At 44.8% G+C, this 72,089-nt stretch overlaps 2 protein-coding genes across 2 annotated transcripts; one reads left to right on the forward strand and one right to left on the reverse strand.

Moving 5' to 3' along the window:
* Positions 1 to 13,157: 13,157 nt before the first annotated feature.
* Positions 13,158 to 14,558, reverse strand: LOC120837746. Its single transcript, XM_040207310.3, has 3 exons — positions 14,221 to 14,558; positions 13,473 to 13,945; positions 13,158 to 13,277 (listed from the first exon to the last, which is right to left on the reverse strand). Exons 1-3 carry the CDS (start codon positions 14,492 to 14,494, stop codon positions 13,158 to 13,160), a joined length of 867 nt encoding a protein of 288 aa, XP_040063244.1. The 5' UTR covers positions 14,495 to 14,558.
* A 5,600-nt stretch (positions 14,559 to 20,158) lies between these two features.
* On the forward strand, positions 20,159 to 42,074 carry LOC120837745. The gene is made up of 10 exons (XM_042293276.1): positions 20,159 to 20,525; positions 22,520 to 22,623; positions 31,863 to 31,910; positions 31,973 to 32,029; positions 32,208 to 32,264; positions 32,678 to 32,734; positions 32,913 to 32,969; positions 33,246 to 33,521; positions 36,281 to 36,500; positions 41,839 to 42,074. Exons 1-10 carry the CDS (start codon positions 20,345 to 20,347, stop codon positions 41,988 to 41,990), a joined length of 1,209 nt encoding a protein of 402 aa, XP_042149210.1. The 5' UTR covers positions 20,159 to 20,344; the 3' UTR covers positions 41,991 to 42,074.
* Positions 42,075 to 72,089: the final 30,015 nt, after the last annotated feature.

Here is a 72,089-nt window from a genome sequence, read left to right on the forward strand (position 1 = left end):
TCGCCAGTGATGGTACAATTGGCGGCGCGTATGCCAAAATTTGTGGGAAACGCCCCCTTTTTGGCTGATTTTGGCGTCTGAGGCTACCTTTGGAGAGCGATAACTAAATAAATTCTGGGCCGCTTAAAAAGCACTCGGGCATATACGTCACCGACCTAGAGGAGATTCCTTATAATTAATTACAGACTGCTGAGTGTCGCCAGTGATGGTACAATTGGCGGCGCGTATGCCGAAATTTGTGGGAAACGCCCCCTTCATGGCTGATTTTGCCGTCTGAGGCAACCTTTGGAGAGCGATAACTAAATAAATACTGGGCCGCTTCAAAAGCACTCGGGCATATGCGTCATAGACCTAGAGGAGATTCCTTATAATTAATTATAGACTGCTGAGTGTCGCCATTGATGGTACAATTGGCGGCGCGCATGCCCAAATTTGTGGGAAACGCCCCCTTTTTGGTTGATTTTGGCGTCTGAGGCAACCTTTGGAGAGCGATAACTAAATAAATACTGGGCCGCTTCAAAAGCACTCGGGCATATGCGTCATAGACCTAGAGGAGATTCCTTATAATTATTTACAGACTGCTGAGTGTCGCCAGTGATGGTACAATTGGCGGCGCGTATGCCAAAATTTGTGGGAAAAGCCCCCTTTTCGGCTGATTTTGGCGTCTGAGGCAACCTTTTGAGAGCGATAACTAAATAAATACTGGGCCGCTTCAAAAGCACTCGGGCATATGCGTCATAGACCTAGAGGAGATTCCTTATAATTAATTACAGACTGCTGAGTGTCGCCAGTGATGGTACAATTGGCGGCGCGTATGCCCAAATGTGTGGGAAACGCCCCCTTTTTGGCTGATTTTGGCGTCTGAGGCAACCTTTGGAGAGCGATAACTAAATAAATTCTAGGCCGCTTCAAAAGCACTCGGGCATATGCATCACAGACCTAGAGAAGATTCCTTATAATTAATTACAGATTGCTGAGTGTCGCCATTGATGGTACAATTGGCGGCGCGTATGCCAAAATTTGTGGGAAACGCCCCCTTTTTGGCTGATTTTGGCGTCTGAGGCAACCTTTGGAGAGCGATAACTAAATAAATTCTGGGCCGCTTCAAAAGCACTCGGGCATATGCGTCATAGACCTAGAGGAGATTCCTTATAATTAATTACAGACTGCTGAGTGTCGCCAGTGATGGTACAATTGGCAGCGCGTATGCCAAAATTTGTGGGAAACGCCCCCTTTTTGGTTGATTTTGGCGTCTGAGGCAACCTTTGGAGAGCGATAACTAAATAAATTCTGGGCCGCTTCAAAAGCACTCGGGCATATGCGTCACAGACCTAGAGAAGATTCCTTATAATTAATTACAGATTGCTGAGTGTCGCCATTGATGGTACAATTGGCGGCGCGTATGCCAAAATTTGTGGGAAACGCCCCCTTTTTGGCTGATTTTGGCGTCTGAGGCAACCTTTGGAGAGCGATAACTAAATAAATTCTGGGCCGCTTCAAAAGCACTCGGGCATATGCGTCATAGACCTAGAGGAGATTCCTTATAATTAATTACAGACTGCTGAGTGTCGCCAGTGATGGTACAATTGGCGGCGCGTATGCCAAAATTTGTGGGAAACGCCCCCTTTTTGGCTGATTTTGGCGTCTGAGGCAACCATTGGAGAGCGATAACTAAATAAATTCTGGACCGCTTCAAAAGCACTCGGGCATATGCGTCATAGACCTAGAGGAGATTAATTATAATTAATTACAGACTGCTGAGTCTCGCCAGTGATGGTACAATTGGCGGCGCGTATGCCAAAATTTGTGGGAAACGCCCCCTTTTTGGCTGATTTTGGCGTCTGAGGCTACCTTTGGAGAGCGATAACTAAATAAATTCTGGGCCGCTTAAAAAGCACTTGGGCATATACGTCACCGACCTAGAGGAGATTCCTTATAATTAATTACAGACTGCTGAGTGTCGCCAGTGATGGTACAATTGGCGGCGCGTATGCCGAAATTTGTGGGAAACGCCCCCTTCATGGCTGATTTTGCCGTCTGAGGCAACCTTTGGAGAGCGATAACTAAATAAATACTGGGCCGCTTCAAAAGCACTCGGGCATATGCGTTATAGACCTAGAGGAGATTCCTTATAATTAATTATAGACTGCTGAGTGTCGCCATTGATGGTACAATTGGCGGCGCGCATGCCCAAATTTGTGGGAAACGCCCCCTTTTTGGTTGATTTTGGCGTCTGAGGCAACCTTTGGAGAGCGATAACTAAATAAATACTGGGCCGCTTCAAAAGCACTCCGGCATATGCGTCATAGACCTAGAGGAGATTCCTTATAATTATTTACAGACTGCTGAGTGTCGCCAGTGATGGTACAATTGGCGGCGCGTATGCCAAAATGTGTGGGAAACGCCCCCTTTTTGGTTGATTTTGGCGTCTGAGGCAACCTTTTGAGAGCGATAACTAAATAAATACTGGGCCGCTTCAAAAGCACTCGGGCATATGCGTCATAGACCTAGAGGAGATTCCTTATAATTAATTACAGACTGCTGAGTGTCGCCAGTGATGGTACAATTGGCGGCGCGTATGCCCAAATGTGTGGGAAACGCCCCCTTTTTGGCTGATTTTGGCGTCTGAGGCAACCTTTTGAGAGCGATAACTAAATAAATTCTGGGCCGCTTCAAAAGCACTCGGGCATATGCGTCATAGACCTAGAAGAGATTAATTATAATTAATTACAGACTGCTGAGTCTCGCCAGTGATGGTACAATTGGCGGCGCGTATGCCAAAATTTGTGGGAAACGCCCCCTTTTTGGCTGATTTTGGCGTCTGAGGCTACCTTTGGAGAGCGATAACTAAATAAATTCTGGGCCGCTTAAAAAGCACTCGGGCATATACGTCACCGACCTAGAGGAGATTTCTTATAATTAATTACAGACTGCTGAGTGTCGCCAGTGATGCTACAATTGGCGGCGCGTATGCCGAAATTTGTGGGAAACGCCCCCTTCATGGCTGATTTTGCCGTCTGAGGCAACCTTTGGAGAGCGATAACTAAATAAATACTGGGCCGCTTCAAAAGCACTCGGGCATATGCGTCATAGACCTAGAGGAGATTCCTTATAATTAATTATAGACTGCTGAGTGTCGCCATTGATGGTACAATTGGCGGCGCGCATGCCCAAATTTGTGGGAAACGCCCCCTTTTTGGTTGATTTTGGCGTCTGAGGCAACCTTTGGAGAGCGATAACTAAATAAATACTGGGCCGCTTCAAAAGCACTCGGGCATATGCGTCATAGACCTAGAGGAGATTCCTTATAATTATTTACAGACTGCTGAGTGTCGCCAGTGATGGTACAATTGGCGGCGCGTATGCCAAAATTTGTGGGAAAAGCCCCCTTTTCGGCTGATTTTGGCGTCTGAAGCAACCTTTTGAGAGCGATAACTAAATAAATACTGGGCCGCTTCAAAAGCACTCGGGCATATGCGTCATAGACCTAGAGGAGATTCCTTATAATTAATTACAGACTGCTGAGTGTCGCCAGTGATGGTACAATTGGCGGCGCGTATGCCCAAATGTGTGGGAAACGCCCCCTTTTTGGCTGATTTTGGCGTCTGAGGCAACCTTTGGAGAGCGATAACTAAATAAATTCTAGGCCGCTTCAAAAGCACTCGGGCATATGCATCACAGACCTAGAGAAGATTCCTTATAATTAATTACAGATTGCTGAGTGTCGCCATTGATGGTACAATTGGCGGCGCGTATGCCAAAATTTGTGGGAAACGCCCCCTTTTTGGCTGATTTTGGCGTCTGAGGCAACCTTTGGAGAGCGATAACTAAATAAATTCTGGGCCGCTTCAAAAGCACTCGGGCATATGCGTCGTAGACCTAGAGGAGATTCCTTATAATTAATTACAGACTGCTGAGTGTCGCCAGTGATGGTACAATTGGCAGCGCGTATGCCAAAATTTGTGGGAAACGCCCCCTTTTTGGTTGATTTTGGCGTCTGAGGCAACCTTTGGAGAGCGATAACTAAATAAATTCTGGGCCGCTTCAAAAGCACTCGGGCATATGCGTCACAGACCTAGAGAAGATTCCTTATAATTAATTACAGATTGCTGAGTGTCGCCATTGATGGTACAATTGGCGGCGCGTATGCCAAAATTTGTGGGAAACGCCCCCTTTTTGGCTGATTTTGGCGTCTGAGGCAACCTTTGGAGAGCGATAACTAAATAAATTCTGGGCCGCTTCAAAAGCACTCGGGCATATGCGTCATAGACCTAGAGGAGATTCCTTATAATTAATTACAGACTGCTGAGTGTCGCCAGTGATGGTACAATTGGCGGCGCGTATGCCAAAATTTGTGGGAAACGCCCCCTTTTTGGCTGATTTTGGCGTCTGAGGCAACCTTTGGAGAGCGATAACTAAATAAATTCTGGGCCGCTTCAAAAGCACTCGGGCATATGCGTCACAGACCTAGAGAAGATTCCTTATAATTAATTACAGATTGCTGAGTGTCGCCATTGATGGTACAATTGGCGGCGCGTATGCCAAAATTTGTGGGAAACGCCCCCTTTTTGGTTGATTTTGGCGTCTGAGGCAACCTTTGGAGAGCGATAACTAAATAAATTCTGGGCCGCTTCAAAAGCACTCGGGCATATGCGTCATAGACCTAGAGGAGATTCCTTATAATTAATTACAGACTGCTGAGTGTCGCCAGTGATGGTACAATTGGCGGCGCGTATGCCAAAATTTGTGGGAAACGCCCCCTTTTTGGCTGATTTTGGCGTCTGAGGCAACCTTTGGAGAGCGATAACTAAATAAATTCTGGGCCGCTTCAAAAGCACTCGGGCATATGCGTCACAGACCTAGAGAAGATTCCTTATAATTAATTACAGATTGCTGAGTGTCGCCATTGATGGTACAATTGGCGGCGCGTATGCCAAAATTTGTGGGAAACGCCCCCTTTTTGGCTGATTTTGGCGTCTGAGGCAACCTTTGGAGAGCGATAACTAAATAAATTCTGGGCCGCTTCAAAAGCACTCGGGCATATGCGTCACAGACCTAGAGAAGATTCCTTATAATTAATTACAGACTGTTGAGTGTCGCCAGTGATGGTACAATTGGCGGCGCGTATGCCGAAATTTGTGGGAAACGCCCCCTTTTTGGCTGATTTTGGCGTCTGAGGTTGTGACGACTTAAGAGATACTGGGCCGTTTCAAAAACACTCGGGCGCACGCGTAGCAAACCTACATAAGATTGATTAATTAGGAGTAACAGCGTGCTAAACGTCGCCATAAATGGTACTCTTCATGTCGCGTTTGCCACAATTTCTGGACCACGCCCGCTCATTTTGGCATTCTTATTTTTAATACCATCCTTGGAAGTGCAATAGCTGGTGAAATGAAATGCTGACGCTTTGTAAAAGATATCTCGGATCAAAAAACGTTTTGACTCCTTAAATATTAAGCACTTTAAGTAAAAATTATTTGAGCTAATTACGCGATGAGAACAAAAAACCTGCATTCAGGCTCCGTGTTTATCAATTAGGAAAATATTCAGTGTAGTTGCCGTTTTGTTATACATTAAATATGTTTCTAAAAAATGTATTTAGGAACGCAACAACGTCACTGAATCCTCGAGTCTCCTCACCAACTGCAGCTTCTTTTTGGTATTTAAAGTGTTAGGGAACCACTTTAAAATTAAGTAATTTGAAAATAAAACGTGTTTCCATGGAGCTAGATACATTGGCTATATATATAGCAAAATGCAACTAAATTGATTGCGTGGTTCTCTTAGGGTTTGCATTGAATGTTGAAATGACGTATGATTTTTCTGCGGTTCGCCATAGGAACCAATAAGTAAAAGTTTGGTTGCATTTTGGCCAGACTTAATATAAACCCACGACCACGAAATATCTCGTGCCGGTTGAGGACAACGTAGTAAAACGTGACACAAAAGTGCAAAGCAATTGAGTGATTAGTTTTCTTTGTATAAAAAAAAAAGATCGCTTATGTCCATTGAGTTACGGGCGCCGGCGCAACGGCGGCCGATAGATGGCGTAAGTAGTGGCGGCGCGCGCCTGTCCGAGAATCTTGGGGTTGTTGCACTTCTGTAAACTGTGGGGGGTAGAGGCCCAGTCAGGCAGAAATGCCTTTTGCCACTACCTCCCTACCGGGCATGGCCCGTGAAAATCCCAATAAAACTTTCAAAACTTTCAATTCAGGAAGATCATTTTTGTCATTATAGAGCCAATTCTTAGGCAAACGCAGCAACCCGTCATTCAGGAACTTCTTTTACTTTTAAAAGCTGAAGTGTGTCTGAGGCTGGACACTACTGTATGTAATTATATCGATAGATCTCACGATGTTCCCGCAGGGTTACCTAAACTTACAGGTGTTTGGTGAGTGGTGTCACCATGAACACCGAGCCATGCGGATTCGCCCGGCCACGTCTGGCTGCGCGTCGCTTTCCGGTGTCTGGTGAAGAGGGCCTCCTGGTGGTTTAGCCCAGCCCGGGAAAGGTTGAACCTTCGGCCCCCCCCCCCCCCCTCCTTCCGAGTGAGGCCACGCACCACCTTGTCCCCCTCTTCTCGAAGACAGGGATCCTGTTATGGCCCGGCCAGCATGATTCAGTTAGTCGTCTCTGCGTCTGCTGTACCTCTTATATTTAACGTTTCCTCTCTTTTGTGTTCTTTCACCTTCTTTGGCGGCAAGAACTAACCTTGGGTGGCAACATATCCTTTTATCTCGACCCCCACTAGGGTAAATCGTCTGGGCAATTTCCATTGGTGTTACGTATTCAGCGAAGCCTCTCTTTTTTATGATGAGTTACCCTTTCCCCTCGGTGGCTCCAATCCCGGCCGAGGTGCCCGCAAACTGACTGAGGCTTATTGCGGAGGAGGCGCTGTGTAACCGAGCTTTCGGTTGCACGCCAAAAGATCCCCAGGTGGTCGAAATTAATCCTCAGTCCTTCGCTGGGGCGTGCCAGATGCCCGTCGTTGGTTCGGCACGTAAAACCCCCAAATTTGACTTTTGACTTTGACCCTTTCCCCTGTTGGGCGCGATGGTGGATGGAACACAACGGATGCCAAAGTTTTTCCCATCTCTGATGGGTCCTAAGCAAGCTACAAAACCTAATTCGGCCTTGAAAATGGTACGGACCGAAGTAGTCCGCCAAGACACAGGCGCTGCACCCCAGTGAAGCATAACCCGCTTTCTGGTAATGCATTCAAAACAAAGTGCTAAACTGCTAGCTAAGCTCTCTCCATCTCTAATTTCAATAACTTTAGGAAAATTAGTCATAACTTCAAGGCCAAGAAAATAGCATCTGGCGACCAGTTTGTTGAGGTAGAAAACAAAGTGCAGAGTGCTGTTCTTTTAGATTTAAACAAGATCTCGGGGTACCAGGTATCCGTCAGCCCAGTTCGCCCCTTGAACAGCCGTCATGGCGTCATCTAAGAGGACACTCTGCAGGATTCAGCGAAGAGGAGATGTTGGAGGGCCTTTTCGGGCTGGTCACCGTGCGACTAATCTCCATACGTTATGACGGACACGACAGCCCATCGCAGCACCTAGTCCTTGATTTTGCTTGCACCATACTGCCTGAGAGGATAAAAAAATAACCTCCTCGTGTCATTGCCCCAACGAATGTAACTTACCTTCTGTTCAATTGGTTACATTTGTGAATCCCACGCTTTCAACAATATATTAATGAAGGTGTTTCGTGGGTGATTTTAGTTTCTTGCAGTGAAACTGTCGGGGTCTACTACATAATATAGATGATCTGTATTTGTTACTTAATTAGCTACGTTAAATTGCTCTTGCATTGCGGGGTACCCTATTTCACGTCCACGAATACACACGTTTTACGTAACTATCACCCTCTTGGAAAACACTGCCCATCCTCTCATTCATCCGGTGGCGTTCCATCTCTTGTGCAGACTGGATTGGCATGTGCCCAAATCCCCCTTGATACGCCCCTCAAAGCTGTGGCAGTACGAGTTCTTACGGACCGTCACATTACAGCTGTTTCACTGTACGTTCCATCATGCACTACCATTTATATCCATTACCTCCCAAGACGCTTTTTACTCACCTTCCACAACTTTTTAATCTTTGATGACTTTAATGCTCAGCACACCATGTAGGTCAGGGCACAGGTTGATTCTCTGAGGAAAATCAGTTAGATGAGCGGCTTTCATTAGTTTAAGTCTGGGTCTTTTAAATAACTAAGCCCCAACTTTTTAGGCTGCGCACAACTCTTTCACTTGAATTATTGAAACATTTAATTGCCATCATAACTTCCTTGTTTGAAGGTTTTAGAGAATCCATTCAAACGTGATCACTTTACAGTTCTTTTAGAGAGTCTGGTTGAGGTTCTTCACAGGAATTCTCCTGGTCTAATTTTCTATATTTCCACATGTGAAGACTCGATTCCAGGCACCCTCTTGGCGTCCTTTCACTCTAGTTTTTTTTCGTTCTCGAAACGCCTCAAGCTCGCCATCCGTAGTCTTGATGTTATGCAAGTCCCCCTACCCCGTCGCACGCACTTTTGTCGTGCCCTGTTGCTGAAAAGGTCCACTTCGTCGTCTGGAGCTCACTGCACTGTAACTAGTGAATTTGGTACCGGTTCTTAAAATGGGCGGCCGCTCCATCGCTGACGTAAGTGGAACAAAAGTAGAATGGTGCGTTGTCCTCGAGGCGTGCCTTAATTTTTGAAAAGGCCAAGCATGCATGCGCCGAGTCATAAGTTAGATTGTCGCAACTAGCGGCATAGCTCCGCGGGGACTTCCTAGACATTGCAACGCACGCAAGGATGCTGATTTGTTTCTTCTGGCAATGGAACGCCTGTACCTCGCCCGCAAGCACCACAGTCCAATTCTCGGCAAGGTCAAAGTGGGAGCCAATAGCACCCCTTTCACAAAACTGCTTCTCGTCATGTATTGGATTTGCTTGCACGCGTCGTAGGTAGATGTGAGGAACCCTATTGAAAAAAACAGTATGATTCTCAACCCGGCATACCCGAATTTGAACTGGGCAAAATGGAAATCGAACTGATTAAACTGGCGATATAAGAAAACAAACTGGCCGAATTGGAACATTAACAAGCCAAACTGGCACCTTAACCTGCCAAACAGGCAGCCAGACTTGCCAACCATGCAGACAAACTTGCCAAACAGGCAGCCAAACCTGCCAAACAGGTTCCCGAACTGGCTAAACAGGAAACAAAACTGGCCAAACAGGCTGCTAAACTTGCCAAAAAGGAAGCAAAATTGCAAAACAGGCAGCGGAACTTGCCAAATGGGAAGCAAAACTTGCCAAACTGGGGAAACAGGCAGCTGAACTTGCCAAAGAGGCTAAACTGAGTGCTAGACAGGTGAAAGTGGTAGCAGAACTGGTCCTACTGGTATTCAAACTGTTCAAAATGGTGACTGAACTGGTTACACTGATAATCAAACTGTTTTTCAAACTTGTAGCAGAGCATTGTTGTTGAACTGATCAAACTGGTAGCTAACTGCTCAAACTGGTAGTCAAACTGTTCAAATTGGAAATCGAGCTCCTCTAACAGGCAGTTGAACTATTCAAAATTCAATACCGAAGAAAGGTTGTTTTATAATCTGCCTAGCAGCACACTTTGGTAAATTACTTCATAAATGTAATTTAATTATAGTTACAACGTTTGCCGCCTTTTGCTCCAGCTTCCCAGAGCTGTGGTCTAAACAAGCAAAACTATACCTTTGTCCGAAATAAGGTAATTACAATTAGAACTACTGGACAAAAAGTAATTCATTGGAATTTACATTACTTTTAGAAAGTCAAAAATTTGGGGGTTTTACGTGCCAAACCAACGACGGGCATCTGGCACGCCCCAGCGGAGGACTGAGGATTAATTTCGACCACCTGGGGATCTTTTGATGTGCAACCGAAAGCTCGGTTACACGGCGTCTTCTCCAGAATAAGCCTCCGTCAGATTGCGGGCACCTCGGCCGGGATTCGAACCCGCCACATGGGGATACGTAGGCCGACGCTCTCGCCTCGGAGCCACCGAGGCGGCTACTTTTAGAAAGCAATTTCACAATGGCATTACTTTCTTTGAACTTTGAACCACGCCGACGTGGTTCAAAAGGCTCTGTCCGCTAATGCTGCCGACCACCTGCCAGATTCTGCAAAGGCTGTTCGACAGTAGTACTGTGCCAGGAACGTGGCAATGAGCTTTGGTCACTCCGCTACACAAGGGAAAAGGAAGCCGGCGAATGAACCAAAACATTACCGTCCTGTGTCAATCACCTCGATTGTCTGTCGAACATTTGAAAGGATAGTTAACAGCCAGCTTCTCAACCACGTTGAAGAATCCGGCTATCTCTCCGACAGTCAGAATGGCTTTCGAAGAGGTCGCAGCTGCGAATCAGCACTGGCAACTATTACCCATTTTATCGGTGATCACATGGATAATCGATTCATGACAGATCTAATCCAACTTGACCTAAGCAATGCATTTGATATGCTCGACATTAACCTCCTGCTTGAGAAACTTACACACGCAGGCATACATGATTTCCTATTCACCTGGATATCAAGCTTTCTGCAGAATCGCAGCCAACAAGTTGTGTACTGTGGGGCACGCTCTACAGAGAGGGTCATGTCATCAGGAGTGCCACAGGGCTTTGTCCTCGCTCCGACGCTCTTTCTCATATTCGTGAACGACATGCCACGCAATGACAAGTGTATCCTAGTGCAATACGCAGACGATACATCAATCGCGATGACAATTTCGTCCCAGTCTGACGCACGTCACTTGCAAAACCATCTAGAAGATGTAGAGAGATGGATCTCGAGACAACACCTAAGCCTGAGTGCATCCAAGAGTTCCGTGATACGTTTCTCAAACTGCAAAAAACAGACAATTGCCTTGTATATACTGTAGCAGGCACTCCACTGCGCACATCAGACCACCTGCCTATCTAAGGTGTCACGTTTTACCAAAACTTGGATTTTTCCGCACATATTGCCGGCATTATCGCGCAGTCTTGCAGGACGCTTGGCCTCATCACCCGCGTCGCAAGGCCAGGTGGGCCAGCGGTCCTGCAGGCACAATATACATTCTTAGTCCTGCCTTCATTGGAATACTGCTCTGCATGCAGTTTGGTCTCCCTCTCAACAACATCTAATTGAGAGACTGTAGAGCGTGCAGCGCCGTGCAACCCGCAAAATTTGCGCCTGGTCCCTGGCACGACTGACGTGCCGTACCACGCACGGCACAGAAAACTTGGCTGGCGGCCCCTCGATGAGACACGAAAGATTTCTCGAGTCTGCGTGCTGTGCCGATTGCTCAATGAATCTCTTTCGGGGACTCGCCTATCGGCCGCCGTGCGTCTCGGTAGAAGATCAGGTCAGCTCGAACTTCTTCGAGGCAGGACTGTTCGTCACAGCGAATCCCTACTGCCCGCCGCCATTAGAGACTTTTTGACCATCCCATTAGCTTCTCGTAGCCCTCTGCCCACATCACACGATGAATCCCGGGAACTTTGCAAGGTATTTGCGAGACGAATGCCTTCACGTCTGCAGACATCATGATCTTCACTCCGTCACCCTCTCCTCTTGAATCATCACCATTGCCACCGCCAACAGCAACATCATCGTCATCACCACCACCTCCATCATCACCGCCATCATAATTTTAATGCTTAATTCTAAAGCTGGGTAGTATTACTCCCAACGGACACAGCAGCAGGCTGGCAGACACACACGCGTAAGGGTTTTTGCCTATCTGCTTTGCTTGGCAGACCGCCGTGTACGGACCAATCTAAGTGCAAATAAATCACTCAGTCAATTACCATCCTTTGAGATACCCGACGTCAATACTTTCATATAACAGCATATGTCGGTCCGAGACCTATAACAAAAATCAGATCTGTAAACTATGGCACTGTACTTTACTACCTTAGTTTCGCAAGGTCGTGGATTTCATTAGTGATGTGATAAAAAATACTTGGCTCGGTCAAAAGGTACGAAGGAATACACAAGAATACTCATTCCGAAACCAAAAAAGCATCCTCGTAGGCCATTAAAACGTTTTATTTAACAAAAAGTGCAAGGGAAAGAAAAAGCTCTCATCTTACTGGTGTTCCACGTTTTTGTTCATAAAACGTTCCAGTGGACCAGAACGTTTTCTAGCTTTGAAAGAAAAAGGCTTAACCACATGTCGGCTCATGCAACTTTTTATGTTTTTATTTGTAACTTTTGACTCGAGCAAGTTTCATCAATATTATCACATATAAAATTTCCACCACCTAGCTGAACTTGTATAGTAAATTACAGTGTTGTACTTCAGAAATCCGAATTTTAGGTCTATTTAAGTCTGGGCCCGACACACAGACCACCCGGTAGTGGTCTTTATCCCTTAGTGCAATCAGGCAGCAGTGCTTCATTTTTCTTTCCACTTTAGTACATTTGATAATATGCAATGCTTTACACAATAAAACCATTTTGACAGAATATAGCTTCTAAAACAAGCAGCAAAGGACATAAATAGAACATGGTTGATGACAGTGAAGTTCAACAATGACAAAGCATGAAATGCAACGACTCTGCATCATTACCCAAAAGAAGGTATTACCCTCTTTAGAGGTCTGCTCAAGCACAGCACAGCAAACTCAAGCCAAAAAGTGCACAAACATGCACCACCAAATGCATTTTAAGTTTGAAAGAGAAAAGTAATGAAGTATGTGCGATCACATGCAAGCGGTAATATTCTTCGGTTCTATCCACAACCCCTACCCATTTCGATCTGGATGAGCATCGTGCTGGCACATGTTTGTGTATTACTATTGCATGATGCACATTAAAGACCCGAGTCTAGCGGTTACACTGCACTGGCTAAATTGCTCATCTACAGCATAGAGAGCTGTCGCATCACTTAAATGGCAGATAGACATTGCGCTCTTTAAAACTGATAGTGTATGTGACCCATTAAACTGTTAATTAAAACATCAATCAACACATTTTGATTAATTAGTCAAAATATTGTGACGTTTATCCACTCATCTAATGTCTGCCGAGCCCCAGAAGTACACAGAGAAGACGGAATCTATGTACCCAACACACGCTTTTTTAAATCCTGTAAAGAATGAGGAAAAAAAAGCCCTGTATACATGTTAAAGAACTTTAGTCCCTCTCAATTTTGTTCGGCATGTCACACACAAAGCACTTGCTGTCAGCCGGAAACACCATGAAAAGGCAGTTGGCCTTAATGTCCTCGGGTTTCAGCACCTTACAGATGTCTACCTGCGAAGGAAAACATTCCTTTATATGCTCAGGAAAGAGTGGTGTCTCCCGTAACACCAGCCGTCTGCAAAGGAGCGTGCACCCGAGACCAGCAACATGGAGAATTCTCTTAATTCTGAAATACTCCCCATCAGCAGTTGACACTACAGTGGTGTCACTCTTTGAAGCTCTTGTGTATGCGGTGCTATGGAACACCTGCCCCTTGTACACAAAACGCTGGTATTCCAAAGCGCTGCCAACTGTGCCTGTCCCACCGTAGACGTCTAGCGCACGTTCCTCGATAGCTGTTAGAATGGCAGCTTTTTCACGTCCTAGCAAGCATGCTTCATCAACATAGCAGGCATTCTGGATGTGTGAATAATCAAGAAATCTTTCACACACACTCCGCTCATTGGCAGTGACTGCCACGTTGCTATTTGCCAGAAGGCATTCAAGCTGCTGCGTCATTACGACTCGCTCTACGATTTGATCCGGAAGTCCTCTAGCTGCAGAGACCAGCTTCACCAACTTTCCGTTTCCTCCCTCGAAAACAAATGCGGATTGCGCCCAAAGTGGTCCCAACTGACGCACGGAGTTTGGCAGGTGGAGGAGCTGGTGCACGTTGAACGTAAGCGAAGCCACTCCATACAAGGCCTCACAGCGACCAACAAAGTCGATCAGCAGATTTTCTGAAAACAAAAAAATAAGCATGCACAGGATATAATCTCAGACTATAAAATGAATGCATAACATTAACTGAAATTTCAAATGCCGTGCAGCTCATTGGATGATTTTTGGGTGTGATTTCCTACCACAGTTACCTGATTTGCATGCTCTGAGACTTTACACACAACATTCTGTCTAATCAATGCGGGTAGATCTTGACACTCCCATGAGACTGTCATACGGTATAAAAAAAGACCTTTATGAGGCAAATAGGAGAAAAAAAAAGTATGAAGCTTACCTGCACGCTTGATCTCGTCGGCTGTGATGGTCTCACGTAGCAAGATGTGTATTGCTTGCGAGAGCTTGGAGAGATGTTTCCAATACTCCAGAGGCAGAATGTCCACGAGGCAAGGAAGAGCGTAAAACAGAAGCCAGAGTCTCCACTCTGACGCTTTCCAGAAACTGCGCTCGTTGAGTGAACGAGGCAGCCTTGTCACACAGTGTGGTGGCTTGATCTGGAGGAGGCGGCTGTTGACCCGTGCCACGCAGGATGGTGCTCCTGTAAGCAACATAAGTGACTGGGCACATGAGTAATTTATCTTGCTTTAATAACCATATATGAGGCTGTGTACAAAGTACAACCACTCGAAAATGTATTCATGAAAGTTCGCCTCCCCAGAATTTTGAGGCTCAAACCCGAGGTTCAAAAGTGAAAAGTCAAACCTTGAGGTTTAAAGAGGTTTGAGAAATTTGAGAATCAATCTTCCTAACATTTAAATTCATTACGCTAAAAAATATGACAATTTTCAAACTCTTCAATTTGAAAAGTTCAATGAACCTCGAAGGTCAGTCGAATTTCTCCAACGCCAGGCTGTAATGAAATCAGTTTTACCTGTTTTGATTGGGCTAAGCTTTGGAAAAAAATTGTACCTATCTGTTCATGCATGCAGACTATGCGAACATAGGAACAAGCACATATCAGACAACAGGTCAGCTCGATGTTTGATCTGGTTTCGGCATGGCCAAAGCGACGTGGTACAGAAAGTCCATTTCACAGCGAAGTAGAAGCTTACGCTACATGTTAACAAGTGGTGACAGCACTGTATGTTTGTCAGCTTCTGCAAATGTGGTTGTGGGTGGTCTCAAAAGCCATAGATCAAGCATGTGCAGTGCGCCGTGCAAGTACAAAGAGTGACAATCAGCAAAATACAGTGGACATAACATAAAGCATATATTGGATGCACTCTGGCCATCAAAGATGGGCACCCATGCTATGATTTTGCAAAACACAAACTAAAATTGAATGCCGTGACCATTTTGAAGAAAATCAACGTTGTTTTGTAAATAAACATGCTAAAAAGACACTGTTACCATTACTATACGTAATATTTTTATTAGCTGCAACAAAATTTAAAAAAAAAAGAAAATGGGAGGTAGGGTAAATTGGGCCCGGGGCATGGTGGCCACTAGAAAAAAGGCAAATTTGGGTAATTAGTTAGCTAATGAACTAAGCTTGACCTTATAATGGTTTAGCCGTGCCGTCAAATTCTCGTTAAAAATTTGTGAACGCTACAGGGCCGAGAAATGTCACCCTGGTACACGGTGCCAAGTTGAAACTAAGAGAGCAAAAGCGCCGGTGACTTCATTGCTTTTTGTCACACTGCTGATGTCAGCTGCGGTGCAAGCACGTGGGTTGAAGCTATCGCAGCCGGCTTGGCTTGTCTAAGTGAAGCCGGCTGCAATAACGTCGATTCACGTGCCCCGCCACAGGGGACGTCAGCAGTGTCATGCAAAGCGATGACATTACCGGTGCGATTGTCCGCTTTGTTTCAGTCCGATGCTCAGTACCGTGACATTTCTCGACCCCATAGTGCCTACCACAAATTCTTTAATCAAAATTTAATGGCACCGTTAGACCATATTGAGGTCAAGCCTACATCCTCTAGACATATTAGGTGCACTCAAGTGAAAAACTGAAAAGTTAATATAACATTTGAGTTAGTCGCTAACAATTGTTACCTAATTTCGCCTTTTTTTCTAGTAGCCACCATGGCTACTAACACTGCCTCAGGGCTCACATTACCCTATTTCATGTTCTATTTTTTTTGAAAATTTGGAGCAGCTAACAAAGACACCTGTATCGATAACATTTTGCTTAGCGATTGTTATATGTATCTGTAAATATACTTAGTTTTAGATACATATTAAAAAATGTGACAAGCAGCTGTAGAGCTAATCAAAATCGGTCAACCAGCCTGGCAATTCTCTTTTGCCCAATCTATGCCTAATCTTCTTGAAGGTTAAGCTAAAATTCTGATTTTCCAGATCTGGAGATTTGGCAAAACCTAGGCAACCACTAATGGCATTTGTGTCAGCTTCAAAGTGGACGAAAATGCTGCTATATATAGAGTTACACCTAGAAGATATTCTGATAAAAATGATTAATAGCATGAAGATGAATTTGAGACTGTGCGAAACCCAGACCCCATAAAATTTGTACCTTGCGATCTCGGACTGAAAGTCCGAGGTTGCAAGGTTCAAAGTATTCAATATCTTCAAACTTTCGAACTCGAACCTTGGGAGGTTTGCAACATCTCTAGGTTTGCCCGGACTGTGGAGCTAGTAACAAGGGGGGACCCTCACTGGAGAACTCCCTGCTTCTGCTCAGTGGGCAAGTAACGAGCAGGAAACGCGAATAGTACTAGTATGTAAAGATTCAAGTCAGGAATTGGCCTGGTAAACACCATTAAGGTAAAAATAGGTCGAAGAGGTGCCACAAATTATGAAAAGAGCAACTTATGCGCCAACTTGTAACTGGAAATGAGACATTTTGGTACTGTACGACGTACCTATGTAGAACCATTTTTGAGAGTTGGATGAAGAAAGCAGCAGTTCTGTAAACTGCTTTGCTGCTCCTTGAAGAACGGCGTGCATATACTCGACGCTCACTCCGGCCACAAGATCAAATCCTGAAAGTAAATGTTACATGTCTCTCAGTTTTTAACTCTAGGGACTGCAAAAAAGCATGCAACTGACGAATCACAAGTTCAATAATTCCAAGAGTATAGCTGGTAACAGTTCATGACATTGAATCTTTTAGTGTACCTCCTGCTTTTTCGGTGAAAGAAAAAATATTAGTATATTAACTCCGCAAGTATGCTGGTCAGCTACTCTGTGAATTGGAAAATCAAAACATCAATTAGGTGTTCCAAAAGGTTTCTCTGAAACCGAAATAGAGTACAATTTTATTGAACGGTCGATTGCCGATCAGAGAATATTGACAGGTTTTACCATCGAAAACCATTACAAAATGCTCTTCTTAGCGCTTCGTACAAATGAGCATGGACGTGAATTTCAGAAGAAATTTGCGTGTATGTACTGCCTCTACTGTCTGTTTCAACGGAATCTTTCTTAGAGACCACTGTTGGCTAAGCTTATGTGAAAAAAAAACAATTAGGGGGGAGGTGGCACTCTTACAAGCATAGGCAGGCAGAATGCTAGCCCTGCCTCTGCCGTGGCCCTATGAATTTTTCCCCAAGCTTTGCAAAGGAGGGAAGGAAGGGAACAGTCTTGTCTTACTCTTGAGATTACACAGCAACCACAAAACTTGTGGCTCAGCAGTGTTACGTGTGAGTATACTTGTGTCACGCTTGTGTCAGTATGCTTGTGCAAAGTACTTCGCATCTTTCAGTTGGGCGCCACTGATCACCGATTTTTCCACTGTTGCAGCCTGAAATAAGTATTGGCTTGCAAACTTAAAATAGAAAATTAATTCACAGCGCATCCAAGTAGCCCGTCGTAACATCAGCTAACAGACCTTGGGGAGAAATTGGGGGCACGGCTGTGGTCATCTTCGCTGAGCATCTGCTACTGAACATTTGCAAATCAACAGTGCATTGAGAGTACAAAAGTATGTAGTTCATAATCTCAGAAAGTAAGAATGTAACATATCAGAGTACAGTCGGAACCCAAAGAGATTAGCACAATTAAGTGATCAACGTGCGGAGCATTGTGCTATTCGAAAACAGAATCAAAATCACAAAGATTTTGTGTGACTAATACTTTCTGTTCTCAGTGTGAAACAGTTTGCTTCGATCGCTTGAACCTTGGATAATCTGACCCTGTTCTTTAGACATTCAGGGAAAAAGCCACACCTGGTAGATCTATTAGCGGAGAAGGACCCTTGATTCCATTTATGGTGATCCCCAATCTCAAGGAAAGCTGCATATCTCGGACCACAAGCTCAGATGTTCTTGGAGCCGGTGGTTCCTTGGGCACGTAGCGCATGCTTCCTGTGAATAAAAATAAACGAAAATATATTGTGAGGTTGCACCCAGTAGGCTCAGAAAAACATAATGTTTAGTTTGAACTGCAATGTGCACGTGCAAGAAGACCGATACATACCTTCCAGGTGTTCCCCACTTATGAGGCACCAGGGACATCCAAACGAGCCGTTGAAAAGTACCATGTTCTGAACTGCTGCCCTCGCAGGTGCGTCGACACAGCAGCAGAGCACATAAGCTCTGGACCTGTGCATCTCAGAGCTATGCTCCCACATCACGGGCGTCATGCTTTTGACTTGATCAACAAACTTTGCGAGGAAGGCAGTCATGTTTGGATGGCCTTTTCCGAACCAAAGTCCGGCTAGTGTGGTGTGCTTGAAGCGGATGCTTGGAGGGAGCTCATTCACAGTGAATTGAATAGGCCAAACAGACGGTTTGGATGACACGAAGAGAGGACTGCCGTCTGTGTTAAAAGTCAAAGAAAGATCACTGTCCCCCATCCCAGTCTTTCTGCGCAGAGCATCATAGGCTTCACCTGTTGTTATGTCAGTGACACCACTTCCGCTTGATGAGGTACTACGTTCCATGGCAAGCTTCAGGAGGTTGTTGTGAAAAAGCTCCTTGGTCTTCTCAATAACGAAGGACAGTTGCTTCGTCATGTCAAGCATTACGAAGTAGGATCCATTCTCTTTTAGCACCTTCAGATCTATCCCTTGCTGGCACACTGAGCAGCTGGCTGCAGTCTCTGCGTCTTCCAGAACTGCTCCACAGCCCTCACAAAGGTAGTAGTGGCGAACCAAGTTTTTCGTCGTTGCTGACCAAAGCTTGCGGAAAGCATATTTGCTTTGCGGCACGACTTGCCTTCCAAACAGGGCATTGATGAGCACGAGCAAAGAATCGAGGCCCGACCACGTCATGCCCTGCGATACGACGTGCGCCATTATCATGGCGATGGCGCCGGCTTTTGTCGTCGTAGAATGGGGAAGTGTCTCCGTCCCGAACTGATTGAAACAGGACGACAGAAGGTGTTCGAGCAAGGGCTGTGGTACAGGGTCATTTCCATTCATCTCGTCATCATCATCTCCATAGTCCTCACCAGAGTTCACGACGTCGTCTTGAACATCGTAGTTCTCGTCGCTAGCATTTAACAATTCCGAACGCTCGCGTTCGGCATCTGTGCTCAATTCGGATTCTTCGGAATGGCAGTCCTCGTCATCAGAATTATTCCCAGCGGATTTTAGTGCTTGGGGAACTCGAGTTAACGGGGTGAGCACGTCATGAGGGGGGTCTCCAGGGTACTGAGCATCCCTTGTACTGTGAAAATATTGCGTTGATCTAGGCATCACAAAAGGCTCACTCTCTGCCAAGTAACATTTCCGACGCTTGGCACCCGGTGAGCTTTCCATTGCAGCTAAAACTTAACAGACAAAGAACTTGGCGCCACTTGTTGAAAGGATAATGGAGACCATAGTCAATGAGACTTGGATTGACTACGTTCTAGGTGTTTGTGAGCAATCGGAACCCGGTTTCTTACACCGGAAAAATAAAATAGAACTATACTCCGTTTAACCTTCAGTCCGAGCGCAGCGGACGCTAGGAGCCATCCAAGCCAATCCCGCGTAGAGAGAGTGTCATGTGACCTTGAACTCCCTGCGCCGCTCTGCCCAACCGGCAGGTCACGCGATTTTCTCCCGGCGCTGGATAGGCTGGAATAGCTGGTGGCGTCCACTGCGCTCGGACTGATGGTGGAACGGAGTATAGTAAAACGTAGTTCCAGCAAGATGCCAAAATGTCAAGACTTACCAAAACCAAAATAAAATGTTAGAGGCCAAAAAAAACTGCTTTCGTCTCTTAAAACCTAGGTGGCGCGAGCTACCGTCCAATATAAAAATAATAGTCAATTTTGTTTATTTGTCTATTCATACAGGCGCAGCCTAGCCAAGCCCAGTCCCTGTCTTGCGCGCGCTTTCTGTCGTCTCTTGCGTGCCTGCGTTTGACCGTCTGCGTCGCCATAATTGCTTTATCGTTGCTTGCCCGCGTCCCCATCATTGCTCGACCGTTAGAGGTGGACGGCTGGACCTCGACCGCCCGTACGCTCGGTTTTTTTGCGTCGCGGGTGTTGTGGGCGTCCGTTGGGCGATGTACGCATTTGTAAAGTTTACCGACGGTGGCCGACTGGTTATGCCGATCTCGATGATAAAGAAGTTTAGGCCTAGGGATGATCAAGACTGCAACCCAAAACAAAAGCTTGAAGCGTTCTGGATCTCTGAGAAAGGAGGGGAAGAAGGCTACTACGAAGCGACGGTGGAGATGCTTGGAGGTATGTGTATTCGTGTGATACCTTTTTTAAGATACCATGCTCAGGAATCGTCGGTTCTGGAGATTTTTGTGTGAGCTAATACGCACGTGGAGCAGGGCGGCCGGGCACGAACAAGTGCGCCTTACTTCTAACAAATGCCCCCATCGTTCAAGTACTTGCGCAGTGAAGGCACATGGTTTCACAAAAGCTCTAATTCGGGCTATTTGAAAACGGGTGTTACGAATGCATGTACTGTACTTTTTTAGTGTGAAGGCTGCATTCGAGGAACAAAAACAAAGGTGAAGCGCCACCCATGAGCGTCACGCATGAAATGTTTTATAGCGAGTTCGTTCCACGGCACTCGTGCCCACGCGTGCCCACTCGCAACGTGGAGCGGGTTCGTTTCAGCCGGCACTCCGCGAGTGGTTGCACTCTATAGCGCGAAACACATGTACGACGAAACCGTCCGATCCGACGTGCGGACTGCCGGAATGACCTTGGGGGCGAGGGTTTCCGTAGCATCGGAGAGCGTTGAAAACCCTCGCCTCCGACCGTCGTATTGCGCGGTCGGACGTCGGATCGGACGGTTTCGTCGTACGTGTGTTTCGCGCTTAAGAGTTCGTTTCAGCGCCAACACCCCACGCGTGCATGCACTCGCTGCACCGAGGAAATCGTGAGTGCGCCAAAATGCAATCCCGTCATGCCTCGCTCCGGCGAGGAGCGATGAGCAGACGACGAGGACTCGTCTGCTACGATGTGTCGCGGAACCGAAAGGAAAAAAAAGTAGATTTTTTGATAGAAATCGGGTCCCGCGGGCAAAGGAATCAAATGCGAGCTTGAATTGTAAGCGTCTGCTACTTCATGAAGGAAGCAACTGACAAACCGTGCTTTATTTGCAGGTTTTAAGTCGCTCCGTTGCCGTACAGACGCTGAAATATACCGGTGTGTAAAGAAATGCTCAGAACAGACGCATCAGCGGCCCTCGATATGTTTATCACCATCCGTGCGCGGGTGAAAAATTGAACATTTGTCGACAAAACTCGTGTTTTGTCGACAAATGTTTAACATTTACCTACGTAAGCTAAGGTACCCCGTCGTATTTTGTTCGAGAAAGCTCTTTCTCGACGCCTCACCACGGCTAATATCTGATTCACCTGTAATGATGATCGAAATCGAAAGTCCCACGAAAAGTTTTGCTGGATATTCTAAGAGACAAGTTTTTAAGCCGTACCCTTTCAGTGGTTCACGTATGATACCATGCTCAAATGGGTCAAGCTTCTGCTCGGACAGCATCATCAGTTTTCTTCAGTGTAAGCGGCTATAAAGAGATCGCAACCAGCTGCTTTGTAGACAGCTGGCTGCGGAAATTTACGCCGTCTGTAACCATCTTTACGACAGCCCAGTTGCTTGAAGTCATCGCAAATATAAACTACAGAAAAGAGTCAAAGTACAGGCTAGCTGGTGGAAGTCAACCATTTCGTCGTTTACCCTGAGACCCCCCAGTCTCAGGGTAAACGACGAAATGATAAACTACAGGTTGCAGCGACCAACGTTTGTAGATAAACGTTGGTAGCGACTGCACTCTCGCATTTCCACCCATGACTCCGAACAGAAAAACGCTATTTTCGGTTTGAGGTTGGTACCTTTTCCATGACATAGATGGCGGCAGCATCAGTTTTCTGGACTTGGTTTTCTGCACTCGGTGCATCTGGCGAGTTCGTTTGATTCCAGTTTTCCGTGCAACACTCTGCGAGTGCGATGCATTCTGGGAGAGAACTCGAACAGCGCCAGTGCGTGTGAAACGAACTCGCTATTAGACACCTATGCTAGTCGAGTAAAGGCTCCGTAAGCTGGTGTGCTAAAAATGGAGTCACTCCATCTTAAGACGTTTTGAAATCAGAACATAGAAGCTTTCATGTTCTCCACTAGTGCGAGGCGATGTGATGTGCGTGATTGCTTGTTCTAATTTTCAAAAGTAATGCTATGGTTTGGCACGTTACCCACAATCTTCGCAGGGACAGTTGAACTTCTCATCCAAAAAATGCAGAAGGCAAGAGTAGCAGTGCCAAGGATTCTCAACAACCTCCCTGAAGGTGGAGTTGGAGACTCCATGCAGAAGGCAAGTTCATGTTTCAAATAGCTTAATTTCCATGTGCCTGCTGGCACATGGAAATGTGCCACCTACTGGCAAAAGCTTGCTGATACAGCAAGCCTTTGCCAGTAGGAATGTATAGAGCTACCTACTGTTAGGGGGAACTCGCTGATGGATGGACGGTGCTCCGCGTTTTGACAGCTGCTGGGGCAACGGGAAGCTCAGTGCAGACGCAGTAAAGCGTGAAACACATGTACGACGAAACCGTCCGATCCGACGTGCGGACTGCCGGAATGACTTTGGGAGAGAGGGTTTTCGTAGCATCGGAGAGCTTTGAAAACCCTCGCCTCCGACCGTCGTATTGCGTGGTCGGACGTCAGATCGGACGGTTCCGTCGCACATGTGTTTCGCGCTTAAGCTTCAGTAGCAGACAACGCGCTGCATACGCCACCAATGGTGCTCACTGCATCTGTTCTGAGCCAGCCGAGCAGACTCAGTAGTTGGCTTATATGTAAAATTCTAAGCTTCCAGATTTTTATTTTTTTAAGTGAAATTTTTTTTATTATTATTACGTATTGACTAATTGCACTTTTTTCAAGCATCTTGTCCCAAATGCAGTACATTAGGCTCGTGTCTGAAATATTCGTCCCACAGCAGCACTTGCAGACGGATGGCTGTAATTAGGGCAAAGAGCGGCACAATTCTCACAGAACAGTTTAGAATGAGAAGCGGCCTCACTTTTCTCCTCGCTTCGGTTCACTTTCTCAAGGCAACTTAGCGAAGAGGAGAGGGGATGAAGAATCATGACGAGAGTATGTCCCGTCAGCCTTGTTGAATTGCTCCCTTTCATTCCCAAAATACGGCCATCCCTTTGAAATATTGCTGTACAAGTGATGTCAGGGAGTTTGTAGCGTACCGCCTGTCACTCCTGCCTTGATTAGTCATAGCTTACAAATCAAATTTTTTGATATTTGTTTAGGTCTCGGCCCAACATCAGGACTGCGTGGTAGAACTTGCCTACTGCCTCCTAGATTTTCACTATACTCCGTTTCATACATAGCGTACAAAGCTGGGAAAGGTACTGAAGTAGTGCACATGAAAAAATATTTAAAAAAAGTGTTACTCTACGCGTTTCGGGGACGAACTGTAAAAGGCGCTGCTCTGGAGATACCGACGTCTCGGTGGCGGTACCTCAAATCCACTTAACGTGTAAGATTTTTTTTTTTTTTACATAATTTTTGTGCATGATTGTGTGCATTGCGGAAGTGCATAGGTCAGTTCCTCTTTTCTTGTTTCTTTTTATTTATAAGGGGGTAGACTAGGGGTTGGTGTTCCGCTTGAACCTAGTGCCGGCCCCATTAAAACGTAAGAATGGTTGAGATCCAGGGTGTCTGCTTAAACCGTTTATTTACATGATACCGTGAAAATCGGAGAGTACCTTGAGAGTGCAGTGGACGGGCCTTTATATAACGAATACTGGGATGCGACTTCATCCAAGTTTTCTTAAGAGTTGGAATGCTGGCGCTGGTGTACGGAAGTCATCCAGACGGCAGTTTCTCGCTGCTCTGGTGCCGGCGCCCCATGAACTGAGAGTGATTCACAATAGACGCGTACACACCACATGGCACTCGAGGTCAGGGTCGAGTGTTGTTTTCTTTTCAAGGAAAGCAGGGGCCTCGGAATGCAGCCACGGGCACATGCGTCGTCCACTTAGCCGACCAAGGTTGCGGTCCCTAAAGTTTCGTTTACACTCTTGCAACCGAGTACGACCGACAGAGACCAGACCGGTTTTTAAGCCTCTTGCGACCTCTTAGGACCAGCTCCACTACAGTGCATCCGGTCCTAAGAGGTCGCAAGAGGCTTAAAAATTGGTCTGGTCTTTCTCGGTCGTACTCGGTTGCAAGAGTGTGAACGGGCCTTTAGGCAGAAGAAACCAGACGCACCTAAATGCAGCCACGGGCATTGTCTGCCTAGCCAACCAAGGTTAAAGGCCCGTTCACACTCTTGCGGCCTCTTAGAATCGGGTTTTGTTAGAACCTCTTAATATCTATTACAACAAGAGGACACACTGGTGCCATCCATTGGGTACAAGTGTAAACTTGGCGGTCGGGCATGTTTTCTATTTCTCTCTCGCATTATCCTTTCTTTCTTGGCCCAAAAAGCTTTTGTCAACGTTATAAACGAGCCGTTCTTATAGGTATTACGCACATTTGACCTTAGAAATCCCGCAAAGCCTTTGCTCCTGTGAAACGCAGTTCCAGGGTCACCGCATAGATGGCGCCAAAATGCCAGTGTGTTCCCTCGTCCTAAAAAATTTTAAGAAGTTTTAACAGATCTCATCTCTCTCGGTCATACTAGGTTGAAAGAATGTGAACGGGCCTTAAGGTCCTGCAAGCAAACTGAGCCGTAGGCACTATTCATCACCGGCGCGGTTCCTTCTTAAGGCTTGTTTCACTTTGAAGCCATCAGGCCGATTTTAACACCAGACATAACTGAAGGCAGTTCACAACACGGTCCACGTGCTCAAAACTCACGTTGCAAGGTCTTCGCTTCGGAAACGCCACCTTGCCAGATAGACACTGTGCCTTGCACTTCGCGACAGTATGGCCGCACGCTCCGGTGTCGTTACTGACAGTCTCCAGGGCTTCACGGACTGACACGTCTCCGGGAAAATTGTTCTTGTACTCGTGTACACATTGGCGCTCACCTGCTCGCACTCTTTCGAGATCTCCGCACAACGAATCTTTGAAAATAACCAAGCAGGAGAGGTACTTGGGCTTGCTGTGTAAGACTGTTCTCAAAACCGGCGAGGCAGGGGCCAGCCGCACAACCCAAAAGCCCGAAGGGGCTGCCGCACCAATGAAAACGGAAAACAATTTAAAGTAGTTAACATTATTTTTTCCTTTTTATTGAAAAAGAAAAGAAAAAAATATATTGGTGTTTCGTCGAAATTGTAACGCCGCTATCAGTTACTAGCTCCGAAGATGCACATTTTTTTACTTTGTTTTTTTTTACAGGGGCAGCACTATCTTATGGGGCAAACGTACGAATGGTCGGCAGTGCAAACCGGTGCACTAGCTTTGACTGCGTTGCACGCTATGTATGAAACGGAGCATAGAGCTAAAATATTTCATAGAGTGTCTTGACTACAGATGTTGTGAATAAATCGAGGCATAACTTTGAAGACACCTTTTATAGAATTTCACGAAATAGAAATTTCGGAGCCTGTGCATCGGCTCATCGTACTGTTTTAGGCTACATTGTGCAAGTAGATGAGAGAGAAGGACATTGGAGAAGGGTGTTCTGCATGGCACAAAGTGCTAGTTGTTTGTCAACCTTTAGGAAACAATAATGTAATTGGCGTAATATTTTCCATTGGGTGCACAGACGTCTTCAAAAAACCCAAAGAACGGAAAACAAGCACAGCTTATTGCTCAAAAGAAATTGTGCGAAGACTACAACTCCAACAGGACAGAAACCTCCAAGGTGAAAAAGCCTGGGAATAATTAAAGTGCTCTATAAGTAGAAAATTAAATAAACAATTTTTATGTGCTCATAGAGCCCACTTATTGCTATTCTCATTTCAGGGAACGAAGAGAACGAGGTCAGAGAGCAGCGAGAGTGATGAAGAGACTAATTCACTTCGTCAAAAAAATGCAGTCATTGTCCAACTTCGAAAGCGCTTGAGAGAGGAAAAGGAATACAGCAGGCGGCTAGGCCTTGCCCTTCTGGACAAGATTGGTATGCTTCTTTGAACCGGTCTTATCAGGGGTGTGACAGCTTTGCCACTAGACTGTGCCAAATTCCCCAGCACCAGGGAAGATGCGGCGAGTGAGCACTCGGGGACCGCCTTTCTTGGCAATGCAGTCAAAAGCTATGGGCACGAGCGTCATAGTCGTGCGTATGTCCTCATCGTTTGTGATATTCCAAGAAATGTTGTCCCTAACTAGAAACATGCCTGCCTTTTGGTAGGAGACATTTGAAGTAAATAACGAAAATGAGCCGGCAACAAATGCTAGTGAAACATTTCACTTGAATTGGGTTTTTTCTTTGCTGCAGACATTATACATCTCCTGCGCATGTGCCTAAACTCGTCGCACGCATCTGGAGGCTCGGCACAGAGTATTGCACCATTGAGAGTTTTGCGACAACCGAATAGACAATGTCATTTTCCCAGATGCCACGGCGTGCGTTCTAGGATTTGTGGGAACGGTGTTTGTTGACTCAGTCTTTTTTTCGTGATTATAAGTGTACTTATTTCGTTCTGCCTACTGTATTTTTTGTGTACGATTTGCTCTTGCATGTTTTTTCTGTCGTTTTCGACGTGGGCATTGATGGACGCCAAACCGCCTCTTTCGCTGCTCCTGAGGTGTGTTTTGGTGAAGATACGACTGTTTACGAAAATCGCAGTCCAGACATGGCCATCAGATCGCAACTGCGGCAAGCCAGGAAAGGATCGTGCAAATGCACTATTCGTGATGACAAAGCTGCCTCTTCCATATTGGGCACGCAAACAGTAGTCTGATGTCATATGTTCACATTTCACACAGCGAGCGCAAACGGCCAAATCCAAGCACTGTTGCCTTCGCTTTGCAATTACGGTTTTGTTTTTCAGTGGTGACATGTTCACTGGTTTTTGAAACTATTGTCTGGTGATTGCATGCAGGTAGATAAGTGAGCTAATGGTGGGATAGTGCATGGTGAAAACAGTAATACTCGCTTCAGAAGCAGCCTGGCGTCCCTCAACACTCGTTTTGAAAGCGACAAAATGTACACACAAGAGCGAATCTTGCACGGAAAATACGGCATGGAGAACGAAATAAGTACACATATAAAGGAAAATAATGAACTAGATTATGTGAAAAGAAAGAATTAACGCTAAATAACGAAGATAAAGAGGACATGCACGGCGACGGAAGGCAATCTGATCGAAGAGCAGCCGGGGGACTGGGCATACGAAAACGCTGTTCCCACAATAGACCTTTTGCAAAATCCCCCAAGTGCCCTGGCCCGCACGCGAGGGATTACGGGAGAGATTGTCCCTCGCCTGGCCGCTCTGCCTTGAGATCGCATTGCCTTGTCGCTTGCCTCCTCTTAATCCTCTGTGTTTCGATTCCATTACCTAATTTTATCTATTCCAGTGTATTTTTTTATTGTTTCTAAGTGGTTCTATTCTCTTCTGCGTGCAATATTTCTTGTAAATATATAGTATTGGTGCCTTTATTTTGCCTTTTTCGACGGGAGTGCCGACAGGACAACATGTCGCTTCGCGCGTCGTTCCTCGGGTGAGTACTACCGTTGCTACCGATTTCTTTCGTGCTGTTAGCTGCTTATTTTGGTTCAATTTGACCCGCGTGCAGCTGAGGGGAGCAGTTTATTAATACCCGCGCACATGTCATAGGGGTAGGCAGAGCTCTTAATCAACAATCGCGACGCGAGAGCCGGGTGCGCTGTGATTTGACTGCCCGCGCTTTCTCCGTTGACTCGCACTGTAACGTATGCCTTCTAGTGCCGCTTACTTGACCAACATAAGCATGCCGCTTTGTCGCCGCGAATAATTTGTCCGAACGTTTGCGAAGCTGAGGCATACGCAACGTTGCGGCGCCTGACAACTGCAGCAGTTGTCAGGCGCTTATGGTATGCCTTCTTAATCTATATCAGAGGTGGCCAGGCTGACCCGGCCTAAGAGCCGTAAACAAAACCACGAAACTTCCAAGAGCCGCAAGGGGGGGTAGGGGGGGGGGGGGGCTTTTGTTCAGACAAATAAACGGAACTCGAGCTACTTTTAATCTATCCGAGTCAAAAGCAGTCCCTCTGTACGTAAGGTAGCAGTAGCACAAGACTACAATCCCGCAACCTGTCTTTCGATTTAAAACGCGTTCCATTTCTCTTTTTAACGGGGGGGGGGGGGGGGGGGGTGGGGTGGAACAGGGGAGGGAGTTGCGAGCCGTACTTTAACACGCGAAGAGCCGCATGCGGCTCGGGAGCCGCAGCTTGGCCACCCCTGATCTATATGCTAAGGCTAAGCGGTTTTCAGTTGCAAACACCCTTTTTCAAGTGCTGACAACTGCATGCAGTTGTCAGGCGCCGCAGCGTTGGATATGCTGAATGGTGTTACGGTTTCGCAGGCATTCGGGCAAATGATCCGCGGCGACAAAGCGGCGTGCTGTATCTTGGTCAAGCAAGCGGCACTCGAAGGCACACGCTACAGTCCGAGTCAACGGAGCGAGTGCGGGCGGCCAAATCACAGCGTACTGGGCTCTCGCGTCGCGATTGTTGATTCAGACCTCTGCCTATCTCTATGACATGCACGCGGGTGTTCATAAATGGCTCCTCTCGACTGCACGCTGGTCAAATTGAATTATAATGAACAGCGCGATAGAAATCAGTGGCAACGGTAGTACTCACCTGGGGAACGACGCGCGAAGCGGCGCGTTGTCCGTTGGCACTCTCGTCGAAAAAGGAAAAATAAAGACACAAATACTATGAGAATAAAAACACTTAGAAGCCGTAAAAAAATATGCTTGAATAGATAAAAGTAAGTAATGGAATTGAAAAACCGAGAATTAAGAGGAGGCAATGCGATCTCAAGGCAGGGCGGCCAGGCGAGGGACAGTCTCCCCACCATTCCTCGCGCGCGGGCCAGGGCGCTTGGGAAAATAGCAAATCGTCTATTGGTCGGATGTGCGCCAGGGCACTTGGGGGAAATTACAAATCGTTTCTTGCCTATCTCTTAACCACTGTGCACACTGTCACGGCCTTCATGCTTGGTGGGCTTTGCTGCCTTGCATTGCCGTGTTAGGAGCAGCAAGGTGCGGGCAGTATTTGGGTTAGCCCAATCGGCTTTGAACTATTTGCTCTCTTAGACACTCTTTCGTCTTAATTGTGTCAAATGCTTATTTAAAGAAATGCAGAACTATAATTTAAAATTCTGCATTAGTATGGCCATCAAACTCAGTCCGATATAAAATTCATCTGAAATTCCTCAATATCATTTAAGGGATCGTAAACCAAAATTTGGATTAAAAAAAAAAAATGCAGATGTAGGTCTGGACGCTACAATCACTACAACATTACTCGTTGGGCGATATCTCGAATGGACGGCCATATTTTTGGAAAAAGAGGCCGAGATTGAACCAGGCCGACGAGGCGCGTGACGTGAAGATATCTTGTTTCCTCCTCTCTTCGCTTCGCCCCCTCAAGGTGGCGAGGTGAAGACGCGAGGGCCGTTGCCTCTCCTCAGAGAAAAGAGACGTAAACATTTCTGTCAAGTACGCCTTTTTTTTTTTTTTAAATACAGTCATCTGTTAGAGATATTGCTGATGAGTGATGTTTTGGTGTTTGTAGCATCCCATTGCACGCTTTTGCTGTATGTTTTGTGGAATCCACATTTCGGTTCGACATCCCTTAAAGTGTATCCACACGACGGACCGGGCCGCGGACCGATTGATCACGTGATGCGCGGCCCGCGGACCGCCCGGCTGAAATGAGCATCCACACGGCGGACCAAAAGAGATTGACAGAGCGAACGGGCCAGACTAACCCTCGATCTCACAGCTCCGCCAAACGCATGCAGCGAGCTGCTTTGAGGCTGTTTGTAAGGAGCCAAGATGGAGGTTGAACGAAAGAGACGTTTGGCCGCGGTGGCCCTGGCGTTGACTATTGAGGACGTGGAGGACTTAAGTGAACCGGAAAGGGCATGCATCTATTGTCCCACAGAGCGGGGAATTGCTCCACGAGCGCGATTAAGTAAAAAGTTGCATCGTCACACTTTACCGCCATCGAAGCACAACAAAAGGTTGGTCTTCTTCGTCTTCACCAGTTGGCGCCAAAAGAAAACGACTTTGGATTTGGATTCCAGTCCAAACAACAAAAGTCAGCTTGTTGCCAGACTTGGCACTTCAATTATACCAAAAACGCCGCGGTCCGCCGCCAAGGTTCGGGCGAAAAAAGTCACTTGGCATTTCTCAGAAGCGCGGTCCGCGGACCACCGGCGGACCTCGAAAACTGGTGACGTAAGATCACGTGATGCGCGGCCCGCGGACCGAAACAGCAATTTGGTCCGTCGTGTGGATACACCTTTAGGGGGTTATGACATGCCAAAAATAAAATGAGATAACTGTACTGTTAGGACCCATTGTATGTTTCTATAATCCTCCTAAGTTTGTTTTGAGAGTGGCGCGTTAGTTTCGTGGATGAATCGATTTATATGCGGGTCCCTCGGACCCGCCCTATTTGAAAATGCCACCCTGGCTGGGAGGCTGGTGACTTCACCAGCCTCCCACGCGGCGTCCCCTTGCGCAAGCTCACAGACTTGGCTCTCATGGTGTCTCGAGCTTCAGCTTCCTCGTTTACCTTCCGCTTTTCAAGCATACGGTCTGTGACGATTACGGCATTGCTGCTCGCCTTGTCAAAGTGTTCGACATTGACCGCAGCAGCAATGAGGGTGATTGCTATCAACAGACGTTGGAAGCTGTTCATTTTGACTGCAACCCGCTGGCGACCAGCTCCAGAGATGCGAGTTATGGACGAACTCGGCGTGGTCACCGTCGTCCTAGAATGTCTCGCAGGCACATGCAGGGTGGAAGGTGAACGGGCCGGGGCCGAGAGCAAGAATAGCGTGTCGGTTACCGTGCTGCGTGAGCGGTTTTGATTGTGCCGCGGCGAGGGAGAGCTTGGGCGATCATGGGGGCGCCTTGAATGAGAGAGCGTTCATGATCACGTGGTTTATGGACGCCATGGGTGTGAGTAACTTGTGCAGTGTTGCCTGGTCGCCAGATGAAAATGATAAAAATTTATAAACCGATTATTGCAATTACCAGAGCTCTAAAAATAGCACAATTGGTGTATCTACTAAGTAGCCTATGAGCATTCCATATCAAGAATAATCTATCCGTCATAGCCCCTTTAATGGTTACATTTTCCCAAATCATTGTTTTCTGCTGTTTTCTGCATAATATTGATGCTTTTTTTAACCTATTTGCAAATATGGACGGTGATGCCATTTTGAACTTACCGTGATGGTCAGCGTTTCCAGTGCAGTGGTCAAGCTCACTTATTTGGGGCGCAGTGGCCATAATCAAAGCTGCGTTTTCAATGCTTTCTGTTCTGAAATGTGGGATATTTTGGTCCTAAGCTGCTGCAAAATGCAAATTTTCCTCGTCCAAAAATTACTCCAAAATAATTTTTTTTTCTGTCCTACCCCTGTTTTATGGATTTTGTTTGTGTAACAGTGTTTCTATTGCTTCTACTTCCATTTTTTGCAGAAGTGGCCCGTAAGAAGGCTTCACAGAACGGAGCTGCAGTGTCCCTTGGTAAATTGCTCTTCAGAGCATGTCTTTTCATGCGCTAATCAATAATTGTATTTCCTTTTCAGGTCGTCGAGCTTCAAACAGCCGCGATGGCTTTGATCTTGCTTCTACATCACACTCGGGTAAGTCTAGATTACTGACATTCTAATGTCATGGGCAAGATCAAAGGCCATGCTTTTGAATGTTGGAGGCAAAATCGGTAAAGGCCATAGAGCATCTTTCGGCTGGAAAGCTTTCAGGCATTTTAAAGATATTGACGGTCTGCAAAGCCAGGAGCCAATAATTGTATTTACTCCTTAGGTCATCAAGCTTCGAACATTCTCGATGGGTCTGATCTTGCTTCTACGTCCCACTTGGGTAAGTCTGGATTACTGACATTCTAATGCCGCGGGGAAGATTAAAGGTCACGCTTTTAGATGTTGGAGGCTAAATCGGCAAAGGCCATAAAGCATCTTTCAGCTAGAAAGTTTTCAGGCATTCTAAAGATATTGATGTTCTGCAAAGCCAGGAGCCAATAATTGTATTTACTCCTTAGGTCATCAATCTTCGAACAGTCGCGATGGGTCTGATCTTGCTTCTACGTCCCACTTGGGTAAGTCTGGATTACTGACATTCCAATGCCGCGGGGAAGATTAAAGGCCACGCTTTTAGATGTTGGAGGCTAAATCGGTAAAGGCCATAAAGCATCTTTCAGCTATACAGTTTTCAGGCATTCTAAAGATATTGAGGTTTTGCAAAGCCAGGAGCCAATTATTGTATTTACTTTTTAGGTCGTCATGCTTCGAACAGCCGCCATGGGTCTGATCTTGCTTCTACGTCGCACTCGGGTAAGTCTGGGTTACTGACATTCTGATGTCGCAGGGAAGATTAAGGGCCACGCTTTTGGATGTTGGAGGCTAAATCAGTAAAGGCCATAAAGCATCTTTCAGCTATACAGTTTTCAGGCATTCTAAAGATATTGAGGTTTTGCAAAGCCAGGAACCAATTATTGTATTTACTTTTTAGGTCGTCATGCTTCGAACAGCCGCCATGGGTCTGATCTTGCTTCTGCGTCGCACTCGGGTAAGTCTGGGTTACTGACATTCTGATGTCGCAGGGAAGATTAAAGGCCACGCTTTTGCATGTTGGAGGCTAAATCAGTAAAGGCCATAAAGCATCTTTCAGCTATACAGTTTTCAGGCATTCTAAAGATGCTGAGGTTCTTCAAAGCCAGGAGCTTGTTTAAATGATCGAAATTAATGAATAGGTCTCAATCTTTTCCGCGTGCTCTAGCATCAGCTGCCTCCCTTGGTCTCGTGTCAATGGCAGCTCTACTCCTTGCTTCTCCCATTCCTGCAGCGGCACCCTCTCTGCCTCAGCACCCTGCTCCCGCCACTGTGGCTGTCCCCCCGATGGATCAACACAATGCCCCCGCCCCTGCAGCAGCCCCCCCTATGGATCAACACAACGTTCCAGCCCCCCCTTTGGATCAAGAGCCCGTTCCTGCCCCTGCAGCTGTCCCCCCTTTGGATCGCCCCGCTGCCATCCCTGTGGCAGCACCTCCTCTGGACCAACACCCTGCCCCACCAGCGGCTCTTCCTCAACGTCCTGTTCATGGCGAAGCTGGAAATCTTGGTAAACCGAGCCATCAAAGTCTGATGATTGTACAGTGTAGACCGCATATAACGTATGTCGCGGGAGTCGCAAAAATCCGCACTATAAGCGGTACCGCACTGTAACCGAAACATCAATTTTTCAGGCCAAAATACATGCCATCAGACAACTTACCTTTGTAAAAGAATTTATTTTATGTTAGATGAAAAATTAAGCTTAGTTTGAGGAAAGTCTTTATTTCACCAGGCTAGTACACTTCTCTCTCAAGTGTGTCACACATTTTGAAAGAAATTAGTGACTTTTGCCTGGCGCAGCCTTTTAACGCGTCGCGGGTTGCGGACGGACGTTGCGAGCGTTCAGGATTGCTAACCCTAATCACTTTTCTCCGGCGATGAAAACGCAGGAAAATTCGCATCCTTTATACGGTACGCGCCAGTAATACCTTCAACTTGAGCACAGGCATGAAATGCTCCAAATAAGAAATCCGGACAATGATCGAAAACACAAATGCTTAGAAAGCACCACTGTAGTCGAAGTAAACAAACACGACGACATGGGCGTTTCTGCCGTCTTGAGAGTGCCACCACAACATCGCCGCACGAGTAGGTGGATCTTCCCTTCTAGTACGTGCTGGGTTATCATAGCGACACACAACGAAAATTCACAGTCAAGGATAGCGCTTTTACGCGGAACGATGAGCTTCTACCATGCCGTCTATGTCGACGATCACCACCGACGCCATGTTTGCGGATAGAAGCAGCCGGTCCGCGACCAGCATGCAACGCGCGCGAACACTTCTCCTTGACCTGCGATTGGTCTCTCGTTGCGGTTGTTTGTTTCCAACGCAGCGGAGGGACGCACGCACGTGAACGACACGTGCGTGCGTCCCTCCGTCGCTATGGCAACTGAATCCTCTCTTCGCTTCTTCGAGCAATCTCCTTGCCCTGCGAGTGCCGCTTGCGGCTTGTGCCGTTATCTAGTGTCGCACAGGGAAGCGTGCTCGCAGCGCCGGTCAGTCGGCGCGCTGTTCCAAAAACCGCACTATAACCGGTATTTCCCTTTGCGCGCCTGCATTTTAAGCGGTATGTAAATACATGGAGTTCTATGGGAGGCGAACCGGTGGTTTAAAAAAGCCGCGTTATACCCGGTCCTGCACTATAAGCGGTTACGTTGCAAGTGGTCTATACTGTATTGATATCCGCGTTTGTTTTCTCATAGAAAGCAGTTGGGTACAAAGCGCGATATTGTTAGCGCTGGCGAGCGATGACGAGTTTTTGCTGCTTTTTTGTTAGTCGGAATGCTGTCATTCAAATTTCTGGTGCCGTAGGAAGTGCTAATTTGGGACACTAACATACATGGTAAATACATGTGGGAAGCGAGCAGTTGTGATTAGCTGTTGAGCACCGTGTGTCGTTCGGTCAGGTTGCGCATGATCATGCTTTTGTAATTTTTTGGCTGCCTGGAGCTCTAAAGTGAGTTATCACCAAAACAACCTCAGAAACCTCCTTTAGTGCCCCCCTAACTTCATAGCCGCAGAAAGTTTTCCCCACTTACAGTATACAGTGAAACCTCGTTATAACAAAGTTGAAGGAGCGGTCATAATTATTTTGTTATAACCATTAGTTTGTTATAGCCAATGTCCATTTCTTTCCGCTATTAGCAAGCAAGGGGAATTATGATTGCTTTGTTATATCCATTAGTTTGTTCTATCCCATTTTGTTATAACGAGGTTTTACTGTAGTCCTTTCCAATGTGGGTTCGTCGTAATCCCAAAATTTTAGGTTGAATGGAGTTCGCCTTGAACAGGCTGTACTTATGCTTTGTCAAGTACTTGTGAATCCTTAGGGAGTTTCTGTAAATTCTGCCTAAAATCAAGCTAACCATTTCATCTCATCAGTGCACACACTTTTATATTTCATGGACAGCACACCAGCTGAATGCAGCTGTCCAGGGTCCACTGCGACCACTCTATGAAGTCAGGCAAAAGAATGTAAGTGACTGGTTTACATTTTTTTTTCATTGTCCTTGTAAGGGAAGAATCAGCCAGCACTCCGTGCATCTGCTGAGGAAATGCCTTGCAATGATCAGCATAGCTACTGCTCGCTCTTACGAGAAGTGCGATGTGTTGACATTCTCGGCGTTCTCTCCGCGGCAGGTGCCGCATGCATCTGTCATGACTCGAGATTTCTCCTCTTCGCAGCGCTTGGCGCACTAATCAGTATTCCAATCCCTCTGTGCACATCGGTGACTAATATATAAGCACTAAAGTTCAGAGAGGACTGAACTGACATCATGTGTTTTGGTTACTTGAGGCCCTTTCATACACTTGCAATCGAGTACGACCAAGAGAGATGAGACCTGTTGAAACCTCTTAAAATTACTTAAGACAAGAGAGCACACTGGCATGCTGGTGACACCTATGCGGTGACTCTGGAACTGCATTTCACAAGAGCGGAGGTTTTGGATTTCCGAGGTCAAATGTTTGTAATACCAGGCTCGTTTATAACGTTGACAAACGTTTTTCGAGCCAATAAAGAAAGGATAATGCACAAGAGAAGTAGAAAATATGCTGGACTGCCTCTCGTCATCTCGTCGTAAGAGAGATTAAACGGTTCCAAGGCACTCGGTTCTAAGAGGTTGCAAGCGTGTGAACGGTCCTTAACATTAGAGTGACTAAAGCATTGCATGTCCTGAAACCGACCAATATTACGAAATGATTTCAGCAAAATCCTGCTTTGTTCATAGAATCCTTCCTTATTATTGCGTGCCTTTTGTCACAGATTCATCTGGGAGACGATGTCTACCTCTCCGAAACAAAAATGACGCACCTTTTGAAACTGTCAAGTGACCAGAGATTCACTAAAGATCTCATGCGGTGCATCTGGTCCATCGAACAGCTGCAGCAAAGAAGCGTGACAGGCCAAGCCATCCGTCGCCTGGCCAAACTTGGAGCCGCAGCAAAGCAAGCACTCACACCAAGGAAGGTGGCCGCAGTAAAAAGTAAGCTATGAGTTTTGGTGTATCTTCAGAATTTAGATATGTGATGCAGAGGTGGCTTTTGAATAGTGTTTATCATGTGCACTCTCAAATGCTTGAACAAAACTTTGTTGTTCTGTCTTCAATCTGCCACCAGCATCAAGAGCTTGTATAATGGGGAGGCTACCTCGTTTTTCTGATGAGGGGAGGAAGACACCTTTCTGCGACATTTACGAACAAAAGTTTGAATCAAAATAGAAGAGGAAAACACAACTTGTCCAAGGATTCCAGGAAAATATAAAAACCAGTCTGGTTAGTGCAACTGGCAGTATCAAAATTCAGGGTTTTTAATAGGGATGTCGCGAACTTTTTTCGAATCGAAGTTTCGATGATCGAATCAAGCGGTTCGAACGATTTCGAATTTTCGAACTTTCCATATGGACAAATTCGACCGAAGTCAAATTTTCGAACTTATTAAACTGAGAAGTTCGATGCTTTTCGAACTTATGACGCAGCAAAATTCGATGCTTGTCGAACTTTCGAACTTGATAGACTAAAAAATTCGATTATTTTCGAACTTTCGAAGTTCTTGCACTAAAAGGTTCGAACCCTTTCGAACTTTCGAACTTTCTACGCTGAGAAAGTCGATAATTTTCGAACTTTCGAACTTATTAATCTAAAGAATTCGAAAATTGTCGAACTTTTGATTCCAGAAAAGTCAAAAGTTCGAACTCGAACTTTTAGGGTGAAAGTTCGAAGTTCTTCGAACTTCGAAAGACCGGCGGCCGGTTTCATTTGGATTCAAGCAGTGAGGTACATTCGTAATTTTTTTTCCCAATTTTGCATGTGGTGCCGCATTCCTTGCGAAAGACAATGCCGTTTATTTCAATCATCTGGCATGCTTGGTTTTAAAGAAATTGATTCCCGAAGGAGGGACGAAGGACGACGGGTTTTTCACAATTGTCGTTTGTGTCATATTTGAAGCACGCTATAGCCGGAGCTATTTATGGCAGAGATGTTAAACTGTTTTAAGAATGATCTATGTATAGCCTAGGTAAGTGTCGTCTTAAGATATGATTATTGCTGTTCAAGACGAGTTTTGAAGAAATATCCAAACATGGTACCTACGGGCAATTATGCCCTAAACTTGGTAATTTTTTCGCCTACGTTGTTTGAGGTATCGTATTTAAATTAACACGAGAGGCACTACATATCATTACCATCTACAGAATACAAAATAATGTATATATATTTTTTTCACGTTGAGGAATAAATTATCTCATGGGGGAAGATTTTCAGAATTTTTCAAGTTCAGCACGTCATAATTTTTTTTTTTCATTTTACGCTTTTGGGACGTGTTTCTTCTGGCCTGTACAGATTTTCGTAGGAGAAATTTGTTTCATAGTTCTGGGCCTCCTGAATATGCAAGAATTCAACACTTCCGGCGGGTTCTTGATAGTATTTTTTTCTCCAATTTTTTTTATTTTTGCACTTATTGTTATGTTTAATTATTCATTATTTATTACCAATGGCACAGTTATTTAGGTCAAAAAGGCATAGCTTTGAACTTCCGAGCCACCGAGCATGTGACGAGTACTGCCTTCTGAAAACCAGTTTCCAACAACGACCATCTACGCGATCTTTTATGCAGTGAAGAGCGACAGTAGCTCTACATATGCATAAATAATTTCAGACTAAATAAGTTCGATCATGCCCTGTTTCCCCGTATTGTTTTCTTTAACAATCCTAAATATCCTGGAGGGGGGGGGGGGGGAGAGAGGCTGGAGCGCCCCCCCCCCCCCCGTTCTTCCTCTTCCGACGCCACTGGTATGGTAGAACGCTCCTCGACCTCAAGTTGTGTCAGCTTTTGTGCTTTTTGCTCGCCGTGGCGTTTCTTCCGTGCCAAAAAATAAACCTCCAAAGCAATTACAAGCAAAAATATTGTCAAGGTGCAGGCGAGCTGGTGTATGTTGATCATGATGCAAAATCCCGCGACTGGAAATGAAATTCGCAAAAAAATAGTGTAAGAAGAAAGAAAAAAAAGGGACAGGACAACGTCTCAAACTCGGCTGAGCTGAGTTTTCAGCTGAGTTGAGTTTGAGACACTGTCCTGAGGTGAGTTTGAGACGTTGGCCTGTCCCCTTTTTTCTGTCTTCTGACACTTTTTCTTTCAAATTTCATTCCCAGAGTTCAGTATGAGACGTTGTCCTGTCCCCTTCTTTCTGTCTTACAATTTTTCTTTCGAATTTCATTCCCAGTTTCAAGATTTTGCATCATGTGTAAACGAAACTCACTATATGCAGCGTCAATCGGGCGGCGTTCGATCGGATTACTTCCAGCGTGCAAGGGAGTAGGGGGGACATTTTGCCAGGTCACTTCAAGGTTTTTCTGAGCCTCAATCACCTGCCTGCCCCTTGCCGTTTCGAACTGTATGAGTATCGTTAAACGGTGCGTTCGTAGGATCACTACTTCGTGATGCACGTTAATGATCACACCGGGCTGACGGTCACGATTACTGATCTATTGTCACATGCCACTCTGCACTGGAAAATATTCCAGCACGTCCGGGACACTCGTCGTCTTATTTAGTTGCCTGACCAACTTCGCACAGTTTAAATATCACACCCGAACTTTTCTAAACCTGATTTCGTAAAAACCAGTGAGGCGTGAAAACATCATTTGAAACTGAAACTTTGGCGGAACATGACAACCGGACTTCTAACTTTGCGCACTCGGACTTCAAAAAAATTTAAAACACCTTCAAAGTTTTTTTTTTTTTTTTTTTTTAATTTAGCTCTAAAAGAGAATCGAAACCTTCGAACTTTATGTAGAAAGAAATTTGAAATCTTCGAATTGATCGAAGTTTACTTCTTTAAGAATTCGAAACGTCCGAAGTTTTCGAACTTCAGATCCAAAGAAATTCGAATCTTTCGAACTTCAAATTAGGGAAGTTCGAAATCTTCGAATTTATCGAACATCAAGTAAAGAAATATTCGAAATAATCAAACCCGAACTTTTAGAAACCGTGAAAGCTTCGAACTTTTCGAATTCGAAACCCCACGATATTGGAAAGTTGTGAATTTTTCGAATTGGAACCTCCGTACGGTCGGAAATATCGAAACCTTTCGAAATCGAACCTCAGCTCGCTTCGAAAATATCGAAACCTTTCGAAATCGAACCTAGGGTGGTTCGCGACATCCCTAGTTTTTAAGATCAATTAGTCCACACAACAAATTGAGAGTCCAACGAAGAAAAAAAATGCTTAGAGCTATATTTACGGCGCTATACGAATTTATTGTTGGCGCCGCGGAACAATGGTCCTTACTTATCACGTGACTGGCCCATATTTATCACGTGGTGCTTGTGCTCTTTCGGAAGCTTCCTATGGCCTCTAAAAGTAACTTACTCATCTTTGTTTGAAGTATAACAAAAAAGTAAGGTTAATAAGTAAACTTCTAGAGCCCAAAGGAAATCCCTGGAAAAGCATAAGCCGACGTGATAGACCTGTGTGCTGTGCAGAGACGGTGGTGCGGAGAAACGCGTTGAAGCGGCGTCGCACAACGCTCAGCGTGCGGCGGCGGCAGCGTGACTTTGACCCGCGAGCGCCAGATACAAATTCGTTTTGTGCCGTAAATATAGCTAAATTTTTTTTCTTTGTTTTAAATTCGTTTTATAATATTCTTTTTCCATCTAGCCTGTTTACAAGAAATGTTTTTTTCCTTTGCATGTGTCCTTTAAGAAAAATGTTTATTTGTGTCGTAATCAAACCTCAACCACTGTCATCACTTCCATGAGACTCCTTGTTCGACGCCTCTTCCCAAAGGCAGTCGTCTTCAGCTTCGGTGCCGTCAAGTGCATCTGAAATCCCGCACATCTTGAAAGGGCGAGAGACGAGCGTGCGCCGATGCAGTGAAAACTTGGCGCGGCGAATAGAGCAAGCAACACAGTGGGGGGTCGGCTTGCCAAAGTTCTCTCGCCTTCTCATGCAGCAGCTCGATGTTTACAGCAAGGTGCCATTTACATTGCTCTTTCACAAAGTCGCTGAGATGTGCCTCGACGTCGGCGAACACTCCATTCATTGGGCCTCTAAAGCTTCTCGTTTCGTTGCACGCGATCAGCTTGCGTTTGTCGTCTCATCGGGTGATGCTGCCTTCATTTATGGCGAATTGTCACCCGGCAGCACTGTTGCCGATGTCTTCCACAACCAAAATGACTTTTCTTTTGAAGGCAGCAGAGTGTTGCTTTCGGACCGTCGGGCCCGAAAACTAGCCTGACTGCGGAAGATGGTGGCACCTCGGACATTGCTATTTTAAAGGGGTACGGAAACAAAAATTTAAATATTCAGATTTCGTTTGGAAATGAGTCAAGCATGACGGATAATAACCGTAAATGATAATTACACGTTTGTATTTTGAATGACTGGCTATATTGTTCGTTCCAAACGGTGCACTCGAGCAAGCGCTCGAAGAGAAGCGAATGGAGAGCGCGATGCGTCGGGATATCCGGTGCAAACAAAAACAGAAAGAAAAGATTTCTCGCGTCCATGGAGTAGCAAGGCAGGCGTGGTTATGAGCTTTGCCCTTGGTGGCATTGTGAGAGTTGTGGTGGTGTCAATAGCGTCGGTGCGTTACAACCGAGCATGTGACTGGCCCATGGAGGACGTAGCTTCCACAACACTGTCAGCTTAGGGCTGAACGGGGTGGGGAAAGTAACATTTGTGTTTTGAGGGACTGGCTATCTTCTGTGGGGAGAATGGCTGTTTCCGGTTGCACGAACGAGGGTCCAAGAAAGAGGGGAGTCCTTCCTTTCTGTCTCCTTCGACCATTTGGTACAATACGCCATATGTGATTTGAGCTAGGTGGTAAGCTAAAAGGGAAAATGTTGAAATTCCAAAGGGCGGCGCTGCTCCGAGGGAATCTGCTATGTTACGAGTACGTAGCAAGTTCCCCAACATTGTCAGATTAGCTCCCAAATAGGCTCCGCATGCATCCACCAGGTGCACATTGAAAGATTGTTTATTTAGCTTTAGAATTAGTTTTCTTGTGCCTTTCAACGGAAGACTGGTGTTTTTGAGGTTAGGGTGCAACATGCAACACATTCAAGCTAGAAAATAAGCACTGTAATTTCGTTTCCCTAACCCTTTAATGGGGATGATAGCTCTTTTGAACACCATATTGCTTTGAAACCGAAACTATGTCAAACTGCGTTAGATCGCGCCTCATTGAAGCTGAAAATTGTCGGGACCCGCGTATAATACGAGCCGCAAATTTTACATGGCAAAATATGAAAAAAAAAGAACTCTGATTTTATGCGGGTCTTACATTACTTCTAACTAGTAACTATTGATCCAATTTTCTTTCAGACGCCTTGAGCTACTACATCAACCACCACCCAAACCCTGAGGCTGCCAACCCCCAAGAAGACCATGCTGTCCGTCTGCGACAGATTAACAATACAATGACGAACTTTCTTTCGGATCTGGGCCGCCCTGCCAGGTGCCGCAGTGCAGAGTGAATTTTTTCTGTAAAAGAATGTTGAGTTGGGCAAGTTGGTTTATCTTAGATTAGAAAAGCGCCAGAAAACAAGGACAACAGCGCATCGTTTCGTCTATTCTTCCTGTTGTCCTTGTTTTCTGGCGCTTTTCTAATCGAAGAATTTTTTTTTCTTTTATTCTTTTTTAGTGCAATTTTTTACCTTCATGTTTTTATGTTGTGCATATTTGACCGACAGGCGTCGCACCGCACCACGAATGTTTTTTTTTTTTTTTTATTATTATTTTATACTTGATCTCACCTTCAGTCCAAGCGCAGCGGAGGCTGCCAGCCATCTCAGCCAACCCACTGTTGAGAGAGAGTCATGTTTGCTTGAGCTCCCCCCGAACAGAACATCACGTGATACCCTCCGGACGCTGGATTGCCTGGTGTGGCTCATAGCCTCCGCTGCGCTCGAATGGGAGGCTTTAGGGGTTTATGTTGCTCCACACAAATGTTTTTATTGTCTAGTCACTTTCTTTTGTCTTGTTTAGTGTGTTGGGTATATTGAAATAACCATTGAATAGTATTTTTAGTGTTTGTCTAGTCGGACGTTTTTAATCCTTACTCGGGCATATTTGACCGACAGTATGGTGCCTCGAGCATATTTGACCGCACCATGAATGTTTTTTTTTTTTAAATTCTCTTTTATACTTGGTTTCACCTTCTCTCCAAGCGCAGCGGATGATACCAGCCATCTCAGCCAACCCACCGTTGAGAGAGTGTCACGTTTCCTTGAATTCCGCCCAACCAGAACATTACGTGATACCATCCGGACGCTGGATTGGCTGCGGTGGCTTGTTGCCTCCGCTGCGCTCGGACGGAAGGTGAAACAATGTGTTAACTTCAGGGCTTTATGTCGCGCCACACGTTGAATGTGTTTATTGTCTAGTCACATTCTTTTATTTTGTTTAGTGTCTCGAATATATTGAAAGCACCATGCAATGGTTTTTTTCGTTCTTGTGTAGTTAAACTTTAATCTTTACAGTGTGGTGCCTCGGGTATATTTGACAGACAGGCGTTGCACCACACCCTGAATGTTTTTTTTAAATTCTTTTTTATATTTGGTTTCACCTTCTGTCAAAGTGTGGCGGACGCTACGTCCATGCCACCAAACCCACAGTTGGGAGAGTCCAGTTTCCAGCCCATGTTGAGTCATGTCTCGTATTTAGACTTTCTTTTATCTTCTTTAGTGCCTCAGGCATAATAAAGGCACCATGCATGCAATGTTTTTTTGTTTTTCTTGTATAGTCGGACTTTTTTAATCTTTACTCGGGCATATTTGACCGACAGTATGGTGCCTCGAGCATATTTGACCGCACCATGAATGTTTTTTTGTTTTTTTTAAATTCTCTTTTATACTTAGTTTCACCTCCTCTCCAAGCGCAGCGGATGCTACCAGCCACCCCAGCCAATCCACCGTTGAGAGAGCGCCATGTTTCCTTGATCTCTGCCCAACCAGAACATCACGTGATACCCTCCCAGCGTTGGATTGCCTGGGGTGACTCATAGCCCCCCCCCCCCCCCCTTCCCCCTGTGCTCGGATGGAAGGTGAAACTGTGTTATCCTTAGAACTTTATGTTGCGCCACACGCTGAATGTTTTTATTGTCTAGTCAGTCTTTTCTTTCTAGTTAGTGTCTCGTATATTGAAGGCACCATGGTGCCTTCAATATACGAGACACTTGGTTCTTGGCTGACTATTTTCAGTTAGTTATTCAGCCTTGGATTTACCATTTTTTATTGTTAAAACCACTAAAGGAGTGGTTAAAATTTCTATGCAAATAAAATCGTTGTGATAGTTTGTAGCCTGAGTTTTCAGTGTGGTGAAGCTGGCTGTACTGGTCTCAGGTACGAGTTGTACCGTTTTCACCAGTGAAACCGGTGTACCTGTGTGACCAGTATGGCTGGTTTTATCATATGCCCAGTATATCCAGTATTTCCAGTGCATCCAGTATACCCGTCCATTAATCCAGTTTGATACTGGCCCAGTATGCCCAGTAAAACCACTACCAGTATTCCCAGTTTGCCCGTCCAATAATCCGGTTTGATACTGGCCCAGTATGCCGAGTATGGAAATATTTTCAATAGGGAATCCACCTTATCACAGTCTTTTGAAGATCCTTGATAAACGCTGCGGCCGTCAGCGTCTTCTAAACTCCCCCAAATTCCACGTGGCGAAGACTACCTCCTCATCATGTCCAATATTGAATTTTTCCAATGTCGATTCTTCCGCTCTTGGGCACTGGTCGCACTCGCCGAGGGAGCAAGGGGAGGTACACACTAAACTTTTTTACACCCCTTAGGGGTGTAAAGCACTTGTCCCAGGACGAGCACCCCTGTACCAAAGCACCCTATAGGGGTGTGAAGTGTATAGGGTGCTAGGTGCAATGCACCCCAATCCAAGGGTGCTGATGCTGATTTTAATGGGTGCTCGAGGATGATTCATTCTAATCGAAATAGACTTTTGTAAAACAAAACTTATCTTATTTACACAGATGATCTCGTTACAGATGAGCATTTAGCCAAGCCGACACTTTGTACAGGCAGGCTGGCACTAAAGGTGGACTATTATCTAAAATTAGTTGATTAACTTTTTTCAATTACTGGTTCGACAGCTGTTTCGAACTTGAAGACAATCACCTCCTTAAACCAGTCAATTTTTTATAAATCTTGAAATGAGCACACAGGCCAAAAAAAAAGAAAATATAATTTCACCAAAGGCAGCGGTAATGTAGCGGTCCAGAAAGTACTGTATCTCACAACCCGTTTTGTGCGCAAGAATCTTTCTCAATCGTTTTTCTAAGGTTAGTGCTCATTTCACGAAAAATAAGCTGGTCTGAGGTGACTGCCCCATTTTCACAATATGTGCTGGTGTCATCAAACCAGTCACTAAAAAGCTAATCCATGGATTTTATGCAATAAGTCCACTTTTAGCTGTCATCTTGCCTCTATAAAGTGTCTGCCAGGACCACTATAACTCAACTGTAAAAAGATAATTTGCATAAAACTGAAGTTTTATTTTACAAGAATCTGTTCCAATGAGAATGAATCACCCTGTATCTCAGCACCTGTCAAACTGGGTTCAGTATACCAGGTATGGCAACCAGAAAACCACGAAGTATGCAGACCAGATAAGTGATGAAATAAGGAGATGCAAAAGTACAGTGCCAGCATAGGACCTCGTTACAGAAACTGGATTCATTATTTGATATGTGTGCAATGCATCGGCACACATGCTACTTGAAGCAGCTGTGCCTAGATGCACTGTCCGATAATGAAGGCAAGATGTGCATGGCAGAAAAGGTAATATTTTAATGTGAAGCTTAACTTATGTGCACACGGAAGTTACAGGAAAATCTTGCGTGATTTAAGTTTTAGTTCCCACAAAATTTGGAAGGAAAATAAAAAAAAATATCCCAGAATTTGTTTCATGGCTAAAGCTTCTGAATTCATTAATTGCTTGATGGTCTTAATACTCGTATACTAGAAAAGATCAGTGGGAGATATTCTCAAACATCATATTAAAGAAGGAGTCTGCCACCAATCTCAATGTGTCATTAAAAGTGTCCAATTGTCAAACTGCCAACACAGAAGTGTGATATGCATCACATGCATGATCAGCACTTGCTCATGCAAACTATGCAATGTGAGAAAGTGTATGGTACAAACATAAACAACAAGGAGCTTAGCTTGTTCAATCCCGATACTTGGTCCTTGCATCCCGCTCTGGCTCGTCGGTCATTTGCCTTGCATATGAGGTGGTTACGAGTTGTCATACTTGGTATGCCGTAGTACCTTTACACATTCGCCCAAGGCATGGCGAGTAGCATCAGCTGCATACAAACAGCATGTGATTAGGCTGCAAGTAAATAAAAGTTGTTATAAAATGAGAAACAAAAAACTGAAAGGAAAACTATATTAATAACTATTTATTGAGCTATTATGCGACCACAAAAAATAATGAGGTATGTCCTCCACACACATATCAAAATACAATACTTGAGGCATTCCGTCAAATATCACAGCATATATAGGCCTAGATGCTAGTAAAAATCGAGAAACAATTGGGGGGTTTGAGTCAATAAAAGCCAAATTAAATGAATACTCATTTATTGAACGATTATGTGAGCTCAACAAAATAACCAGCTATGTCCTTCATAAAAATAAGCAAATATATTTTCTTTAAATATCACAGCATAGGCTTAAGATGCTAGTAAAAATAAGAAAAAAAAACAAAAATCAATACAGATTACCTCAGTACATCACAATGGTTCTTGATAAAAATGACTATAACAGAAGAACAATCTAGATGCCTTCCGTTTCGAGTGTATACTTTTTGTTCCATTGCACATGCGACTTTCATTCAGGACCCTAAAGTTGCATAAAAATCAAGCTACACTTCTTTTAGTTTAGGACTTAAAACATTAAAACAAGCTACCATATTTTCCAGACTATAGTACACAATCTGTTGTATAATGCGCAAGGGTAAATTTCGGCTAAAAAGAAAAAGTATTTTCTTAGATAGTCCGCACTCGGTGTATAGTCCTTGGGGAAAACTTCAGGCTGGAGAACTCCACAAAAGGGATATCTGCGAATGAATGTCAGGGGGCTTTCTGTGATCCGCTCGTCAGCCAATTGCAGAGCTCCTCAAGATTAAGCTTGACCTGAGTTGGTTGCTTGCAGGCTCCCAAGCAAACATGTCATATGCGAGGTATCGAAAGCCTGGGAAACAGACTGACAGTAGGAGGTTGTCTTGATTACTTTATCCCAGCGTAAAATATCTAAAACACGGCAATCTGGCCTAACCAGTTTTGTAATAATGAACAATCTTGAAACAAAAATTGTAGAGTCCACACCTGTAGATAGACTGTACGATGTAAAATATCAACTTTTAGACATGCATAGTTTGTGCACTATAGTCTGGAAAGTATGGTACATTTATTTTGGTTTAGAGTTAGAAAGTTAAGAGTTAAACGGGTGCAGTAGTGAAATTTGACTTCACAAAACAAGGCACCAGAAGCACACAGTGGGATGCTACAGACCCCAAAACACCACTCATGCAGCAGTATCTCAACTGGATGGGCATATTTTCGAAAAAGAGAAGAGGAGAATACAGATGTCGCAAGCTTTGTTTAATCATGCTCATATTTTCCAAAAAGTACTGCCATCCATTAGAGATACCGTCATATGAGTTATGTTCTAAGGTTTGCAGCATCCCACCTAGTGCTCCTGCCTGGTTTCGTGCCATCCAAATCTCGGTTCAGCATCCCTTTGGTACTAGAACGGTTGTTTGTCGGCCTCATTGATTTTACGCTCTTGCAACCTTGTTCAGGAATTTCATCACAACTGGCCTCGGAGTAGTGCTGCTGAGGCCGACAAACAACCGTTCTAGAAGAGCAACTGTGTTTGCTGCCTTTTTCAAGTACTTATATTAAAAAGCCAGTAAGCCACCATGATGGCAGTGATGTCGTCCTCTGCATTCTTCACGGACAAAAACCGCTGCTTATCGACAGCGAGGTACAAAAAGTCAGCCCCCTCGGCGTCATTGCCAGAGTACACGACGCACGGCATTGCCGGGATGTCTTGCCCCTGTGTTAGCAAACAAAATCAATGCAATGTAAGGCAGCCACCATGCGTGATAGTCTTCTCTAAATCATCACAGTTATTATATTACTATCTACCAGCGAGCTAGTCCACTGTTATTTGCTATAGTCACTTGATCTATGTTAAATATGTAATACCCCCACCCCCTGCAGGCCTGATTACACTTGTGCAGAACGCAACTTAGACAAGTGGCAGTAAATCATGCTTTCCCAGCACTGAAAAATATGCAAGATCGTCAGTGCAACAGGGACACCTGCATTATCTCTGCGATTAGTAAAATTTCGGCAATGCTAGCCAGAAGTCTGGTTCCACATAGAGACGTAAACGTTGCTTTGGCTTGCTCATTGCAAAAAAGCCAGAATCAGTCAACAGGAGCCCACATTCTCCTTGTATGATCTCCTGATCTGCAATTACTTCACCTCCCATGTACATTATGGCCAAAATATTTTGCTTTAGATGGTTAGAAATCTTGTGGAAACTACTTTTGGCCATGATATTTCCAACCATCAGTGTGTCAGGAAAGACAGCCACTGGATCTTTTGTACCTTTCTAGAAGAGTGTGCCGTGCAGTGATTAGAAAGCTTGTTTGTCGAAGTTGTAGTCAAACATGTGAAGCGGTGCCATCAGCACCATATTGGCTCCCCTGAGACCATGCGACTTCTAAACATCAAACTGCATAACTTTGCTAAACTCTGATCTAGATGAAGGCTAAACTAGGTACAAGCATGGAACATGGCTCTATCTGTTGTGCAAGAAAGGTGCTAGTTTGTAATGTACTGCATGCTTGGCTGCCATTAAAAAAAAAAGAAAATGGAAAACTTTAATAAGATGGATACATTCACAATTGCATATGGGTGATTCCACGTCAGTTCATGCAATGGTGGTCCGGGTCATAATTTTGATATTTTTGTTAAAAATACATATGAAAGCCATGTTCTTGGGAGGAACTTCCGCTATATATGAACGCCGTAACGTTTTTTTTCGCTGAGATATAAAATAGAGAAGCTCGAGGCGTGAAAATTGAGACGATTTCACTATGCTACTTTGCACAGTCGTCATTATCTCATCGAAGCTTTCACGTTACCATAACTTTTTTTAATAAATTTCACAAGAGATATACAACACATACCCAAAAAAGTAAAAATATCAATAACATATTTCTATGCAAACAAAAAAGTCAAACATGGCATAAAAACACGTTTTAGAGACATATTCACAATTTTTTTTGCAAATAAACTATCCTCTATAATACTTCACGAAACATATCAAAATGCGCGCCTTTGAATTATCCTTACGAATGTATAAAGATAATATGGGCCCATCCTTAATTGTCTTCTTGTTATTAACGCGGAAATGCGGCTGATTTCACAAAATGTGTCAAGATTGGGCGTCGATATTTAAAAAAACTCCATCTTTTATTTTTTTAAAACTCCCCTTGGCAGTTTGCAGTGACATGAACTAACCTGTGATGGCAAAACATTGAGTAACATCTGACCTCCGAACGGGAAAAGCTGCGACAAACCTTCACCCGGAACGAGCCGACGTCTCGTTATAGCGGCTTTGCCGCATAACGTCCCCTTGATGGAAGCGTCAAAAGCTGGAAAGCGGGACTCTGTCGTAGAGAGCGGAAAGTCGTGCTGTTCCGAGCATTGCTTTATCGTTGTGTGACTATACCCCCCCCCCCCCCCCCCTTCCCCCGCCCTGCCCTCTTCTTCCCGCCCCTTAACATGAGCAAGAAACGCCTGCGAACGTCACTGCTTGCGGTAGTTAGTAATCGTAAGCACATCACATTGCCTTGAAACCCAAAGCTGTGAAGAGTCAGTTACGGCAAAATAAGGCGAGAGTAGTTGTAAGGAAAAATATGCATGTCAGTTGGTCAGGAAACATTTCAATCTAAACCCAGAGACGAGGAAAAACAAAAATAACGGACAGTGCGAAACGAACTCTCAAACGCAGCTGAACTTATTCACAACAAGAACGACAATAAATGCATGTCCACGCGGAAAGAAATAAAATAGGGAAGATCAAGACATGCGACCGCAAAGACTTGACCGAAGCTAACCAGACAAACTAAATCACTCCAAGGTTAAGGACAGCAACGGGCACCTCTCCCAAGGACCTGAACAGATGGGTTGCACCACGCTATGCGAACCGACCAAGACCGAACCCCTAACCCTCTCTTCTATTTTGCTGCGGTAACCCCCTTCCCCAACAAAACACACACACACACACACACACACACACACACACACACACACACACACACACACACACACACACACACACACACACACACACACACACACACACACACACACACACACACACACACACACACACACACACACACACACACACACACACACACACACACACACACACACACACCACTACACTACACTACACTACACTACACTACACTCCAACACTGAAAACCCCAAAAACAATACAATATATAAAACTTTTAGAAAATAAAAAAAAAAATAAAAAAAGACGGCTGATTATCGCTATGCTTACAGGAGACTCGGTGTCTTTGGTGCTCAATAAGTGGTACTACAAACAAACAACACCAGCTTAACCATGCGCGACGCACCGATTATATCTACAATGGAAGACAGAAGTTGATAACCACAAGGACATTTTCTTTCAGAACTCTGACCGGATATTCGTAGCCGGGAGAGAGGAATTCAGAACCCCTCAAATAGGCGTTTGCGAGGAGGTTTGAAGTTCTGTCATTTACGAAGCGAGTAAGAGTCTAGTGTCAAATCGAACAGCCATGGCCCAACGATTCAGCACCGTGCGATTGTTCTGTGTGGACCATCTACGGAGACACAAGAAGAAAGTGTATAGCGATAAGCACCTCGTATCAATAGGGAGACTCAACAAAGTGCGGTTGGAAAAGCTACTGGCTCCACGGACAGTGAACGAATCTGACCTTTTATGCCAACATTGCTACAAATACCTCCAGAATGAGATTGCTTCCCCTCACAACGTGAGTACATCAGACTCTTCTTTCCGGGACTCTGATGAAGTTCTGGCTGAAGTGAGTCAAGAATTGTGCGCTGCTAGTCCGTCGGTAAATCCATTGAAACCACGTAAAACCATTAAAAAAAAAAGGCGCGAAGCGTATTTGAAGAAAAAACAAGCTCAAGTGAGTTCTTCCATTAGAAGAAAGCTGTCAGGCGTTTATGGCATGAAAACCGGCGAAGACAGTTGTGAGCACTGCGCGGAGTGGTTTGACGCATTCCGCGAAGCGCTGAAGGCATGCAGTTCCCACCAGGAACGCAAGCTATTGTACACGCTTCTGCCACCAAGCATCTCGAAAAAAGAAATATTGCGTCTGGTGCCAGAAGCGGCTGCCTACATGATTTGATGAAACGTAAAAACTGAAGCGTAAAGGTGGTGTATGGGCAACGCCTGATCCCTACATGGGGAAAAAGGCGAATGCCGAAGACGTGAGAGTTGCACTTGAGTACTACACACGCGACGACCTCGCATGCTCTATTCAAAGCCCCAACAAAAAGGACGTCGTCAAAGCCATGATCAACGACAACAAGACCAAAGTCGTAAAAAGGTTTATGACCCGCTCTGTTAAGGAAACTTACCAGCTGTTTGGGAAGGACCATCCCCATCGAGAACTAGGCATCTCTAAGTTATATTCCCTACGACCAAAATGGGTAAAAAAGAGTCCCGAGCATGAGGTGTGCGCTTGCATATGTTGCGTCAATTTTCAGTTGCTTTTAACGGCAATAACAAATGCCTCACAGGAGACATTTACTGAAGACGACTTCAAGCGCATCTACCTCTGCAGCCCTCCACAAAACGATTGCTTCCTGCGCCGTTGCGAAAAGTGCCCAAAAATGCAGAGCATCTCGCTGCAGTCGCTCCATCTCGACGAAGACGAAGAGATCTGTTACGAGTTATGGGACGCCGGCGAACTCGTCAAAAAGGTTATGGACACTTCCGCTTTCCTAAAGGAACTGGAGTCATGGAGCGAAAAGTATATGAGGCATTCTTACATCCGTGACCTTCAACGAAGCCTGATACGTGACACAAGAACCGCCTTACCACCCAAGGCAGTGATGTTCCGCTTCGATTTTGCGGAAAATAGGGCAGTAATCTTCCCAACCAAAATGCAGAGTTTTCATGGGCAAAAAACTGGAGTGCCTCTCTTCAGATGTGTGCTTACGTCCACGCAAGGCACGGAAAACTTTGCCGTTGTCAGCGATGACACGATACATGACACAGCTCACACTCTTCTAGCCACAAAAGCCATAGAAGAGTATGTTGATGAACATTACCCGCTCTTTTCTGAAATAATTTTTGTATCAGACGGAGCGGCGGCGCATTTCAAGAATCGCTTCCAATTGCACGAATTATCTCGGAAGCCGTACTCTTTGGCAAGATGGGTCCTTTCAGCCACTGGACATGGAAAAAGCGCTTGTGGTGGAGTAGGTGGTGTTCTTAAACACCACGCAACGCTCACCAACTTGAGATCTTCGCTCAACTCAACGATTGTCACCGCTAAAGACTTTGTGGAAGTGCTGCGTGAAAAAGTAACAAATGTCTGAATGTTCCACCTGTCTGCGGAACGGGTTCGAGAGTTTCGTGTGGTGAAGCAAGTAGAGTGGGCCACCGTAAAACCTGTGAGAGGAATCCAGGCATCTCATCTGTGGAAGTCATCATATGCCGAGAGGCCGGATGTATACATGGCCACTTGCGCAACTGAGAGTTTTAAGCTTAGGTATGCATAGTTAGCGAATTTGCAGAGTGGGGCCATTTTGTTTTTGTGAATTGTAAACTAAGTAATGGTATTCCAGCCTAAAGTACATTTTCGTGTCAGTTATACTAACCCCTTCTGAAAAAAAGAATTTGAAAAATATAAAATGCATGCCATAACTAACGCTCAAAATATTTGGCGCTGTGCGGCAAAGCCGCTATGACGAAGACGTCGGCTCGCTCCGAGTGAAGCTGTGTCGTAGCTTTTCCCGTTTGGAGGCCATTTGTTACTCAATGTTTTGCCATCACAAGTTAGTTCAAGTCACTGCAAAGTGCCAAGGAAAGTTTAAAAAAAATAAAAGATGGAGTTTTCGAAATATTGACGCCCAATCTTGCCACATTTCGAGAAATCAGCTGCATTTCCGCATTAATAACAAGAAGACAATTAAGGGTAGACATATGATCTCTATACATTCGTAAAGACTATTTATAGGCGCGCATTTTGATATGTTTTGTGAAGTATTATGACAAATGGTTTATTTGCAAAGAAAATTGTGAATATGTCTCTGAAACGCGTTTTTATGCCATGTTTGATAGTTTTGTTTGCATAGAAATAATTTATTGATATTTTTACTTTTTTGTATATGTGTTGTATATCTTTTGTAAAATGCATTAAAAAAGTTATGGTGACGTGAAAGCTTTGATGAGAAAATGACGACTGCGCAAAGTAGCATAGTGAAATCTTCTCGATTTCCACGCCACGAGATTCTTCATTTTATATCTCAGCGAAAAAATTTGTTACGGCATTTATATATAGCTTAATGTTCCTCCCAAGAACATGGCTTTCATATATATTTTTAACAAAAATATCAAAATTATGACCCGGACCATCATTGCATGAACTGACGTGGAATCACCCATATGTGCCCCAATGTTGCCTAGACATTTGCTTAGAAAGATTGTGCGCAAGAGAGTTCATAAAAGCGCTAGGTTACATTTTGCAACCTATGCTAGAAAGGATAGTTGAGAGCTTACCTCCTCTCCAACAAACAGATGTGACAGTGCCATGGTTTCCTTGACATTGTAAACCACGATCATCGTAGCCGCTACTGCCAAGATGTCTGAAAAATAGTAGCACCGTTCCAGTATAAGGTTAGTAGAAATTCTCTACAGTTTTTATGCCCTTGGCGCCGTGGAGGGCTCGCCTTCCACGGCGCTTGCCTACATGATTTGCAAGGTCCATCGAAGTTGGAGCTTCGGGCACTAAAAGGAGTGTGGAGCTGGATGCAGTGCTGTACAAGCATACTTCTTGTAAGCGTCTAAAGCGCACTAGCGAAGACTCTTGGCTCTAGCCGATATCAGGGGCAGCAGAAGACGACCAAGACCATGCTAATGTTCCGAGCATGCCTACTTACAGCGCCCGGCGAGTCGAAGGCACAGATTGGCGAGCATTTGTTGCATTAGTCCCATAACCACCTGTTGCACAAAATTAAGGAGCTTGGTTCTAAGCAAAGTTTCCTGCGATCACACAGGTGTAATCGCAGCCACTGCACAGCTGTGACAACTGCTCAAGTGCGCCTTTACTGCTGAGAGCTACTGTGGTGCACCCCCTGTTCCACCGCTTCATGGCGGGTGTGTTGATGATTTAATGTTTTCGTTGCTTTCAGATGTTCCTTGTTTATCTGCAATATTAAATAAAAAGTACCTTAATAAATAACTGGAGCAGCTCCCTGATTATAATATTCATTTTGCTTTAAAAAAGACATAGCGGGTCTGACCCATCGTAGTTGCTTCATGAGGCATCGCCAATGCGTCGCAAGCCACGTGCATTCGGCATTATGTGACGCCACTGCAGCACAAGCTGGTTCTGCCTTGTTCAATTAAAACATATTGCACTAGTAACATAATTCTCTCCTTATTGCCTAGGTTGCCCAAACCACCAATACAGGGATTCTAAGGATTCTTTTTATCTGAAGAAGCTGAAATGGAAGGTCATAAATAGCGACAAAAAAAATGCTCCTTCATCGTCTTTTGCCCAGTACAAACTGACATGTCTAGCTAATTGCTTCAGGGAGCCCAACGACGTCACAACGCACAAAATGAAAGCAACTGCATGGCAACTCTATCGGTAGTGGATTATTCTTTCAGTCTTGTTTTTCTGTAATATTGTTCTGTCGTGTGTGCATTCAATTTTGTTATCCTCTGCCTGCATTTCTCCAGGGCAATTTCTCGGCCACTAATACATATTATAGATTTTTGGATCCAATTAATTTGAAGGATATGAACCTCAGCTTTCCCAGTGGCACAGAGGCATTGCCAGCGCCTGTCCTACTCAAAAGATAACGAAAGCCCATTCCCTCTCCGCTTCCCCCCCCCCCTCCCCAAAGTCTTCCATTTTGCTGGGGCCTCTTCTCCCCCATCCCCCTCATGCAGCATTTTGTCATGGGTGCCGCCGAATCAAGATTTTGGTTACGTGCCTGGCTTGCTCCCATTTTTTTGTTTGTTCATTACTGTAGGATTTAACTGTAAGCACAGTGTTAATGCAGAGTAAAAAATAGCAGCATACTCTTGTTGGCTAGTGCTGATGATTGGGCCAGTTGGTAGACAATTATTAAAAATAAATTGTGAAGAATATGGGAACAGAGCATACGGACACGACACAGCACTGTGTTCATCTCCTCCTCCTTGTCTGTGCGACTCCCATTCTTCGTTTCTAATAATAATTCATTTTTAATGATTTTCTGTTTGGTATCATCTGTATGGGGGTTCACTGTAACGACCCACCTGCCATTGCATTCACTTTGGGGGCAGCTCCCTCTTCCTTATGGTGCCATCGTAGAGGAAGTGCAGGGTGGGCGTCACTCTCACCCTTGTGGTGCAGTTCTCCAGGTTCCCATAGGTTGCAAGCTGCCAGCCAAACTGAGTCAGGCCTGCGGGAAATGTCAATTCCACTCTTTTAGACAAAGACACCCACATTTTGAGTGTACCTGAAAAAAAGCTTTAATAGAGAGGAAACAAAATAATAAGCCCTTTTTGAATGCATCTTTTTCTTTCGCTCGGAACATACATAAAAGTCACAAGCTATTGTACTATCGGGGAAAAATGAAATGCGAACAGAGGAGCGCGTGGCTCGCGGTACAGGCTGCGCCGCCTTGAACTCAGCCTAGGAGCGAGGGTGCGTGGCCTACTCCGACGTGTTCACGCCCCTCCCTCTGCGCTCCCCAAGCTTCAGCAGTGCGCCTCTTAGTGCGCTGAAAGCTATCACCGCTACCTTTGCTGGCTCAGCGCGTGCGGTGCAAAGAAGCTCGCCGGACTCGCCGAGCAGGCAAAGATAGCGGTGACAGCTTTCAGCGCACTGAGAGGCGCACTGCCGAAGCTGGGGGAACGCCAATCGAGGGGCGTGAACACATCGAAGTAGGCCACGCACCCTTGCTCCTAGGCTCACTTCCAGGCGGCGCAGCCTGTACCGCGAGCCACGCGCTCCTCTGTTCGCATTTCATTTTTCCCCGATAGTACATTCAGTGGTGCGGCTTAATTTACGATGAGCATTTTTTATATAACTTCAAGCATTTAGAGAAAACATACAATATAATGGGTCGGACATAAATTGTTCCTGTGAACTATCCTACACATTTACACATTACCTGATATCATGAAAGTAACAGAGCAGGGAAGACTGTACTGCATGAATTACACATGATTTATAACCAATTCGAAGTTGGTATTTATTTCATTTATTACTATTGGCTATCATTTTTTTACAGAAAGAATAACTGGGCGAGTCGGTACGTTGGTAGTCTTTTAACACCATCGAATATTCAGGACCTTTTCGCATTTTTTCATACTTTTGCTTTTTGTAGCGGCTTTCGCTGCCCCGTAAAAACGCGACGTCCAAACTCACTTTATTTACATCGCACAATCGTAAACTTCGAAAGCGTGCCGCTTCGGCATACGCGAAGAGACAGCGCGTCTCTGCGGCACAGGCATAGGCAAGAAATCATGCTGCTCGCTCTTGTAACGTTTTTTCTCGCTCCCGCTTTACGAAACGAATCGGTGGCGAGCGGCTGTTGATACCACACGGCAAAACTAGCATGACCTGTGATTGCTTGAACTGCCGTCAGACTGCACTTGAACGCTCCGCAAAATGCGTCATCGGACGAACGTCGTAGAACGGCGCCCAGAACAGCCTCTCGGCTCCGCCGCACACGAATCTTTCTCACCCTGCGGAGCAAGCCATAGGTTTTGAACAACGTACGCTCTTTTTAATTAACGAAATAACACCGGCCAGAAGCATCGTTAGAATCAAGCATAGCTTAGCAAGCACATGGTACACGACAAAGTTTCAAAACAGCGACGCAGTTCGCAAAACCAGAAGTGCTCACCGGCGTTTGCAGCAGTGTTGATGGACTGTCCGCAACTTGCGTTGGTAAGACGCAGCGTCTCCCAGCTCTCAGTCATCCCTTGCTACGCTTGAACACGTTATTCGTAAGGAAGATATCTAAAATATCGGCTAAAACGTAAAAAGGAAGCGATCCTCGAAGCCTGCCGAACTTCCAACGGCTGCCAACGGTAGCTGAGTGCAATAGCGATGGGCCTTGCGCAGTCTTCAAAAGGCTCTTCTTTTTTTTTTTTTTTGAAAACAAAACTAAGCAAATAAGTATTATATTACTATTAATAGTGTCACTATAATGTTGTAGAAAGTTAACAAAAATTTAGCCTATCTTAGGTTTTATCTAAGTTTTAGGTTTTCTTTTTAAACACGAAACCGAAACTATAGCTCAAGCACGTTTCGTTCGTCGTATTCATTTCCGTGCGTGCGTGCGTGTGTGCGTGCATGCTCTCGTGCTCGTGTGCGCGTGTGGATACGTCCGCGTGGTTGTTTGTGCGTGCGTCTGCGTCTGCGTGCGTTTGCGCGTGTACATGCTTGCGTACGCGCGTGCGCGCGTGTATGTGTGTGCGCGCGCGCAAGCATATCTGTTTATGCATTCTATTGAACTACGCTAGAAGAAGGCCAATAGACCGATCTCACCAAGCGTTCCACGCATGCGTGACGCCGCCATAGCTGTAGTTTGTAGGAGGCAGACGCCAATTCACGAGATAGCTCATGCCGCCTCGTGCTCTGCTCGCGCAGACCTCTAGCAGGGTTGTCGCGTGTACAGAAAGACTACAGCTCCCACGATGCATGTCGGCAGCGGTAGCGTACTCAAACTAGCTGTGGGATCGGTCTATTGAATGTCCCTGGGCACTGCAAAAACAATAAATGATTTTATTTTTATTGTTATTATTGAACTATGCCAGCGTGAAATCCAGTGATTCTTCCTTAACTCAGCAGTAAATACTAGTTGATTGATTGATTGATTGAGCTTTATTTTTGCTGGTCGTAATTTGAAATAGATGCCGATCGGATTTTCGGAGTATACAGATTTTGGTTGATTAGCCATAAATAAAAATAAAATGAATAAAAAATATGCTGTGGTTCATCAATTCATTTAATGTACGCTGAGCCTAGTTATATAAACTGAAGACGACATACAGATATCTATCGCTTCCTTTTTTTTCTAAATTATGCTGTTAAAAATAAAGAACACCCTTGACCCAATAACTGAGCACCGTTCCAACACCCTTCCAGCTCTCAGCACCCCTCACAATGAATCGGAAGGGTGCTCGCGCAAAAGCACCCTCGCGCTCGTCGTGAGGGGTGCTAACCCTGCAAGAAATAGGGTGCTAGACGGCTAAGTGAAGGGTGCAAACCCCCTGCAGCACCCCTAAAGGGTGCTGTAGCACCCTTAAAGGGTGTAAAAAAGTTAAGTGTGTAGTGCGTGGACATACACAGAGAGCCTGCACACCTCCCGCAGAAAGTGAATCCCCTATCGCATATTTCAACCCCACTTGCCACATTAGCCACAAACACACACCTCCCGGTGTGGCAAGCACTTGACCAAATGAGGTCGTAAATATAGAAACACTGTGAGGCCAATTGCAAAGCTGGGGTGGACAAGTTTGTAGACGCCTTATGCTTCGCGCACGGGTCAGGTGATGAAGCGTTTTGGCGCCCATTGGGTCTCTCCCTTGATTTCCACGCGCACATCTTCCTTATTCAGGCTTTGCCATCCAGCTCGCCCGTTTCGTAGTCTGCAAGCACTGCATTAACGTCCTCTTCACAAACCTTGCCTCTAAACGCCTCGCCTCCTCCGCTCTCCATATTTGCTCTACCGTGGGGACGGGCTTTTGTGCCACCGCAGGATGAATGACTCTCGTGCTTCTTTACAATCGCCACACGCCTTGCTGGTTATGTTTACACCTCGGAAAGGGCGACGCGGGTGTCGCGTATCGCTGCCCCGTGTAGGTAAGATAGGATCGCCTTTGCGCGGATGTAAACTTCGGCCTTACTTTCTCGGGGAGGGGGGGGGCTGCCACTTATTTTGTCGGAATGTCTGCATCAAGAAACACTTGTTTTCCTTTGGCGTCTTCAATTATGCTCTGTCGTAGAGTCCAGCTACACTACGCTTTACACTGCAATAATATACCGCCAGCTTAACTTTCCGTTCGCGCCACGCCTTTTATCAGTCAGGCCAAGCGATTCCGTAACATCGCTCGGTCCTCGGCTCGTAGAACGGCGAATCAAACAATTTTGTGAGACAAGTACTCATATTAAAGTACTAATCTGAAAATGTAGCACGATGAGTATCTAACCGGCCAAGTATAACAGACTAATGAGAATCGGACGCGTCATAAAGTTCAGCATTCGTTGCCAATATCAGCAACAACAGCAACGAAAACAAGTTCACGTGTTATTTCTAAAGTACTTCATGGCGCATGGGCATTTATATGACCAAGCACGGATACTGTGGCATCCGTCGCTCGTGTACCACTAGTCGTTAAGACAGAAACGCCCCAGCGGTAATTGATGCGACCACGACCTAGATACGCATTTATTTTCTTGTTGTAAAACAAAATAATGCAACATATCTCTTCAGATTACTAATTACCGCTCATCAAGGGCCCATCGGGTAAAGTTTGAAGAAAATCGAGAATGATAATTTTTTTAATTGCCGCACAAATATCGAATTTTTTTTTTTTTACTTTTACCATTTTCACGAAATTTCCGGGAGAAATGCTGAGAACACTTTGAACAGTCGAACGCTAATTAATTTGTTAAAAGTTTACAAAGCATTATACACTCGACACAAAAAGTTTCAGCTTTAGGGTATAAATATGAAGCGACTTAAAAATTTGCCGAAAAAATGCCTCATTATGAAAGATTTGCTCAAGATGCCAAGTTTGGCATTTCATTTCGCTCGAAATATATGTTGATACAAGTTAACATAACAAATTCTTGCAGTAAAATATACCTGCAGTAAACGTAAAACGTTTAACTGTGTAGAAAGTTGCACTCTTTATTCCTCCAGCCTTCAAAGTCGCGTCTTGGCGCAGTTATGAAAATCGTTGTTTCAATATTTTCCCGAATGCGATTTCTCTCACGAATACAAGGAAGTATCTTGAAAAAGTAAGGTCTGTCCCGTTCTGCGCACAGGTTTAGCGACCTCATATAAAATAGAATTGAAAACAAAACATAGGCATAACACCACCATGATCGTCCTTTTCTGAACACACCAACGCACACCTTTGGTTTGAGCGAAAAGAAAGGTTAAAATTTCGGTATATTTATTGCTTTAGAGACATTCTATGACCTCTGTCTGGACATTTGATGAGCGCTTTGATCACTTGTGATTAGATTGTGCACTTTCCGGTTTTCACCAAACATCGGAGAAACCCGGAAAAACGCAGTACTGGTTTTCATATTTGCAAGCAAGCACAGCTTATTTTATTCACCGGAAAGTTGTTTATACTTCACAGTTTTAACCAAAAACACCGCTAAACACGCCAGAGCACCTTCTTTGGACAGAAAGTAAGATATCAGCCTACTGCAGCGAAAGCAACGTCGACTACACAGCTGTCAGGTCTGTGGTGAAGCCATCTGGCCCCAGCCATCAAGATCTTGAGCACAGAAGTCATCTCCGCCGAAGTAAAGAAATCAAGAAAGCATCGCAAGTGGTTGTGATACCCAAGCGAGTGATGCAGACTTCCCACTTCTGCCAAGCCATTCAAAAGACGGGACAAGTATTGTTCAAACGTCACCTGGATCTTCGGACGGTCAACACCAAGAAAGCGTCTGCCAATCGAGGAAGCTCCTGCGGACTACAAAAAGCATGTCCACAACGAGCGTAAGGTCCCATCGCTTTTGAGATCGAGTGAAACGCCAAAATTAAAGAACCTGGGAAATGTGCTACACACGATAGCAACGCTGCCTCGCAATTTTCTTCTTTCCCTCTATTCTCCACTGGCACATGCTGCAATCACAATCATAGAGATCGCTCTTCCTCTGATCAGTTCCTGGTGCAGGTATAGAAGGTCCGTAACAAAACATTCATTTTTTAATGAAATGCTCGGGGCCTCCGCAACCGTATTTCAGACTTTCGGGAATTAACCCTCAAATATCAACTCGCTGTACTAGCAATATCGAAATCGCGAGTTCCTCGAACGTCACGCTTGTCCGGTTATGAATTATTTCACTCAAGTCGTGAAAGAACTCCCAGCAGGCTTTTATTGGCAATCCGTAAAGACCTCACATGTGTGGCACACGACGAAAATCTCCATTCTACCAATGAATAGGTGACAGCAACAATTACCGAGGAAGCTACGTTTCTAACAGTAATGGCTTCATACATTGAACCAAGGCCGAGATTCGACAAATATATTCTAGACCAGCTAAATCGGGCAACCCCGTCTACGTATATTTTGACTGGGGACTTTAACGCCCATCATCATTTATGGGGGGAGTAAAAACCACAGCGCGAGGAAAAAAATATTATAAACATTGTTCACCAGCAGAACCTAACTATACTGAATGACGGAAGTCCACCTTTTGTTAAAGTTATAACACTCAGCAGACGTTTCGATATCACCCTGGCCTCGTCTTCCATTTCGTCCCCACCTCGCTAGTTTGTAGACAACGAAATCATGGCAGTGATCACTTTCCAACGTACACATTGATACGCGGATTAAATAACATTCGCCGTAAAAAAACTCCTTACGTATAATAACTCTAATATGTTCATGTTCAGCGAAAAAGTTCAAATAGCATGTTAGGATATAACCGCAATTGAAGATTTTTCAAAGAATATTTGGAAAACAACATTGGAGGCTACAAAAGCTTTAAGAATGCAGATCATCCTAATAGCTGTGGATGAGGAGTCCGTACAACTTCGAGCCATCCGTCGAAGAGCCGAAAGAAGGTCAAGAAAAACAAAACATTGAGAAGATAAAATAAATTCCAGATAAGCGCAAAGAAAGGTTCAATGCCATCTCAATAAGCTATCAATGAAACGATGGCGTTACAACTGTGCTAGACTGGATCCCAGGAAGCCTGTAAGGCGAATATGGCATACGACGCCATGTTTAGGTTCCAGGCAGCAGCAGATTGACCCATTTCTTTCAAACGCTTTACATCGCCAAGTTACACAAAAGGAAGCAGCAAAAGAGTATTGCTTCCAGATTACTCACGAGTCCTCAAATTTATACTCGGCTATTCCTATAGCTACGCATCAGACTGTATCAGTCCAAAACGATGTCATCGATGCTTCGTTTACTTTAACAGAACTGATAGAGGCACTCTCTTGAGCAAATAAGAACTCATGTGTTGGTTCAGATGGTGTCCGCCATTCTGGATTAGCACATATTGGTAGCGCGGCTAGGACATTCTTACTCTATGTCTATAACCCTTCCTGAGAATCTGATAGAATAGCAAAAGAGTGGAAGACTTCTCGAGTGATTCCCACACTTAAACCAGCCAAGACCGTTTTGGAGATTAGCTCATATCGACCAATCGCTTTATTGAGCTGTGTCGGGAAAGTCATGAAATAAATGATACTGTCGCCATTCGAATGGGACCTTTAGAACAGAAAAATACTTCCTACGTGCATGTCAGGATTCTGCCGAGGAAGGAGCAGTGTCGACAATGTCTTAAATCTAGTATTCACTGCTGAACAAGCAAACGCGATCAAATTGAAAACAACTGTCGTCTTTATTGACATAAAAGTTGCCATTGAATAATAAATTTGTTTATCATAACGGCCATTCTTACAGATATGAAAAGAATTGGTCTCAGTACAGGACTTTGTACATGGGTCTCCGGTTACCTGAAAGGTAGACACATCTTTATTTCCACTAAAGATGGAGACACCGATCTCTATAAAGTTACCAGAGGAGTGTCCCTGGGAGGTGCCTTGAGTCCCTCTTTCTTCAACATATCGCTAATTCATATTGTCAAACTGCTTCCGAAACATGTACATACATCCTTTTACGCCGATGACATTTGCTTCTGTGCCTCTTGTAAAATCGTTATATATAAACATTCAAAAAGCAATCAATATAACTGTAAAATACCTTCATTCACATGGAATGCAAATCTCACCAGCCAAATCTGCTGCTGTCACCGTCACGAGAAAGGATACAAGCAGATATCCAATTCTAATAGAAGGGATACAAAGCCAATACGTCCTTTGGAGTAACCCTTGATCGATCTGTGTCGTGGTCCCCACACATCAGGCGCATAAAGCAAAAGTTGAAGTTCTTTACACAAATTATTAAAATGATAATTGGAACGAGATGAGAATGTTCAGTAACAACAATTGGAACCCTATGCAACGCTCCTTTTTGTCGGCCTATTACGCTACACAATTTCAGTAATTCATGCTACCTCCAAGTCATAAACGAAAGACCTCAAAAGTGTTCAAGCACAGGCTCTAAAAGTTTGCCTAGGACTACCGAAATGCACATCGAACTATGGTAATCTTGTTGAGACTAGAGCGATTTCGCCCGGTATCGTCAGAACCCAAAACACTATTCGAGTTCACCTATGACACCTAACGCGCAGCCAAGTACATCATCTAGTGAATACTAAGGAGGTTAAATCTTCTGCTCGCTTTTCGCAAATCCTTTCGCAACTCCAAGGGTATATTTCAGAGAACATCGAATCAGCTAAAACTCCGCTGCAAGCACCGTGGGCGTGCAGTTCTATCGATTGACCACCCCCCGTGTCACGCAAAAAGCAGCAACTCCAACACGTCTTATCATGCAACTAACAGCTGAGTATATACATCATGCCTATCTCTCATCCCGGCACATACATACGTCTGGGTTAACTAACTTTATACCATAATTCATTGGAGCCTATATTCCGTGAACTAGCACCAAAATAAAAAAAAAAGTCCGGGCAGCTGCTGCCTACATCAGCACTCATATACCTTCGAAACTGGACAATATTAGTAGATTCTAAGTCCGCTCTCAATGCTCTCATGCATGAAAGAAACAATAACGTGAATGCTCAACTGATTTATGACATTGTACAGACATTTCATCATGTAAGGTGTTAGGGACATGAAATTGTCTTAGAGTGGGTGCCGGGGCATAGTGGTATATCACTCAAAATCTGTGCCGGGACAGCTGATAGGGACGCCCACGACGCCGATGATTGCTATGCAATTCCTTTGTCAAGGGCATATGCAAATGATATGTTTCGAAAAATTGGGACAGAGATATCATCTAGATTATGGACCGATTCATGCTACTTTAATGCATACTTGCAAAATATTGACACAGAGTTAAAGTTCCGACTGCCGAGAAATATAAAACGACGAACAGAAACTGTGCTGCATCGATTTCACCTGAATGCAACATTTACTAGAAATGTGTTCCTATGACCGCGAAGTAGATTCACCGCGTTGTACAGCAAGCTCAACAACACACGACATTAAACATATACTCTGCCACTGTTTCCTATGTAGCTCCCAAAGAAAAACACCAAAACAATCCTTGAACAACCATAATCAGGACATTGTGATCAGTCATGTATTAGGCCCGGACTTCAGTAGCAAAAGAATCGGGAACAAACAACGCTTAACTCCGGTTCTGAAATCACACCCGCCTGGGCCAACAGCTGTGAACTGACATTACTTTTTCTTTAGTTTACGTGCGGCTATTTATTTTTCGCAGATCTTTGAGTCCGCATATATGTTTTTGTGTATGTGTGTGATGTGTATGGTGGAGAGGGATACGTATCTATATATGTGATCTCACTCATACTTTACTTCTCTATTCTGTGGGATGTATCTCTACTCCCTTTTCACGCAAACGAACAAACCAGGACTCACAAGCAGGTTGACCTCTTTGCTCTCCGGTAAATAAACATACCTTCTTTCTTTGGTGAGTTCGTAAAACGTAATATGTGATCGCACAACCGTTTTTCTTTCACTGATCAGAATGTTTCTACTGAAAGTGAGCGAAATAAATATACAAATTTTGAAATGCTCGTCAAACATGGCTTTGCTGAATTTCAAATTAACAATTCTAATACTAGTTTTACGTGCCACCTTTTCATTTGCCTGGTTTGTTAGTTTGATTTCTTTTTTTAAATTTAACCTTTCATAGAAAGCCATTTTCTTTTTTCTGCGAAAGCATCCTGTAGTTTGTTCGTGACCCTTGTGTATTTACAGCCGATTCTATTTTAATGGAAGTGGCGTGACTACAAATCCTGTTAGAGTATACATTCAAGAACTACCTCAATCTCTCCTCAAATATTTTACACGATACACGGCTATAAAGAACAAGAATAACAGACACCCGGACTCACGTCAAGATATGACGCATTTATGTTTAGTACTATTGCGTAGGCACGGTTTCTTGCACACTGTAAACATCTGCGTGCTCTTTGAAAATAGCAAGGATACTCACAAACATCATCCAACAAGAATAAGAAAGGTAACTTTAAAAAGAAAACATTGCCGGATTAAACTAAAACGACTCAGAAATGTTTCACATTGCCAAAACAAGTGTTGCTAATTGAAATATGCGCATAGAACATGCCAGTTCGAAATAGTTTGTGCAATTTACAAAATGTTGGATTACGCATAATTTTAAGCTGTGAAGAGTGGCATTCCATGACATAGATCTTCGTGTGTTTGAATATTTCTTAAAAATTTATATTTCAAATTATTTTGACTTAAGGTTTTACTTACAAACTATTATCAAGTTTTGCTACATGTTTGCAATAGTTTGGTAACAATAATATTCTTCACTGCTTTAAGAGAGCCATGGCTTGGAGGCCCGCAGGGCCGCGTGAGTGATGGTGATTATGTAATCACGTAATATACGAGATGATAGTAAAGGTGGTTAGATATAATATGCACAAGTTCTTTGGAACGTGCAGCGGTCTTCGCGACGGTAATATTTACTGGGCCGCCATCGGCTGCTGACTCCTAGCAGGCCAGTCTCGAGCGCTTCGACAGGGCTACTTGCGTGCCGGGCTTGCAGACGAGCCGGTGGAATTTCGGGTGACGCAGGGAGTCCAGCACCTTCTGTGGTGGGGCTCTAGGGATGGGAGCCGGTGTTGGCCGGGCGGCGGTCTTTGCCAAAGCTAGCCTTGAAGTCTCCCAGCCGCGGTCAAGCTTGTTTCCTAGTCGCGTGAGCACCCTGTCAATCGAAAGCAAAAACGGCGGCTTGGGCGAATTGGTTAGCCATGTCTCAAAATAATAGCGCAAGCACGGGGTTACGCACAAGCACACCACTGGCCACAAAAACAAAATCACACTTTGTGACACAATCACAGCAAACTATACACTCACACAGCGCTGACTCTCAACTCAATCTTTATTTACACTTCTTTTTTCTTTTACGCCTTTTTAAAACATTCGTGAATATTGGCTTCGTTTTCTTCAATGTCCATGAAATGGCGATCATGTGTGTTTATCCTATAGGGAAAGATAAGCTAATTCTTTTCCTGATAAAGTGAGTATTGTACTGCTAACACATTTAATGTTATACCTGGCAATATGTTCCGCTTCCACTATGTCTCTAGTCAGTTGACTACAGCCTCTGCCAAGCACTTTACACCTATATAGATGTACTGCACATCCGCAATCACGGCAATGTAGACTTAAATGTCCCGAGTTGGATCTAGTTATGCTGCTGTTATGCTCACGGAGTGGATCGTTCCAATATATTTGAGTCTGGCCGATATATGTTTTCCGACAGGACAGGCGAAAGGAATATACTACCCCTCTTGTGCACGGAACAAAACTGGCCTGGGGCTTTTTTGTGCAGATCGCTGAATGTTGTAAAAAAAATTTTTACTCTTTTGCTTAAGCTAGAAAGCTTGTTTCCATCCAAGAAGATGACGTCGATGTTGACCCTCTAAGCCACGTTTTTAAGACCACGGGAGACGTGGTGGATATAAGGCACAACAATGGATCTATTTGACCAGTCTCTTGGTTTTCGTTTGATGACAATATTTTTTGTTCTCTTCGAAGGTTCTCCGCCACTGATTTTAATAAGGAAGTGTTAATATGTATGTTAATAAAAACATCACTACCTTGTGTGGGCATGTGTGCTTATTTTCTTCTTCCCTCTCCAGATCTTTTTATTTACATCAACCTTCAGCGTCATCTTAATCATCTCTCAATGAAAATCACACCAACTTCAAGCGTCATATTGATCATCTCAAAATAATGCATCCCCCTAGTTTCACTTGCACAGCAGACCTACATGGTATGCTCTAGCCTTTCTGCTATGTCGTGGCATTCCTGAGTTTGAAATAAATATATTCCTTTAAGATCATCATGGTGTGCCAGTGATAGAAACGTCGACCTCTCGGCGCCCAAGGAACACCGGAGGGATTCCGCCGGGGTTACTCCGGAAGCACAAAATGTGAGGTAAGCTTGTGTATGTGCCGCCCAATTACGTCCCCATCCGTAGTTAAAGGGTTCTTTCATTGACAAAGTCACTGACCAGGCTTGTGCGTTTCATTAAAAACGAAACGGACCACAATAACTGTGCGTCTGCATACAATTTAATGAAGAACTGAGCGGGGGAACGTGGATTAATGGAATTAAAAGGCGTTTCGTGAAGCCGAAATCTATGCGATGAGAACAAGAATAAACGCATTTTGACTTCCCATAAGCCGCGTTCCGACATGCTGATTAAGCAGCGTTCAAAAGATTCCCTATTAGATGGCATGCAAATGCTTAGTTCATTCCTGGAGACGGTACGTGAATCTCACAAAACTGACTATTTTATATGTCGAGGACAGAACTCCGTAAATAAGACCGGAGACGCCGTTGGGCCACATAACGGTCCCGCCATTTTAACGGGACCATTCCTGATATTCACGGTTCGACTTCTCGATCACTGGCTCGTCGTAATTCCGAACAAAAACCGGTAAGCATAAAAATTGAGTACCAGGAGATGGTATTTTATTTTCCCGATCACTCGGGCAGACGCAGTCCATCACGACGCAAAAAAGATCTTCAGGAAGGTGAAAAGCATTGTCTGCGCACATTAAATTACATCGGGCGAAAGTTCATCAACATGGCTTCATCAAAATTTCTGGCCTGAAATACATCACTACAAAGCGTCATATACCATGACATAATTTGAAATGCCTGCTCAAGAAATTACTCGATAGCCCTAGTGCAGCTAGAATATTTACTGCACAAGGGTAAACATGCTATACCAAACGCTTGATCTGAATGCGAACATTTTGAAAAGGCCAGAGTTCGACGTGTATTTCATTGGCAGGAGGTTGTGAAAAGGCAATAACCAGTGGGATAAGTTGGCTAATTAAACATTGTTACAATTCGCGCACAAAGAGACGAGGACAATAGAGGGAGGAACACAGAACACAGACAGGCGCGCACTCACAACTCTGGTATATTAAGTGAAGAAAAGAAAGATGAAACACAATTTTTCCAGGGGACAACGGCACCAGTGGGTAAACAGTTCAGTCGCAGTCAAATGATCGCAAGAAGGATACCTTTTTTAGACCGCAGCTCTTAGGCGCCCGTTTCCGGCTTGAGCGGCGTCGCCGTCGGCGTAACCGTGCGGTGCATTATGGGTAAATTTTCCCGAAGGAACCCGAGGTCCTCCCGAAGGAACAAGATGTCCTTCGGGAGGACCTCGGGTTCCTTCGGGAGGACCTCGGGTTCCTTCGGGAGGACTTCGGGATAACCTCGGGTTTCTTCGGGAGGATCTCGGGAGGAGCTCGGGTTCCTTAGGGAGGACCTCGGAAGGACCTCGGGTACCTTCGGTGACCTCGGGGAGGAGGGTCACGCGACCCCACCTCGAGGTCACATGACCATGTGACCCCTCTCCTGAGGTCACGTGTCCCGCCTCCGGAGGTGACGTGACCCCCCTCCCCCGAGGTGACGTGACCCCCCTCGAGGTCATTTGACCCCATCCCCGAGGTCAGGTGACCCCCGTCCAGAGGTCACGTGACCCCCTCCCAAGGTAACGTGGCCCCCCTCCCCCCGAGGTCACGTGACCCCTCTGGGTCATCTGCCCCCAGTTCACGTGAGCCCCCCTTCTTCTCGAAGTCACGTGACCCCCCCCCCCCGAAGTCAGGTGACCCCCCCCCCCCCCGGAGGAGATTGAAGAATGAGGGGAGGAGGAGGGGTATACCCTCCCCTTAGTACCCTTCCCTCCTCCTCCTCAAGAGCTGCGCTCTAATTAGGCTCAGAAGCAGTTGTAAACGGCTTTCAATTTTTTTCGCTCAAAGCTACTGACGGCCGACTAACGCAGCGGTCGGCCAGGCTTAAGATGGTGAACGCCTCGAGCGCCTCGCGCGTTTGATTTTCTTTAAAGCGGCCAATGATTGGTGTTTTTTCTAGGGATGGTGTGCACGTGCAGGTCTTACAGTGCACCAGAAGGTGACCCGTTCTACAGTGGATGATAAAGTTTCTGCTCTTTCAGCCCGTCATTCAGACACCGTCCCGTCCCGTCTGTCCAACATAGCATCTTCCACAGGGAAGAGGAATGCTATATACAACGGCGGATGAACAGGGAACATAAGACCACACTTGTTTTTTGGGTCACGTGTTTTTTGATAATTCTTCCGCTTTTTCGCGAACCTTAGAACAAAGTCGTCGCATTTTTAGGGGCTTATAATACTACGGGCACACAATGCCTACTTGCGACTTGTTTTAGATTATGTGATATTGTGTGTAGATATGGCATAACCACTACCCGGTTTTTGTCTACGGGGCGCCTAGCTTTTAAACCCCATTTTACATTCTTTACCAGCGTTCCTATCGCTTCAATTAAGACCTGATACGGGAACCCTGAAGATTTTAGTCTATCGATTTGATATCATATCTTAGAAGTTTCTCCGCCTCTGATTTTGTTAAGAAAGTAGTAATAAGGATGTTAATAAAGAAATCACTTCCTTGTGTCTGTGTTATGTGTTCCTTCCTCGTTTGGCCTCCTCTCTTTGTGCGCAAATTTTAACCATGTTCAGCGTTTAAAAACTCCCCCAGCTTACTACTCTACTATTGGCTAATTAACATTATTGTGGTAATTAACTTTTTAATTACTAGTTTGATGGGTCAGGTTTTAACTGCAGATTTGACGGCAGTTATAATAAGACGCAACGAATTGAGCGAAATTTCGAAATGTCAGTGGTTTTTGAGGTATTGACAAATCCGTTGTCGAGTATTTTTTGCCAGATTCCGAAACACGATGGCGGTTAAGCGCCAAAACCCCCATGCATGCAGAGAAATGTGGCGTAAACGTTTCGAGCAACTCGTCGAGATCTCATATTCTACACAATACATGGCTATAAAAACAAGAATAACAGACTTCTGGACTCATGTCAAGATATGACGCATTTATGTTTAGTACTCTTGCGTCGGCAAGGTTTCTTGCACTCTGTAAACATCTGCATGCTCTTTGAAAAAAGCAAGGTATTCACAAACATTAAGCAACAAGAATAAGAAAATATAATTAAAAATAAACATCCGTAGATTCAATTGAAAGAACTCAGATATATTTAACACTGCTAAAAGTCGTGTCACTAATTAAAAATGCGCATAAGACATGCCGGTTCGAAATATTTTGTTCAATTTACCAAATATTGAATATCGATCTCTACGCCAATATTAAATAAAAACGCTACATGTTGTTGAAAGTCGAAAGATGTTCGTCCTTGTCCGTCCTTTTTGTTTATTATTTCTGTAACTAGTTATCAAAACCAACGCGCTCACGTTAAACTATGTTCAACTACGCAGAAATTTAAGCTATGAAAACTGGTATTCCATGCCAAAGAACTGCAGGTGCCTGAATATTTCTTGTAGGCTTATTTTTGATATCAATATGACTTAAAATTTTACCTTCAAACAATTATCAGGTTTTACAACATATTTACAATTGTTTAATAATAATAATAATCTTTACTGGCTCAGGAGTGCCGTGGCACCGCAGAAAGGTAGCAGATCGTACTTTGGAGGCCCGCGAGGCCGCGTGAGTGATGGTGATTATATAATGATGTAATATACGAGATGAAGTAATGGTGATTATTAGGGTATGAAATGCACAAGTGTTTTAGGCCTATCAGCGGTCTTCGTGGCGGTGGTATTAACCGCGCTGCCATCGTTGGCTGACTTCTAGCAGACCAGTTTCGAGCGCTTGGAAAGGGCGTCCTGCGTTCCCGGCTCGCAGACGAGTCGGTTTAAGTTCCGGCGACGCAGGGAGTCCAGCACCTCTGTGGTGGGGCTCCGGGGATCGGCGCAGGTGTTGGCCCGGCGGCGGTCTTCGCCAAAGCTAGCGTTTAAGTCTCCCAGCCCGCGGTCGAGCTTGTAACCTAGCAGCGTGAGCACCCTGTCGATTGAAGGCATGGTGTGTGCCACTGGCCTGGCTGGCTCTCTTACGATGTAAAAAACACGTCTTACGGTGTCTTTGTTAACGTCATTTTCATAGAATTGAGTGACTCAAGTTAAGCTTCTTTTCGAAAGCATTCATTGCAAAACATGCAGTACAGCAGAGCACAACTCTTATTTTAACTTATGAGGGCACGCTACCGACTTTACCTTTGCTATAATACTCACTGCAGTTTAAATTTATTTGGACCCTTAACGGTGAATAAAGTTTCTAAAATTCACAAACCAATGAACCCAAAAGAGGGTATTTTTGGAAACTGAAGCACCCATTGCCCGGAATTACTTGCAAGTCTTCCTTCCTTATACCCCTAAGAACTTGTCTGAGGGTGCAAGGTTTTTTACGTCGCAATAACATGCACCACATCTTTGCTTTGAGCAAAAGGAATGGTTAAAATTTTTCTATATTTTTTGCTTTAGAGATATTCTGATGACCCCAGTGTGGACATTTGATGAGCTCTTTGATCACTTGTAATTAGGCTGTGTACTTTCCGGTTTTCACCAAAAAACACCCGTAAATATCCATCGGTGTCGAAAATAAAAATCGGTCAAACCCGGAAAACACAGTTGTTGCTTCCATATTTTTAAGCAACCACTTTTATTTTTTTCACCGGAAAGTTCTTTATACTTCACAGTTTTAACCAAAAACACCGCTAAAGACGCCAGTGTACCTTCAAGACAGAAAGTAAGATATCAGCCCACTGCTGCGAAAGCAACGTCCACTGGTGAAGCCATCTTGCCCCAGCCATCAACATCTTGAGCACAGAAGTCATCTCCGCCGAAGTAAAGAAATTACGAAAGCATCGCAAGTGGTTTTGATACACAAGCGAGTGATGCAGACTTCCCACTACTGCCAGGCCATTCAACTGACGGGACAAGTTCTCTTCAAACGTCACCTGGATCTTCACGGCCAACACGAAGAAAGCCTCAGGGAATTGAGGAAGCTAGGGCGGACTAGAAAAAGCAAGTCCACAACGAACGTAAGGTCCCACCGCTT

The sequence above is a fragment of the Ixodes scapularis genome, unplaced genomic scaffold (assembly GCF_016920785.2).
Source record: "Ixodes scapularis isolate PalLabHiFi unplaced genomic scaffold, ASM1692078v2 PGA_scaffold4__175_contigs__length_147842914, whole genome shotgun sequence".
Taxonomy (NCBI): Eukaryota; Metazoa; Arthropoda; class Arachnida; order Ixodida; family Ixodidae; genus Ixodes; species Ixodes scapularis.

Coding starts and splice junctions, on each gene's coding strand:
- LOC120837746 (XM_040207310.3), bottom strand. CDS start 14,494: ATGTTGCTTACAGGAGCACCATCCTGCGTGGCACGGGTCAACAGCCGC. Junction 13,946..14,220: donor CGACGAGATCAAGCGTGCAG/GTAAGCTTCATA, acceptor TTTTGTTTTCAG/AAAATCTGCTGATCGACTTT. Junction 13,278..13,472: donor GTTTTGTGTACAAGGGGCAG/GTGTTCCATAGC, acceptor TTTCCTTCGCAG/GTAGACATCTGTAAGGTGCT.
- LOC120837745 (XM_042293276.1), top strand. CDS start 20,345: ATGTACGCATTTGTAAAGTTTACCGACGGTGGCCGACTGGTTATGCCG. Junction 31,911..31,972: donor CGGAGCTGCAGTGTCCCTTG/GTAAATTGCTCT, acceptor TTTCCTTTTCAG/GTCGTCGAGCTTCAAACAGC. Junction 32,030..32,207: donor TGCTTCTACATCACACTCGG/GTAAGTCTAGAT, acceptor TTTACTCCTTAG/GTCATCAAGCTTCGAACATT.